Genomic DNA, 72,089 nt, shown 5'->3' on the forward strand with positions numbered 1-72,089 from the left:
GCATGTTCTCCCCGTGTCCGCGTGGGTTTCCTCCGGGTGCTCCGGTTTCCCCCACAGTCCAAAGACATGCAGGTTAGGTTAACTGGTGACTCTAAATTGACCGTAGGTGTGAATGTGAGTGTGAATGGTTGTCTGTGTCTATGTGTCAGCCCTGTGATGACCTGGTGACTTGTCCAGGGTGTACCCCGCCTTTCGCCCGTAGTCAGCTGGGATAGGCTCCAGCTTGCCTGCGACCCTGTAGAAGGATAAAGCGGCTAGAGATAATGAGATGAGATGAGCCTTGTTACTGTACAATGTCTCCACAATTCCACTTCCATCATCCAATAGGGAAATTTCAAGACCACCAGGAAGTTTCCCAAGCTTTTGGAACTCCTCTACATTGGACGCAAACGAAGAATAACCAGCACCAACATCTTTCCTCTTCATGTTTGCTGGACATTGTAGTTCGTCTTTTGAGTCTTTCTGACAAATAATACACAGTCTCCAGTCCATAATTAGAAAACTGTATACTAACAAAACTAGCAAACTATACATTTAACAATTTTCTTTGAAAAAATGATCACAAATTGTAAATAAGTCACTCTTTTCGCACACTGCAAGTCTTCAACATGTAAGCAGCCATATTGAAAACCATGGAGGCCTGGGCTCTAACCTTGGAGAATATATTAGTTTTATTAACATTTCTGCCTAAATTACAAATATTTTAGTAAATATCATGAGAATAATATCTATTAACAATGTCATTTTCATTTCTTTTCTTTCCAGGCACAAATATAAAACTTTTGGTTGAAAAATTAACACATTTGTAATTTTTGACACAGGAAGCCCACAAATTTAAAATAAACGTGCATTTAATGTACTACATTGTAAATTAGAAGTCCCAATCAATAACATAGAAACATTGTTGTGCAGTTTTTTTTTTCCAAAATGCTACAAATCAGGTGGTTTACAAGGTTTTTTTATGGAGAGCCTCGTTTTCATGCTTGGGGATTTTGAGCATGCTCCATATCTAGAATTATTCACCTCGGCAAACTTAGTAATCATGCAAAGTTTCGTGCTTTTATCATCAAAATGAACAATTCAGCATATTTTTGGACGATAACAGCTGGACTATTAGGGAAGGGTGTGATTTGTCAGGTGTACACAAACTTTTGCCCATATACGAGGGTAGTTCAGTGGTTCTCAAACTTGGGTCTGTCTTTTTTTTTTTAAATAAAAAACTTAACAAGTACACCTTATATTATATATAGTACCATTCAAAATATTGTACACCCCTACTCATTCATAGGTTTTTCTGTATCAAAACTATGAAATAACATGGAACATGTAAGGATTTATGTGGTAAGCAAAAAAAAAAAAAAAGTTTCACGTTTTAGATTCTTCAAACTATCCAGCGTTTACCTCGAGGACGCTTTGCACACTATTGACATTATCTTAAATAGCTTCATGAGGCAGTCACCTGGAATGCTTTTCAGTTAACAGGTGTCTCATCAAAAGGTGGACGAGTTTCTTTCCTTTTTAATGTGTTTGAGATCAAATAATAAAAATACAGTAAATAGCCCGATTCCACAACTCTAATAATCCATATTATTCTATCCACATTCACTGGAAATGAGCAATCGTGTGCTCTGATTGGCTACTAGGCTATCGGCTCATGTATGGTGATTGGAGAAAAACAAAATGTTCCTGAACCATCTGAGGATGAAATAAAAACTCTACGTGAAAACAAAACCCCCAGATATACAAAAAAGTAAGAAAATATGGAAGAAAACTATTTGACAGAAGTCATACGTGCCTTGTCGGCTATCAGGTCATATACGACTCGATTTCATGGAATAACTGTTAATTATGTCAAGAACCGCTCAACTAAGTAAAGAGAAACGAGCTCCATCATTACTTTACGACATGAAGCGTCTTTTAATTAGTAAAAATAAAGAAAAACATGGTTGGCACAGTGGTGTAGTGGTTAGCGCTGTCGCCTCACAGCAAGAAGGTCCGGGTTCGAGCCCCGTGGCCGGCGAGGTCCTTTCTGTGTGGAGTTTGCATGTTCTCCCCGTGTCCGCATGGGTTTCCTCCGGGTGCTCCGGTTTCCCCCACAGTCCAAAGACATGCAGGTTAGGTTAACTGGTGACTCTAAATTGACCGTAGGTGTGAATGTGAGTGTGAATGGTTGTCTGTGTCTATGTGTCAGCCCTGTGATGACCTGGCGACTTGTCCAGGGTGTACCCTGCCTTTCGCCCGTAGTCAGCTGGGATAGGCTCCAGCTTGCCTGCGACCCTGTAGAACAGGATAAAGCAGCTAGAGATAATGAGATGAGATGAAAGAAAAACATGGGTGGCACAGTGGTGTAGTGGTTAGCGCTGTCGCCTCACAGCAAGAAGGTTCTGGGTTCGAGCCTAGTGGCTGGTGAGGGCCTTTCTGTGCGGAGTTTGCATGTTCTCCCCGTGTCTGCGTGGGTTTCCTCCGGGTGCTCCGGTTTCCCCCACAGTCCAAAGACATGCAGGTTAGGCTAATTGGTGGCTCTAAATTGAATGTGAATGTGAATGGTTGTTTGTCTCTGTGTCAGCCCTGCGATAACCTGGCGACTTGTCCAGGGTGTACCCCGCCTCTCGCCCATAGTCAGTTGGGATAGGCTCCAGCTTGCCTGCGACCCTGTAGAACAGGGATGGATGGGTGTGTCCAGACTTTTCACTGGTACTGTATATATAATAATTATCCAGAGTATCATGTGTACACATTTCTAGAATGAACCTAAAAATGGATGTTCATCTGAGGAGGTCTGTGGAACTGTTTTATACATCCACCCATTATCTGTAGCCACTTATCCTGTCCTACAGGGTCGCAGGAACCTATCCCAGCTGACTATGGGCAAGAGACAGAGTACATCCTGGACAAGTCACCAGGTTATCGCAGGGCTGACACAGAGACAAACAACCATTCACATTCAATTTAGAGCCACCAATTAGCCTAACCTGCATGTCTTTGTACTGTGGGGGAAACCAGAGCACCCGGAGGAAACCCATGCAGACACGGGGAGAACATGCAAACTCCACACAGAAAGGCCCTTGTCGGTCGCTGGGCTCGAATCCAGGACCTTCTTGCTGTGAGGCGACAGTGCTAACCACTACACCACCGTGCCGCCCCTGGTTTTTTTTTACAGTCTAAATTTAAAACTTATAAAAAATATACTTCATTGATGGGAAGTGAAAGTTTTTCAGTGGATGGAACAGACAATTTCACTGTAACTGAAAAAAGAGTAAAAAAAAAGTTTGAGGTCATAACTTATGATTAGAAAGATTAAGACAGGTTAGTTCTCATCTCATCTCATTATCTGTAGCCGCTTTATCCTTCTACAGGGTCGCAGGCAAGCTGGAGCCTATCCCAGCTGACTATGGGCGAAAGGCGGGGTACACCCTGGACAAGTCGCCAGGTCATCACAGGGCTGACACATAGACACAGACAACCATTCACACTCACATTCACACCTACGGTCAATTTAGAGTCACCAGTTAACCTAACCTGCATGTCTTTGGACTGTGGGGGAAACCGGAGCACCCGGAGGAAACCCACGCGGACACGGGGAGAACATGCAAACTCCGCACAGAAAGGCCCTCGCTGGCCACGGGGCTCGAACCCGGACCTTCTTGCTGTGAGGCGATAGCGCTAACCACTACACCACCGTGCCGCCCAAGACAGGTTAGTTGCTTCTTTAAAAAAAAAAACCCTCTTAAGATTCGAAAATAAAGTACATTTCAAAAATAATGCCAGATCTCTCGTGGATTCCCCCCCCCCCCCCCCCCCCCCCCCCCCCCCCCACCCCCCCCCCCCCCCCCCCCCCCCCCCCCCCCCCTTAAATACACAGATGCACAGTGTGTATAATAAACTCCCTAGCTGGTTTGCAGAGGTGGACAGTAATGAAGTAGATTTACTTGAGTACTGTACTTAAGTACACTTTCTGAGTATCTGTACTTTACTTGAGTATTTTTTTGGAAACTTATGACTTTAACTTCACTACATTTGAAAGACAAATATCGTACTTTTCACTCCACTACATTTCTATCAAGGTCCTCGTTACTATGAAGCAGCTTTGAAAGTGGATTTTTTTCTTTTTTTTTTTTTCTAAAATGTGATTGTTTTTTTACAGGTGACACTAAGACAGCCGATCAGTAATCACTAGGGTCATGTCACATCCATAGACTGAATAAAATCAAGGTCAGTGATTTCTCCGCAGCATTATTTAACTCGATCAGTTGATGGCAGAATGGAAGAAGGCGGTTCTTCTGGGGAATGCACGCACTCATGGCTATACCTAGAACCCCTGTTTCAGTTTTCTAAAAGGATTAAAGATTCATTTCGTTTTAAATGTTTGCTTTGTTTGCCGAAAACAAACCACATCACGTCCTACAAAAACTTGCCGTCCAACCTGCAGAAGCATATTGAAGGATATACTAGTGCATCTCAAAAAATTAGAATACCATGAAAAAGTTCCTTTTTTTTCATAATTTAATTCAAAAAGGTAAACTTTCATATATTCTATATTCATTACATGTAAAGTGAAATATTTAAAGCCTTTTTTGTTTTAATTTTGATGATTATGGCTTATAGCTCATGAAAATCAGAAATCCAGTATCTCAAATTATTAGAATATTCCCTAAGATCAATCAAAAAAAGGATTTACAATACAGAAATGTCCAACTTCTGAAAAGTATATTCATTTATACACTCAATACTTGGTTGAGGCTCCTTTACCATGAATTCCTGTATCAATGCGGTGTGGCATGGAGGTGATCAGTCTGTGGCACTGCTGAGGTGTTATTGAAGCCCAGGTTGCTTTGATAGTGGCCTTCAGCGTATCTGTATTTTTGGGTCGGGTGTTTCTCATCTTCCTCTTGACAATACCCCATAGATTCTCTATGGGGTTCAGGTCAGGCAAGTTGGCTGGCCAATCAAACACAGTAATATCATGGTCAGCAAACCATTTGGTAGTAGTTTTGGCACTGTGGGTAGGTGCTAAGTCCTGCTGGAAAAGGAAATCAGCATTTCCAAAAAGCTCGTCAGCAGATAGAAGCATGAAGTGCTCTAAAATCTCCTGGTAGATGGCTGTGTTGACTTTGGACTTGATAAAATACAGTGGACCAACACCAGCAGATGACATGGCCCCCCAAATCATCACAGACTGTGGAAACTTCACACTGGACTTCAAACACCTTGGATTCTGTGCCTCTCCACTCTTCCTCCAGATTCTAGAACTATGATTTCCAAATTAAATGCAAAATGTATTTTCATCTGAAAAGAGGACTTTGGACCACTGAGCAACAGTCCATTTCTTTCTCTCCTTAGCCCAGATAAGACACTTCTGACATTGTCTCTGGCTCAGGAGTAGCTTGATATGAGGAATGAGAAAGTTGTATCCCCTTTCTTGAAGATGTCTGTTCGTGATGGGTCTTGATACACTGACACCAGCCTCAGTCCACTCCTTGTGAAGCTCTCCCAAGTTCTTGAATCAACTTTTCTTGACAATCCTCTCAAGACTGCGGCCATCCCTGTTGCTTGTGCACTTTTTCCAGCCACTCTTTTCAGCAATGACCTTTTGTGGCTTACCCACCTTGTGGAGGGCATCAGTGATCATCTTCTGGACAACAGTCAAGTCAGCAGTCTTCCCCATGATTGTGGTTGTGTGTACTGAACTAGACCGAGAGATACACTGTGTTCATACTGTTTTACTCAAACTCGAAATGAAATATTCTTATGTTTTGAGATGGTTTTTTTTTTTTTATGTTTTTGTACTGGATGCCATACTGATTAAAATTAAAATAGAAAAATGCTTGAAACATTTTAGTTTATGTGTAATGAGTCTATAATATATAACATTTTCACTTTCTTAAATAACTGATGGAAAATATTGAACTTTTTCATAATATTCTAATTTTCTGAGATGCACTAGTAAATGTTTTATTCCAAAAGAAAGCTTGCAACGAAGTTGTCTGTGCTTTTAGAGCTAGTGACAACATTGCAAACGTAGCTGTGGAGTCTGATTAGTCAAATGGATTTGTCCGCCAAGTTACCACAGCCTTGTCCACGGCTAACATTAACACATAGCTAGTTAACTTGGACACTCTTAGTTAGCGTGTAAAAATGGAGCTATGCCAACATGAATAATCTTAACTTATCTGAAGTGCTTTCAGAAATACGTTTTAGCCTAATCTTGCCAAATAAACAATGTAGAAATCTTTCTTTTCTAGTCATATTAGATACCAAATATGGTTTTGTGTTTGAAAAGAGTTTGCTAGCATGTCAAGTGGAGCATTACTGACTAGCAAGCTTAATGTTAAACCACCATGATGGCACAGCATGCGTTCATTTTGTGAATTTATATTTCTGTCTTTGGTAACGGCATTAGCGTTGTGGGAATAATACAACGATGCTTTGTTAGAAAATGTACTTTTAATACTTAAGTATTTTTAAAAGCAAGTACTTTAACTTAAGTAAAAAGTTGACTGGATAACGTTCACTTCTATCAGAGTAACATCTGACCAGTGGGATCTGTACTTTGACTTAAGTAATGAAGATGGGCACTTTGTCCACCTCTGCTACATACTGATAAAATGGCTCCTGTGTAATACTGGTAATACTACCTGTGAAGAAGAAGAAACCTTTATTAGTCACATGCACACTCAAGCACAATGAAATTCATCCTCTGCTTTTAACCCATCTGAAGCAGTGAACACGTGTGCACACACCCAGAGCAGTGCGCAGCCATACTACAGTGCCCGGGGAGCAGTTAGGGGTTAGGTACCTTTCTCAAGGGCACTTCAGACCAAGGCCACCCCATGTTAACCTAACTGCATGTCTTTGGAGGAAACCGGAGCACCCGGAGGAAACCCACGCAGACACGGGGAGAACATGCAAACTCCACACAGAAAGGCCCCCCGTCGGCCACTGGGCTCGAACCCAGAACCTTCTTGCTGTGATGCGACAGTGCTAACCACTACACCATGCAATACCATCTGCATAATACTATGTACAGAATGCAGGAAGTGGTGCCACATGAGATGTTCTGGACTAAGGAGAGTAAATCAAGCAGGTGAAAACTTTGTCTGCTCTGCCTGTACAAGAAGAGGAGAAAGAACAGAACAAGGTGCTGAGATAAGGCGACGTGACAGAATAAGCATTGACGATGGTACTATTGAAGAAGTTGAAAGCTTCTGTTACCTAGGCGACACTGCAGTCAAGGTGCAGAGAGAACAGTTCGAACCAGAATATCAGCTGCTTGGTCAAAATGGAGACAGATATCTGGTCTTTTGACGAATCAAGGAATTCCCCTAAAAAGCAGAGTACAAACATACTGTGCATGCACTTATATATGAAGCAGAAACATGGCAGATGACTAGGAACCTTGAAAACATGGTGAAGAGATGTGATTTTGCCGTTTGGTGCAACAGGAACCATCTGCAGCTCAACACCTTGAAGACCAAGGAGCTGGTCATTGACTTTGGGAAGTGCAGACCAAGGTCACGACCAGTTCTGATCGAGGGAGTCGAGGTGGAGGCTGTGGATTCCTACTGTACAAGTACCTCGGGCTGTGGCCGGACAGCAAGCTGAACTGGACTTGCAACACCAACCACTTGTACAGGAAGGGACAGAGCAGGCTATACTTCCTGAGGAGGCTGCGGTCCTTTAACATCTGCAGGAAACTCCTGTGGATGTTCTATCAGTCCGTGGTCGCCAGTGTCCTGTTTTACACCGTGGTGTGCTTGGGGGAGGGCAGCACATCCAAGAAAGACACATCCAGGCTGGACAAACTGATCAGGCGGGCCGGCTCTGTGGTCGGCATGAAGCCGGACTCTCTGGTGACGGTGGCAGAGAAGAAGACTATGGACGAAATACTGAACATCATGGATGATGCCAGTCACCCTCTACACACCGTCATCGGCAACCAGAGGAGGCTGTTCAGTGACAGAATGCTCCTTCCCAAGTGCAGGACAAACAGGCTTAAAAACTCCTTTGTCCCTCATGCCATCAGACTGTACAACTCCTCTCTGGGAGGGAGGAGGGGTAACAGGAGGACAGAGGACGGGAAGGAGCAGTAGCCTAGCCTGACAATAAACAATACTGGATAATGTGCAATATAATGTGCAATACCTCTTCTGTTGGACTCCCCCCCCCCTCCTCTTCCCCATATCTTATTCTTTTTTATATTTGTATATGCAAATACGGGCGGCACAGTGGTGTAGTGGTTAGCACTGTCGCCTCACAGCAAGGAGGTCCTGGGTTCGAGCCCCGTGGCCGGCGAGGGCCTTTCTGTGCAGAGTTTGCATGTTCTCCCCGTGTCCGCGTGGGTTTCCTCCGGGTGCTCCGGTTTCCCCCACAGTCCAAAGACATGCAGGTTAGGTTAACTGGTGACTCTAAATTGACCGTAGGTGTGAATGTGAGTGTGAATGGTTGTCTGTGTCTATGTGTCAGCCCTGTGATGACCTGGCGACTTGTCCAGGGTGTACCCCACCTTTCGCCCGTAGTCAGCTGGGATAGGCTCCAGCTTGCCTGCGACCCTGTAGAACAGGATAAAGTGGCTAGAGATAATGAGATGAGATGAGATGAGATGAGATGATGCTACTGGAATTTTAATTTCCCTGAGGGAACCCTCCCAAAGAGATCAATAAAGTTCTATCTAATCTAATCTAATCTCTAATCTAATATACATTAGGAAGACGGAATATCAAGTGATGAAGTGATAGAGAGTTGTGAAGTGGAAAGCATACGGAATTTAATGAGAAGACAACGTTTTGAGATAATTCGGGTATATCAAAAGAAAAGAAGAGAGTAGTGTAGTACTGCTGGCAGGGGCACCGCTAGAAATCTTGGGCCCTATGAAAGATTACAATTTAGGCCCCCCCCCTGGTAAAATTTTCAAGCTCAAGCAACTGAATTTGAAGTCTGTTTTTGGCTGGCACTTCTACTTTACTATGCATGTGATCAGCTACCTAGCAAGTTTAGGTGATACAATTATTTGGTATATGAACATTTTAAATGCAGAACTGTCAGAATTAGACTGAATAGACTGTTGCCTTAAAATGAAAATTCCATGATATATATGGAAGATATATATATTTTCCTTTTATGAGCAACTCTTATTAGGCCACTCAGTAGCCTATGGAGTTCATTCAATCCAAATGTTTGTGTTGAGAGAAACTGCATGCATCACTGTATCAGTATGGATTTATAACATTCTGTATGCACATTGGCGGCACGGTGGTGCAGTGGTTAGCGCTGTCGCCTCACAGCAAGAAGGTCCTGGGTTCGAGCCCCGGGGCCGGCGAGGGCCTTTCTGTGTGGAGTTTGCATGTTCTCCCCGTGTCCGCGTGGGTTTCCTCCGGGTACTCCGGTTTCCCCCACAGTCCAAAGACATGCAGGTTAGGTTAACTGGTGACTCTAAATTGACCGTAGGTGTGAATGTGAGTGTGAATGGTTGTCTGTGTCTATGTGTCTATGTGACTTGTCCAGGGTGTACCCCGCCTTTCGCCCGTAGTCAGCTGGGATAGGCTCCAGCTTGCCTGCGACCCTGTAGAAGGATAAAGCGGCTAGAGATGATGAGATGAGATGTATGCACATTATGGATACTCCAGAGCCCTCCAGCAAACATCAATAATCAGGATTACAAAATGTATTCCTTTGTTTCCTCCATTTATTGACTTATTGTATGTGATCAAATGTATGCCTTGATGAATAACTACACTAGTTTTTTGATACAATTACAGAGTGCACTGCAAGAAATCAGCTAAGTGTTTTTGGTTTCTTTTAGGCATCACATATTTATTAGAAAACACAGCAAATGTTCAAATATTCAAGTTAAATACTTAATAAATCCACACATGAACAATAGCAATGATATCTCTGACCACAGCTAATGTGCCACATATTAAAGTTAAATACTTAACAATATCAACAAATCCACACATGAACAATGGCAAAACACCTAGACTTAATTATACAATAAAGATACCTATGAAAAAAGGTGATTTTTTTTTCACACACAGTGTGATATCCGGACTTCATAATTTATCACACCTGCTCATGCTTCGCAACTTCTAGAATGTTCACCTCTGTTGCGCACGGAGAAAACCTACCATCTGCTGTGAGTTGCGCTAATAGCGGCGCTGCGCACACACGGAGCTACACATTTCACGTGTCCAGCTCCCAGAATCAGGCTGTACCATTAGTAAAAAGGGTGGAGGGGTGAAATGACAATATCATAAATAATTCAAGAAAAATGTTATAGCAAATCATAACCATGTATAATTTGCATATTTTAACAGATGAAATGAAATATTTTATTTCAAAAACTTACACAAGGCAATACTATTAAAATAATATTAATATCCCTCACAGGGCCCCCTGTCAGTGCCAGGCCCTTAGAATCGTCCTAACTTCCCCCCCCCTAGCGGCGCCCCCGCTGCTGGTTTGAGAACGTCTGGTTTAGTGAGCTGATAATATTACCGTAATTCTGACATGTTGTGAACGCGCTACTGGAGGGACTACGGTAAGGGCGTGATGACGTCAGTGCACACCTTCGACCAATGAGGCGGGGCGTCTCGTTGCCTTGGAAGGTCGTCAAGCCGGTCTGCGCACGCACGCTGCAAGGACGATTAATTTCGCCCTTAATGCGGTCATGTGTGTTATGAGTTTAAATAAAACATAAATTAGCTGCTTCCTGAAGCCAGACAACGACGGTGAGTCCCACTGACAAACGCTGGTTCTGTAAGTTGACTGTGTAGGATGTTTAAACTGCCTGTGAAGTGAAAACGCCTCTTGATCACAGCACTGTTGTTGTCGTCGTCATCACAGACCTGCAGAATAAATGCACATAAATCAGTCAACTAGTCGAAAAGAAGCGGCTCTGTATGATTTATTATATTATTTTTTTGTAATGATGATGATGATGATGATGATTATTATTATGTTCTCTAGAAACCCTGGTTCTCAGTGAAAGAGTGCATGTGATCATCAGTCAAAGCTTCTGCTTGTGGAAAAACCTGCAGCATGTGTGATGAATCCAAAAGAACAGAGCCCAGGGCCAACGGGAAACAATGCTGTAAGCACACAACTTCCTGTTTTCTCTCATGCATTTCAATGCACACTGGATGGAGGGTGGGAATACACTCTTGACTGGGATGTCAGGCCATTGCAGAACACACCACACCCATGAAAGAAAGAAAGCACAACTTTATTCATCATATTCTACATTTAACCCATCTGAAGCAGTGAACACACACATGTCCAGACCAGTGGGCGGCCATGCTAACAGCGCCCGGGGAGCAGTTGGGAGTTAGGTACATCGCTGAAGGCCGTCCCATATTAACCTAACCTTTGGGGGAAACTGGAGCACCCCGAGGAAGCCCACGCAGACACGGGGAGAACATGCAAACTCCACACAGAAAGGCCCCTGCCGGCCCCGGGGCTCGAACCCAGAATCTTCTTGCTGTGAGGCCACCATGCTAACCACTTACACCACCGTGCCGCCCACACTCACACCTAGTGCAGGGGCGTAGCTGGGGGGGGGTCCTCCTTTGTCGGACCATAAATTTTTTCAATAGCCACATAAGAATATTAGAAAAGCACCCGGTGTAATTTTTCTAACATATATATAATTTTTTAACTCCGCCTCATTAGGGTTTCTATAACCTTATACGGACTTCCTGTGGTTTGGCTGCGAAAACCCAGTTCTGCTCAAGCGCAACATGATAGCACTACAAAGCATGGTCAAGCTGCCAGTGTAGCTGCAGAGTCTTTTAGTGTTAATAATTCGCCATGTCAAAACAAGCGAAACTTTCGTCTTTCTTTCGACTTGAACAATTTTATTATATATATAATATAATTTTTTTTCCATCAAAGTTGCTTTTTGTGGCTTCGAAGCTAAATTTTAGTGTGCCATTTCTAGAACGCAACATCAAGAAAACGTGGCAGAAACAGCAATAATAGAAGAGCAGGTTTCTTAGCGACCTAAAACTAGCAATGGTAATTATTTTTTTGTTACATAATGTACTCAGGCTGCCAGTCAGTGTGTGACACCCCTCCCCCTTTGAAAAATCCTAGCTACGCCCCTGTAGTGGTGACCTAGCATAGCCTGTCCACCAACCAAAATGTCTTGGTAGGGTGGGATGAAACCAAAGAACCTCAAGGAAACCTATTTGGACACTGGAAGAACATGCAAAAATATACACAGACGATAACCCAAGCTCACGATCGATCTGGAGCTGCAAGGCAGCCAGACTGATATATATATTTTTGTTAAAGCGTAATTGACCAGTTTTTTTTCTCCTAAAGATTTCTTGCCAAAAATACTAGACACTTAGTATAATTGCTGACAAAGATTTAGTTGCAAGAGACTCAGGTGTAGGTAAGCTGCTTCTCCGACTCGGTGTCATCCCATATGTGTACCACTTCAATCTGGCCTACATAACACAATAGTATGACAGTCAGCTTTTTGACTGTCATATCACAACCACAGGTCCAACTGGAAGGAAGATTTCACCCTGAAGCACATTTAAATATACATCGATCAGCCATAACATCAAAAATGTTGACCAGTAAAGTGAATCACATTGATTGTTACAAGGTTACAGTGGTGCCTGTCAAGCGGTGGGATATATTAGTCAGCAAGAGAACAGTCAGTTCTTGAAGTTGACGTGTTGGAAGCAGGAAAAATGGGCAAGCGTAAGGATCTGAGCGACTTTCACAAAGGCCAGATTGTGATGGCGAGATGACTGGGTCTGAACAGAAGAAGAAAGAAAAGAAGAAAGAACAGCTCTGAAATGGCACGTCTTGTGGGGTGTTCCCAGTATGCAGTGGTTAGTACCGAACAAAAGTGGTCCAAGGAAGGACAACCGGTGAACTGGCGACAGGGTCATGGGTGTCGAAGGTTCATTGATTGGTTCACATCGGGCACGAAGGCTCGCCCATATGGTCCAGAACAGAAGAACTACTGTGGCACAAACTGCTGAAAAAGTTAATGCAGACACCTTTATGTTTTAGCCAACATTAACTTTATCAGTAGTTTGTGGTTGTTGTGCGCCGTACAGATGTCATGGGGCACGTTGCGAGCGCCATCACAATGCCATTTCATTGGATCTCAAACATAATACAGTAGTCCAGTTTCAAAACAGCTTCTTTTCTCAGGCACTATTGTCCAGCAATGTTCAACATCCGATAAATGAGAACTCGAGTGTATAAATCGTAGACTGCAAATGCTAGGTTGTGGTGTCCCATGATGGAAATACTTGTCCTTGACCAGTTTTCTTGTAAGCTATTGATTTAAATTCAATGGTCTAAACATATAACCACCCTAGAGTTAAACTAAACTCATGCAGGCCAAGAGGAAAGTCATGAAAGTACTTTGTGTCTGGCTTTCCAAAAAGCAGCGACGTGCTCTCTAGAATCAAATCAATGCTCTGTGCTGAATCATGCCCTCTTATGAACTACTCCCCACCCCCAAAATGAACATTAGCTGGACAGAATGTTCTCAATTTGCTGGTCAGACTTTATGAATTCACTCCAGTATTGATGTACGGTTATAAAAACGGAGCTTATAAATACAATATAAAATCGTGCTGCAATGTGAAAAAAATAATCCTGCGTTTTTAAAGATGCCATGTAAATAAATAAAAGCTGTACAATATTTGCACTATTGCTGTGCACCAAACCTGGATCGTCTGGATTTCGTTTCATTTTTATTTATTTACATTCTGCATTTCTGAACCAGGGCGGCACGGTGGTGTAGTGGTTAGCGCTGTCGCCTCACAGCAAGAAGGTCCTGGGTTCGAGCCCCGGGGCTGGCGAGGGCCTTTCTGTGCGGAGTTTGCATGTTCTCCCCGTGTCCGCGTGGGTTTCCTCCGGGTGCTCCGGTTTCCCCCACAGTCCAAAGACATGCAGGTTAGGTTAACTGGTGACTCTAAATTGACCGTAGGTGTGAATGTGAGTGTGAATGGTTGTCTGTGTCTATGTGTCAGCCCTGTGATGACCTGGCGACTTGTCCAGGGTGTACCCCGCCTTTCGCCTGTAGTCAGCTGGGATAGGCTCCAGCTTGCCTGCAACCCTGTAGAAGGATAAAGCGGCTAGAGATAATGAGATGAGATGAGATTTCTGAACCAGAAATAGGCTCCGCCCCCAGCCAGAATACACTTCAGCTTGATCGGTTTTCCTTAAAAACTCACAAATGGGGGCGTCATGGCTCAGGTGGATAAGGCGCCATACCATAAATCCGGGGACCCGGGTTCGATTCTGACCCGAGGTCATTTCCCAATCCCTCCCCGTCTCTCTCTCTCTCTCTCCCCCGCTCATTTCCTGTCTCTACACTGTCCTATCCAATAAAGGTGAAAAAAGCCCCAAAAAATCTTTAAAAAAAAAACCCCTCACAAATGGTGCATCCCAAACCTTGATTTTCCTCGATCCGTCTTCCTTCAGCTCATGACCGAGAAATCAAAGTAAACCATCTTGAAGTATTATTTCTTGATACTTGCACTGAGGATTCAAGGAACAAGGAAAAAGGTTCACAGATTTACAGGTACTTTCAGTGAGGAAGTCCCGCCCTTCCGTCATGTAAACGTACAGAATAAATGCTCCAAATTGGAAACAAGCACATAGAATCTTGTAAAGTATTGTATCTGCTTTTCAGCATGTGATGTACACGTGCAATAATATTTTGATGGTTTATTCAGCAAGTAATTGCTGTTCTGTTCTGTATAGGCCGATCTGTTATCCGGTTAATAGAGTGATCCGAACAGTTGGTTCTTGTTTAGTTTCCTTGCATTCTTCCTTTTTTTTTTTTTTTTTTAACTCCCTCAGATGGAGGAGATAAGAAAGGGGGGGGGAAAGAAAAGGAAATGGGAGCGCAATTCAGGAAATGTGAAGCGCCTGTCGTTTCAAATGCAGAATTGTGATTTGCCTCACAAGTAGCAAAGAATATTAAAAATGACAAACTGCACTTGTACATATGAATAAACTGTGTTTTAAACATGTGTGTTTTAACACTAGCATGGGCATCTTACATGACCAACTCGCCAACTCTGATTGTCATGATTGGCCTCCCTGCGCGAGGCAAGACCTACATGTCAAAGAAGCTCACACGTTATCTCAACTGGATTGGCGTTCCAACTAAAGGTGTGTGCTTTTATAAGTGAACGTTTTTCCAATATATCCATCAGCTCTTTTTTTTTTTTAAGAAGCTCAGTGTTAAATTCTTGATTCTGAGTGGTTAGAAGGTGTAGATTAATTTCGTACAAAAGTAAATCTGAGAGGCTAGTATACTGTAATTAATCATTTCTGATATGGCAGACACTCACAAAAATGGATAGATGGGACAAAAAAAAGTGTTTTGTTGATATGGTGAAGCTTGTTTATTAGGAGGCATTTATTTAACATCTTAAAGAAGGAGTCTCCAGTGTTGGCGTGTTCCAATATTCAGACATGTAAGTTTTAAGTCTAAGGATAGAGGAGTTGGCAACATGATCCAGCTTGTATTGTGGACGTTCCACAGCATTAAATGAAAAATAATACAGTAATTGTTTGCTGTGATGATATAAGACGTCAGGACATCATGTTATTTGAAAATAACGAACTTTGGAATGGTAACAACATCATTCCATGACATCGTTACACCTGACTGAAGGCGTTTTTCTTTGCAGTCTTTAACCTGGGGATGTACAGAAGAGAGGCAGTGAAAGCGTACAAGTCCTACGACTTTTTTAGACATGACAATGAGGAGGCCATGAAAATAAGGAAGTAAGTAGAGTGAAGATGAATAATAAATCAGAATTGTGTGCATCGTACAGTTCAGTGTTGTCGCCATGTTGGTTCCTGTTTTGCTCATGGTTTACATTTCTTACACTGACTCATATGTTTGTGGATGATGATGATGATGATGATACCAGTTGCAATATGGGATAATGTTGACATAAACACCATCTGCAGACACTGCCGGAGCATCTGCTCACGCTGTGCAAGGATGCGTTCATACTGCGTTAATGTTGCATTAATAAGCATTTATTATTTATGAAGGTTTCACTTAATTAAAGGCAAGTTCATAAATTAGATGTGGATTCCCAAATTAACAGCCACCGTTTTAAGCCAGTTTGATCATATGCTGCATTACATTGCATATTTGTTTCTGTCTGTCTAGGGTTGTGCAATGTTGATATTTTCCCTGCTTGCAAATTTACAATTAAAAACAAAAAGCTCAATTATGATAAATGGTTTAATCATCTCGAACTGAATGCCTATAAGACAGAAAAAGGTACATTTACACCATTTCAGGTTTAAGGAAAGAATAGGGGGGTGTAATATTATTACCAGCTGTGTAGTCGGGAGCTGCTGGGTGGCAGTGGCAATCGCAAAAACTCTATTATTTTTTTTTTTAAACTCTGCATTACTGCAATGTACAACCCCAATTCCAAAAAAGTTGGGACAAAGTACAAATTGTAAATAAAAACGGAATGCAATAATTTACAAATCTCAAAAACTGATATTGTATTCACAGTAGAACATAGACAACATATCAAATGTTGAAAGTGAGACATTTTGAAATTTCATGCCAAATATTGGCTCATCTACAGTGCATAATATCATCAAAAGATTCAGAGCATCTGGAAGAATCTCTGTGCGTAAGGGTCAAGGCCAGAAAACCATACTGGGTGCCCGTGATCTTTGGGCCCTTAGATGGCACTGCATCACATACAGGCATGCTTCTGTATTGGAAATCACAAAATGGGCTCAGGAATATTTCCAGAGAACATTATCTGTGAACACAATTCACCGTGCCATCCGCCGTTGCCAGCTAAAACTCTATAGTTCAAAGAAGAAGCCGTATCTAAACATGATCCAGAAGCGCAGACGTCTTCTCTGGGCCAAGGCTCATTTAAAATGGACTGTGGCAAAGTGGAAAACTGTTCTGTGGTCAGACGAATCAAAATTTGAAGTTCTTTATGGAAATCAGGGACGCCGTGTCATTCGGACTAAAGAGGAGAAGGACGATCCAAGTTGTTATCAGCGCTCAGTTCAGAAGCCTGCATCTCTGATGGTATGGGGTTGCATTAGTGCGTGTGGCATGGGCAGCTTACACATCTGGAAAGACACCATCGATGCTGAAAGGTATCCAGGTTCTAGGGCAGGGTTTCCCAAAGTGTGGTGAGCTGCCACTAGGGGGTGCGCAAGATAAAAAATGTAATGGCGATTTTTAACTCCTCTTCTACGCCGTAACGGTTCTGCAGTAGTTTTGATGCCCTTCGCAACAACTTATCTGTGCGAAGCTGGGTTCTCTGCTTTGGCAGCAATTAAAACTAAACATCGGCAAAGACTGGGAGATGTTGAGAAAGATTTGAGGCTGAGACTGTCTTCAATTACCCCAAACATCGGAGAGCTCTGTGCCAAGATGCAGGCCCATCCGTCGCATTAATATTGGTATGTATTTGGCCAAATGGCATTGATCTTGCTAAAAATGTATACTGCTACTGAAAATAGGACCTATATAGCCTACTGACCCACCCACCGTCTGTCTGTCTGTCTGTCTCTCTCTCTCTCTCTCTCTCTCTCTCTCTCTCTCTCTCTCTCACTGCAGACTGAGCTGCCAGTGCTGCACTTCACAATCAGATGGATCCTCTTCTCTGTCTGTTCCTGATATGCTCCTTAATTGTTGTATCTCTTTAAAATGCATATGTTCATAATTATCATTGCTGTTTTTACTGTTATTATATGTTAACTTTTTTGCAAATTAAATTCATTCTCAATTCATTTTCATAACCTTGTAATGACAGGGTTGTGTTGCTAGTGTTTTAAACACGGATGAAAATCATATATTTTCCCCATATCTGGCTGGTAGACTACATGCCTCGATGTGATCTGTAAGAAAGCTTTGGTGTTTTTTCACTTTTGTGGTTTCCTGCAGGTGTGGCAAACGATGTTTATCATCATTTTAGCACGATTAAAGATGCTGCCTTTATAAGAAGGCGTGTGTTTTTTGGAACTGGGGGTGCGTCAACCTGGTTGGAGTATAGAAGGGGGTGTGCGGCCAAAAAAGTTTGGGAACCGCTGTTCTAGAGCAACACATGCTCCCATCCAGATGACGTCTTTTTCAGGGAAGACCTTGCATTTTCCAACATGACAATGCTAAACCACATACTGCATCAATTACAGCATCATGGCTGCGTAGAAGAAGGGTCCGGGTACTGAACTGGCCAGCCTGCAGTCCAGATCTTTCACCCATAGAAAACATTTGGCGCATCGTAAAACGGAAGATACGACAAAAAAGACCTAAGACAGTTGAACAACTAGAATCCTACATTAGACAAGAATGGGTTAACATTCCTATCCCTAAACTTGAGCAACTTGTCTCCTCAGTCCCCAGACGTTTACAGACTGTTGTAAAGAGAAAAGGGGATGTCTCACAGTGGTAAACATGGCCTTGTCCCAACTTTTTTGAGATGTATTGTTGTCATGAAATTTAAAATCACCTAATTTTTCTCTTTAAATGATACATTTTCTCAGTTTAAACATTTGATATGTCATCTATGTTCTATTCTGAATAAAATTATGAAATTTTGAAACTTCCACATCATTGCATTCCATTTTTATTTACAATTTGTACTTTGTCCCAACTTTTTTTGGAATCGGGGTTGTAGAATGTTCACATGGCTGACATTTTCACTCTGAATCTGCTGTTCAGAGTATTTGAAGTGCCGAGTGCTGACTTGCCCAGGAATGTATTTAATCACTGTGTCATCATCACCACCATTAATGTTATTTGTAAAGTGCTGAATCTTTTTAGGTCAAGATGTTCATCCTGAAACCCGAAAGAGGCGTGATTTGATTTTTTTAATTTTATTTTATTTTTTACTGTTTTCAGTTTAAATATTTCTGTGGCGTCTCTAATAAATATTGTAAAGTGATGTTAAATGTGGTGTTAAGTATGTGTCTATTGTTGGCTACATTGAGCATGTGTTGATAGATTTTTATTTCACATGAATGAACTCAACATTTTCGATTTACTTTGACAAAACGCGAAAGGACAGCGAGTTCAGTCGAGGACATGTGAGATTGCAGAAGAGGGTGGGGCTTCCATGCGGTGTCATGAGTGATATTCTCATGCCAGCGATAAAGTAGAATAGAGTATAATTAAACGATGAGATCACACACGCCTCGTCAGGTTGGTCAGAAAAATGCATTCTTCTTCCATAAAGAAGTACAAATGTGTATAAATGTCTGCTGTCCTCTACAGGAAATGTGCACTGGTGGCACTGCAAGATGTGAAGGCTTATCTGAACAAAGAAGGAGGACAAATTGCTGTAAGCTTGTCCCATAACCTCTCCAATTAAGCAATGTTCTTATACGTAATCCAGCTTTCTTTCACGTTGCATTGTAATTCCCTGTTTATTGATTTACTTATTTTGCTGTTGAGGTATTTGATGCGACTAATACAACCCGTGAGAGGCGCGATCTCATCCTGAACTTTGTGAAGGAGAATGCGTATAAGGTTCTGAACACATCCAGAGTTTGTTTAAAAAAAAAACGAAAGTGGTATATGAGCACTTCATGGTGTAAACAAGGCGTTTATGTGCGCAGGTGTTTTTTGTGGAGTCCGTCTGTGACGACCCGGATGTTATCGCTGCTAACATTTTGGTAAGGTGACCCATTTCAGCTTCGTTTATAGCCTGTGTAGGATTAGAACAGTAATTCTGCTGTATGAAGCTTATCATCTCTGTGTACAGGAAGTGAAGGTGTCGAGTCCAGATTACCCAGAAGGTTGCAGAGAACGAGTTATGGACGACTTCCTGAAACGTATCGAGTGCTACAAAGTCACTTATCAACCACTGGATCCTGATGATTATGACAAGTAGGACCTTTTGGTGAAGATAATGCTTTTGACAGGAAGATGGATTCTGTAGTTGTGATGATGTGCTTCTCAGAGCTAAACGGTTGATTGATTAACTTATAATTTAATGATATTAATTCACCATAACTATGATTTTGTAGTAGTTTGCTATCTTGTGACAATTGCATAGTATTTTTTTTTTTTTACTGACTGTTGTACTCCTATTTGGTTGATTATTGATAGTGCGATGATTTTTATATGAATCTTGAGCAAACTTGCAGTATTATAAAAAATCATTTTAGCTAGTATTTTGAAGGTTACTATTTCTCGTCTTAATTTGCCATCAGTTCATGCTGGTGTTAAGGGTCAAATTGCACAAAAGAGAAGAGCATCTATACCACAAAACTGTCTGTCCAAAATTTATGGACGCCTGATAATCCTCCCTATATGTGCTTCCATATTTAGTTCCCCTCTGCTGGGAAGGCTTTGCACTCGATTTTTGGAGTATGGCTGTGGAGATTTATCATCATTCAGCCACAAGGTCATTAGTAAGCTCAGGCAGTGATGTTGGATGAGGAGGCCTGGCGCACATTCAGTATTCAAGTTTATCCCAAAGGCGTTCAGTGGGGTTGAGGTCCAAGGTTTGTTCAGGCTACTCGAGTTCTTTCTCGCCAGCCTTGGCAAACCACGTCTTCATGGAGCTCGCTTTGTGCACAGGGGCGTTGTCGTGCTGGGAGGCTTAAATGCTGTGAAGGGGAATCGTAATGCTTTAGCATACATCCTAGGTAATCGTGTACTTTCAAGTTTGTGGGAAGTTTGGGGAAGGTACAGATATGGATGTGATGGTCAGGTGTCCAAATACTTTTGGTGATGGCATGTGTATGTGGACTCTCCGTTTTCTCTTTCAGAGACCTGTCCTTCATTAAAGTGATGAACGTAGGCCGTCGTTTCCTGGTGAACCGCATACAGGACTACATCCAGAGCAAGATCGTCTATTACCTCAAGAACATCCGTGTGCACTCCCACTGTATCTACTTGTGCCGGCATGGCGAGAGCAACCATAACGTACAGGGTCGCATCGGGGGCGACTCGGAGCTTTCACCCCGCGGCATGCAGGTCTTGGAATGAGGAGAACAGGGTTGTGTCTGTGAAAGTGTCTAAAATAAGCAGATAGATCTCTTCCTAGATGTCAAGGGAGTAGCAGGGTTGTTGCATTTAATTTAGGGAGGTTTAATAAAAGCTGCAGGGCTATGGATATAGGAAAATGCTTCAAGTTTTGTCATATAACATTTAATCCAGCTCCCGATGATTTCTTGTCTAGTTTGCGACAGCTCTGCACGGGTTTATCGAGGAGCATGGCTTGCTAGATCTGAAGGTCTGGACCAGCCAGCTGAGGAGATCCATTCAGACAGCTGAGGCTCTGCAAGTGCCGTATGAACACTGGAAGATCCTGAATGAAATTGATGCTGTTAGTATGCCAGATGACCCTTATTAAGCTTTAAATGAAGTATCTGTAGTGGAAGAAGTTCTCACACACACACACACACACACACACACGCACACACGCACACACACACACCATCAAATGATACTGGTTTTTATTCTTTAGCTTTGTGCTAGAGCTCCAAGACTAATGCCGCTCATTTTAACACATTATTTTATGTAAATATCTGACTCAAACTGCAGGTAGTTTAGTGAACTCTGACTTGCTCAGCTTTAAACATGAATGGAAAAAAAACTTCACTGTCCAGCAGAACACTGTAACTTTACGGGGCAGCCATTTTGAAAAACGGTAGTCACTTTTTGCTAGCGCGGTTTGCTTTTATTCTGCCTGCTAGGCCTAGCCTTACAAAGTTTACTGATAGAATTGTGTCCAAAAAAAGGAATTTATGAGGATGCAAATACAGTTCAGCTTTAAATATCCTTTAGTGTCTTGCAGAAGTATTCATCCCCCTTGATGTTTGTCCTGTTTTGTCGCCTTACAAGCTGGAATTAAAACTGATTTTTGGGTGTTTAGCACCACTTGATTTACACAACATGCCTACATCTTTAAAATTGCAAATTGACACAATAGTTAAGATGGAAAAAACAAATCTGGAGTGTGCATAAGTATTCACACACACGCACACCCCGCCAAAGTCAATACTTTGTAGAGCCACCTTTTGCTGCAATTACAGCTGCAAGTCTCTTGGGGTATGTCTCTATTAGCTTAGCACATCTAGCCACTGGGATTTTTGCCCATTCCTCAAGGCAAAACTGCTCCAACTCTTTCAAGTTAGATGGGTAGCGTTGGTGTACAGCAATCTTCAAGTTATGCCGCAGATTCTCAATTGGATTGAGGTCTGGGCTTTGACTAGGCCATTCCAAGATATTTAAATGTTTCCCTTTAAACCACTCCAGTGTAGCTTTGGCAGTATGTTTGGGCTCATTGTCCTGCTGGAACGTGAACCTTCATCCCAGTCTCAAACCTCTGGCCGACTCAAACAGGTTTTCCTCCAGAATTGCCCTGTATTTAGTGCCATCCATTTTTCCTTCAGTCCTGACCAGCTTTCCTGTCCATGCAGATGAAAAATATCCCCACAGCATGATGCTGCCACCACCATGCTTCACTGTAGGAATGGTGTTCTCAGGGTGATGGGTTTGCGCCACACATGGCATTTCCCATGATGGCCAAAAAGTTCAATTTTAGTCTCCTCTGACCGGAGAATCTTCCATGTGTTTGGGGAGTCTGTCACATGCTGTTGGGCAAAATCCAAACGTGTTTTCTATTTTTTTTTTTTTTCCCTCTGGCCACTCTTCCATAAAGCCCCACTCTGTGGCGTGTCCGGCTTGAAGTGGTCCTATGGACAGATCCTCCCATCTTCGCTGTGGATCTTTGCAGCTCTTTCAGTGTTCTCTTTGGTGTCTTTGTTGCATCTCTGATTAATGCCCTCCTTGCCCGGTCTGTGAGTTTTGGTGGGCGGCCTTCTCTTGTCAGGTTTGTAGTGGTGCCATGTTCTTTCCATTTTGCTATAATGGATTTAATAGTGCACCCTGGGATATTCAAAGTTTGGGATATTTTTTTATGACCCAACCCTGATCTATACTTCTCCACAACTTTGTGTCTGACCTGTTTGGAGGCTCCTTGGTTTTCATGTTGCTTGCTTAGTAGTGTTGCAGAGTCAGGGTCCTTCCAGGACAGGTTGATTTATACACAGATCATGTGACACTTTGATGGCTAATTGTGTGACTTATGAAGTTCTTATTTCAGGGTTTTGTATGAAAGGGGGTGCACCTATGCACACTTCAGATTTCTGTTTTTTCATCTTAATTATTGTTTGTGTCACAATTAAAAAAAAAAAAATTTGCACCTTTAAAGTGGTAGGCATGTTGTGTAAATGAAATGGTGCTAACCCCCCCCAAAAAAAAAATCCATTTTAATTCCAACTTGTAATGTGGCAAAACAGGACAAACACCGGGGGGGATACTTTTGCAAGACACTGTATATCTTGGCTACATTAGCCTCTCCAGTAAAGAAAAGAACTAAAGCGAGCTCCAGAAATACCAGTGCATGAAACTATTGTAGTCATATTGAATTATTATCGATTTCAGGGTGTGTGTGAAGAGATGACTTACGAGATGATTCAGAACTTATTCCCGGAAGAGTTCGCACTTCGAGACCAGGACAAGTATCATTACAGATACCCAGGAGGAGAGGTGAAGTCTTTCTGTTCTCATCAATGTATAACGAGTGTATATTATAACATCCTATGCTTATACGTTATTAAGGTTAACATCAACCATTAAAGGAAAACTCCACCCTGAAACGCAACACATATTTAAAATGTTTCATTTGAAACATTTGTGATGTGTTTAGTGATGTTGGGAGGCGAAGTGGCCAAGTGGTTAGAGCGCTTGACCACTAAGCGAACGGTCCCCGGTTCGAGCCTCGGCTCGACGGGGATCTGGGGCTCGCTCCCTGTCCACCCAGCAGTGAATGGGGACCTGGTGGAAACACTGGGGGAAGTAAGGTGGCGAGGAAAGGAACTGGCCACCCTACCTCACTATGCCGATGGCCCAGGACAAGTGCGCTCTCTAACGGGCACTCCCCCAATGTACGAATCGTATATGGGACCCTCTTTTCTTCTTCTTAGTGATGTTGGTGCTAGTTATAAAAGTACTGCTGCTAGATCTCACTCGCACCACTATCAACGGGTCGTCGAATGACATTGTGAGTAATGCCCTAGTCAGACTACAGCTCGCAAAGGGTTTGTGAATACTTGGCGATGGAAAAATTGCTCACATTGCCACCAGTCGTGTGATGCGGGGCAAATGTTCTCCAAGCTTTGTGAGGTTCTTTTTTTTTCTTGCTGTGTCTCCGCCTCATAAGTGGCCAGAAACACCGTGAAAAATTTCCATCCATGCATTGACATTTAGTGGCGACGTTTTTGTCGGCAAACTAAGTGGCGAATATTTGCAGATGGGTTCGGGAATGTTTCCAGAAGCTTGGGGAACCTTTGTCAAGCCTCTTGATATGTATTTGTCCCTGATGCTCACAGGAGCCTCATCAACACAGCATCACCTAACCTTCGCCGACACTTAAAGTGCATTTACATTCGGGGATCCTTCGGAGTGAGTTGCGCATGTGCTTGGGACCCAGTTGTTATGGGAAACACCTGATGCTGATTTGAGCGCAGTCAGTACACGCGTATAAGGACGCTGTTTTCACAGAGACTTTGCCAAGTATTCTGTCAGATATGTAGCGGTAGAGGGATGTAAGTGCAGGAAGAGTGTTTTACAGTATTAGCAGGCGTTATATTTACAAAAACAAAATGTGAGGCAACAAGGTCGGAGTAACAAAACAAACGAAGGCAAAACAGAATCATAAAGCAAGGTATTTAATCAGAGTCATAAGCATGGCTAGAAACAAACATGACAAGAATAATACTTCGCAAAGTCTCTGTGAAAACAGCATCCTTGTATGTGTGTGCTGATTGCGTTCAAATCAGCATCAGGTGTTTCCTATAACGACTGGATCCCAAGAGCGCGCACAATACGCTTTGTGAGCAGGCATGTCCGCTTGAGCACGCAAAGCCATGACGGTCAGGTGTTCGCCTGCTGTGTGACCACAACTTTTAGCTCACCTGTATATCGCCAAGCATCACCACCAAAATGCTTCATTTTCATCGATAACCCATCGCGAGCTGTAGTGTGACCGTAGGAAACCATTAGACCAATAATGATAAAGTTTAAACTAACAAAGTCAAACTTCGGACACTCATAAAGATCACATGTTAAAGGTTATGATGCAAATGTTTAGGTGTGTGTGGGGGGAAATTTCCAAACCTGTTCTGTCCCCTTTTCCTCCCATTAGTCGTATCAGGATCTGGTCCAGCGTCTTGAGCCGGTGATTATGGAGCTTGAGAGACAGGGAAATGTTCTGGTCATCTGCCACCAAGCTGTCATGAGATGCCTTTTGGCTTACTTTCTGGACAAGAATGCAGGTTTTTGACAAAAGCACACATCTGTATACATCTACAGTATGCTCACAGAACACCTTTATTATTAGCACCTGCTCCTTCATTGTCCAAAAAAAAATCAGGTGATGTTTTTTTCACTCTTCATGCATCCAGTTTCAGTGCCCGTTGTTGCCTCGGATTCCTGTTCTTGCCTGAAAGGAGTGGAACCAGATGTGGGCTGCTGCTCTTGTAGCCCATCCATCTCATGGTCGATATGTTTTGAGTTCTGACATTCTTTTCTGTTCACCATGGTTGCACAGATGCCCCTTTTCCACCAAAGCAGTTCCAGGGCTGGTTCGGGGCCAGTGCTTAGTTTGGAACCGGGTTTTCCGTTTCCATTGACAAAGAACTGGCTCTGGGGCCAGAAAAACCGGTTCCAGGCTAGCACCAGCTCTTTGCTGGGCCAGAGGAAAGAACCGCTTACGTCAGCGGGGGGGGGCGGAGTTGTTAAGACCAACAACAATCGCAAGACCGCGAAAGGTCGCCATTTTTAAGCGCCGAGAAGCGGCAGCTGTACAAACGCGAAGTCATCCATTATTGTTGTTGGTGGTGGTGCTGCTGCTTCTTCTTCTCCGTGTTGTTGTTGCTTCGATATTCACGCCAAGGTTTATGCAAACATAGCGACGTAACAGACATATACAGCGACGTAATGACGTGGCTTCCCTTAGCACCACGAGCTATGGAAAAGCAAACTGGTTCTCAGCTGGCTCGCAAGTTGAACGAGTTGTGCACCAGCACTGGCCCCGAACCAGCCCTGGAACTGATTTGGTGGAAAAGGGTAGAGTGGTTATTTGATTTACCATAGCCTTACTGTCAGTTCAGACCAGTCTGGCCATTCTCCTCTGACCTTTCATCAAGAAGAGGATGTTGTGGTGATTTTTTTTTTTTTTTTTTTTGGTTTGTTGTTTTGCATAAACTTTAGAGGAGCTCAACGTTTTCTGAAATACTCAAACTGGCCTGTCTGCACCAGCAAGGATGCCATGGATCATGATTTTAGACATGGTGCTCCTCCCACAAGATTGAACGATTGGATAATCGCATGAATGAGCAAGTGTATAGTTGTACATACACACACACTCTATAGTATTCTTTCTAATGTTTTTTTTTTCTCTCCCCCCCCAATAGACGATCTCCCATACTTAAAGTGTCCCCTCCACACTGTTCTGAAGCTCACCCCTGTTGCTTATGGTAGGACCAGCGATAAAGACGCCCTTGTCAAATATATACAGTACTGTGCAAAAGTCTTAGGCACATGTAAAGAAATGTTGTAGACCAAAAATGGCTTAAAGTGCATATTGTGGGCCAATTTCATTTTTTCTTTTTTTTTTAAATATGAAAGTCTGTCCCTTTACACACTCATCCAGAAGGGTAATTTTGCACAAGGCCATCTGTCTACAGCAGGAAAAAAATAAAATAACAAAACGAGTCTGGAAAAATCCCAAGGGAGTCTGGGGACAGATTCGTGACGTTACCTGCAGAAGCGCCAGCAGGCTGCGAGAGCTTGCACGGTTTCAGTGCACAGCCTGTGTAGACCAAGCGCTCCCATTTCTCTCTCATTGTCCGGTCTTTTGGGAAACGATGAGTACTAATCCCATCATGATTGGTGTTGCTACACCCTCCTACGATACACCTGTTAACCATTTTAATAATTACGTGATAACGTTGAAGAAATTTGCAGAAAACCACCAAGTCGTTTTCTCCTAAACAAACCAGCGCTGACGTAGGATTCAGAGGGAGGCGTCCCGCACGCGACGTCACGAAAATCAATGTTTGCCGGGAAATCCAAATGCCAAGTTTTTTCAGAGGCGGACCAATTCGCCTCAAATGGCTTGATTTTCAACTGAATTTTTCTGGTATTGCACAAGGTAAAAAAATTGCGCAAAATGTGACCGATATTTGACCAAAGTTTAATATAAAATAGGAGAATTACATTTATCTTGCTCCTGAATTTCATCTCATCTCATCATCTCTAGCCGCTTTATCCTTCTACAGGGTCGCAGGCAAGCTGGAGCCTATCCCAGCTGACTACGGGCGAAAGGCGGGGTACACCCTGGACAAGTCGCCAGGTCATCACAGGGCTGACACATAGACACAGACAACCATTCACACTCACATTCACACCTACAGTCAATTTAGAGTCATCAGTTAACCTAACCTGCATGTCTTTGGACTGTGGGGGAAACCGAAGCACCCGGAGGAAACCCACGCGGACACGGGGAGAACATGCAAACTCCACACAGAAAGGCCCTCGCCGGCCCCGGGGCTCGAACCCAGGACCTTCTTGCTGTGAGGCGACAGCGCTAACCACTACACCACCGTGCCGCCCCGCTCCTGAATTTACCCGTGATATGCACTTTTAAAATAATGAAATGAAAGGTTTCAACATTAAATACTATAAATGGTAATCAGTAAGCCATAATAGATGAGACGGTCAGTATTTGGTGTGAGACGACTCTTTGCTTTTAAAAAAAAAAGTCTCCGGTACAATGAGTGCAGTTTTATAAGGAAATGAGCTGTAGGTTTTACTGAACATCTTACAGAACCAGCCACAGTTCTTCTGGACACGTTAATTTCGCACCAAAACCCAGTAGCCTTCATTATGTTTTCTTTTTTTAATCTGAAAAGTGGTCTTTTATAAAATAAAATATGCTGCTCAGATACAGAAAAATAATTGTAACATTTAATTTTGTGCTGGAAAACGAACGTTTGGAACTCTGGTGGTTTTTGTACCGACTCGATAAGGTAGAAGTCATAAACTTTGCTATAGATTTTTATTTTATATGGGAAAAAAAATAAATAAATCGGGTGCCTAAGACTCTTGCACAGTACTGTATATTAACCAACACACATTTGCTTCTCCTGTTTACCTTCTTACTTAATTTCTCTTTCTCTCTCTCTCTCTCTCTCTCCAGGTTGCAAAGTGGAAAGGTTTTCTCTGAACGTGGAGGCAGTGAACACGCACCGAGACAGACCATTAGTAAGTCATCTGAGCTTATCTGTCTTAGCAGCACTCCACAGTTCCCGTATCTCTCAGCTTTGACTATTACACATTGAGATTGTGATTTATTTTTATTTGATTCCATACTGATCTCTCAGAATAATCGCTTGAGGTATGCATGGAGACAGCCTCCCACTAATCCCGCATGTGACTTTGAATGGCATTTTTTTCCCCCACAGCACTGCTGCCTATATATCATCTTCTGCTTCAGCTTTTCTCGACGCTATGAACTACCCTCAGTCCAGTGATCACTTGTCACAAATCACTTTTAATTCACTTTGTTTTGACCCTTGTTGAAATATGTAGTTCCACCTGTTATGGAATTATCATTTCACTCATCCGTGGTTGATCTGTATGTTCTACAGTTAAGTCCCTTGTGGAAGGTTGGAGTTTTCAGTGGTGGCCCACCTGAAATATTTCAAGCCACTTTATTATAACGATAGATCATGCAACGATAAAGGTGCGATTCGAATCGATGACCTACAAAATGAATCGCAGTTATCAAGCTGTGTCATCTTAGTTTTTCTGAGCGGTAATCGTGTTGTTTAGCCAGCAGAGGGTAAGGTCCAATCACTGAATTGAGCGTGACTTCAGTGTAGGCGGAAGTAACTCAGCTCTAAAACAGATCTAAAATGGGAAAGAGCTGTTGTGTGACTGTACAAATAAATTTAACAGGAAATCAGAGCTCTCTTTTTACAGACTGCTGAAAGATAAAGAAAAGGGAAGCAAAATGAATGTAATAGAAATGTTCTTCATTTTATCAAGAAAAGGCCTATTTGTTTAACTCCTTTCTTTTTTTTTTATAAAAGGAATATCTTCGTTAATAGGCTATTATGTTTTACTCCAACCTTTACACGTGTGGGTGAATAATTATTGTTGGCTGTAAAGAAAATGAAACAAATGGTTGGGGTTTTGTTTTGTTTTTCCTTCTCAAAAAATATTGTGGAAAAATCGATTCATGAACCCAGCATCATGAATCGAATCGAATCCTGAAAGAGGTGAATAGTTACATGCCTACTAAATGCATAAATCACCTATGTCAAACGAGAGCTTTCCAGCAAACTGAATGGTAGCAAGAGTATTACTCTAGAAGCAATTTACTTACCAATTTTGACATAATTAGTGAGCTAACTACTGTAGCTAGAGTGCGGACTAGCTGGTTTGCTGACTACCCAGTGTGCAGAGTATGTTGTAGAATAAAGAAATAATGCTACGTCTGCTGAGATGGGTATATAAGGGAGTAGGTAGCTAAATTTCATTTAACATTTAAGCATAATAACTATTAAGAATAACGGTTTACACTCAGATTTATTTGCATTTCTGTGTTAATGAAGGGTGACGAAAGATCAAGATAATCCCTCAAAGGTGTAACCATGACTATACATACAGTATGTAAGTTTAAGCCAAACTGAACCGAGTTAAGTGTCTCAGTATCTGAAAATAATACTCTTAAATTCTGTACAGTTGTGGTCAGAAATTTACACACAGTGACATGAATGTAATCTTGGATATGAACGTCATGGCAATATTTGGGCTTTCAGTAATTTCTTTGAACTATTCTTTTTCTGTGGCAGAATGATTGTACAGCATACATTTTTTAATTTAAAAAAAACAACACCACAAATTTGGTGCACAAGTTTTAATTTTCTTTGGGTTTTTTGAAATCAACACAGGGTCAAAATTATACATACATGGTCAAAAATTTACATACAGGGTTCCCACGGGTCCTTAAAAAGTCTTAAATACAACTTTCGGTTTTCAAGGCCTAAAAACGTCTTAAATTGTTTGGAATGACTGGAATTTTCGAAAGGGAGGTATTAAATTTAATATTGGACTGAACGGGGCGGCACGGTGGTGTAGTGGTTAGCGCTGTCGCCTCACAGCAAGAAGGTCCGGGTTCGAGCCCCGTGGCCGGCGAGGGCCTTTCTGTGCGGAGTTTGCATGTTGTCCGCGTGGGTTTCCTCCGGGTGCTCCGGTTTCCCCCACAGTCCAAAGACATGCAGGTTAGGTTAACTGGTGACTCTAAATTGACCGTAGGTGTGAATGTGAGTGTGAATGGTTGTCTGTGTCTGTGTCAGCCCTGTGATGACCTGGCGACTTGTCCAGGGTGTACCCCGCCTTTCGCCTGTAGTCAGCTGGGATAGGCTCCAGCTTGCCTGCGACCCTGTAGAACAGGATAAAGTGGCTAGAGATGATGAGATGAGATTGGACCGAACAAGTGAAATGTCTCCATCCGGTTTGGGGTATTTTTTTTAACTGTAATTTTAAAAGTGAGCAGCGTACCTTTTGGGGGCAGCATTGGTTCTGTGCGTTTTGTGCATTCCGTAGATCAAGAGCTAACGTTAGGAGGCTACTGGAGGCAGTGTGGTGTGGTGGTTGTGAAGAGTGAGAGATGCGCAGGTAGCTTATGTGGGCGCTAGAAAGCATTGATAATTATGGGAAGATGTCTGTTTAACAAGTGGTTGGGGGATGACAAATACCCCCGAAATAAGAAGAATCGTTTGCGCTAAAAAGCGCTAGATCGCACAAATGTGTTTAAAGACGGTAACGCAGCGCTGGGGACATGGCGGACTGGGAAACTGGCTTTTCACGTACATGAGGCACGCGCGCGCATGTTAGAGGTCAAGCACTCCGGAGTGAACCGCAGGGGGGTTCGCACATGCGCACAAGAGTCAGGTGGAAAATGGGGCTTATAGGAAATACTACTAATAGTAATGATTAGCATCATTTTTTTTTTTTTACATAATTAACATTGTTTATTGTACTAAGTTTAATATAAATATATAAACAACCTTTATTTCAAAACTCAATTACAAAGAACTCCAGAAAATACAATAATTCTAATAAATATAGTACAATATAAATAATTTGTACAAAAAGTTTGTTTTATTACTTATCGTCTACAAGTGTTTTTAATATAATAAGAATAATATTAACAACCACTAATAATAATAATTAGTAGTAATAGTAATTATTATTGATTATTAATCATTACTACTTATGAATTAGTGATTAATAAGTACTAGGGATTATTAAATGTTATAAAATTAAGTTTTTAATAATTTGTAGTAATTTTTAATAAGTAGTAATTGGTAGAATACAAGCAAATACTCATGGATTATAGATAATTTTTTTTTTAATAGTGAACATTGATATAAAATAACTACTACGAATAATAATAAACAATAATACTACTAGTAATACTTGTTGTTAATGTTATTATTATCAGTTCAATTGTTATATCAATGTTCACTATTAAAAACAAATTATCTATAATCCATGAATAATTGTTTGTTCTACTACTACTACTACTACTACTACTACTAATAATAATAATAATAATTGCTACTTTTTTAATAATAATTTTAACTAATCTTATAACTCAATTTTATAGCATTTTAATAATCACTATTTATTAGTATAATTTAGTAGTTGATGATAATTACTACTTATTATTAAATTACATTTTGATAATCACTGCTTATTAAGTAGTAATTAATAATACTGAATTATAATTGCTACTCTAATTATTAATTAATATAGCTAAGTAGTGATTATTAAAATGTTATAAAATTTAGTTATTTTTTAAAATTATTATTAAAAAAGTAGTTATTATTATTATTAGTAGTAGTAGTAGTAATACAAACAATTATTCATGGATTATAGATAATTATTTTTGAATAATGAACATTGATATAATTGCAGTGATAATTAGTTTACAGTTATTACAACACTGATTAATATTGATAATGGTTATGAAAGGTGACAGTTGTTTTTCTGTGTTTAATGTAACACTCTGATGATTGTATGACTGTATAAACGGGTTTATGCTGTTACCTGCTATAATGCAGAAGATACTCGAGAACTTCCTCAGCCAACTGTATACTGTACGACACTCAGACTGATTGATTGATTTTGCTGTCGGACACAAAATCACATCATCAAAGATGATCTTTGGGGATTGAAATAATGCCGGCTAAGGTTGTTCAGTTGGTTCTACTTGCCGTTTATTGTTTTCGTTTTTGAAATGATTCATGGTGTTTTCTCCAGTAAACACCAGTCTTCTCCTTGCTGCTACAGTAGTTCTGCAGGCCCAAAACACACGACTTTGCTTCAGCTGTTTGCGTGTCTAACAGTTGCCATTGATGCACCCTGTTGTTCACCAATTGTGTGCATTCTTCTTAAAGTTAGTAAAAAAAAACTATTGCAGAAAACAGTTTTAAGTTGTCGTATTTATCATTTTCTTTGCCGTGGTACAGTCTTAATTTTTCCATTTAGAGGTCTTGAAAAGGTCTTAAGTCTTTAAATTTGTACTTGAAAAATGTGTAAGTACCCTGTACATACACTCACTTGGATTATTAATTCAGAGGTGCTGAAACTTCCAAAATGTCTCTTATCTTGTCAAGGCCAAGGTCTCTTAACTTCCTGTTCGTGATCATGATTGACTGCAGCTGGTAGCTTCTCTTTGCCTTCATAAAAAGGGTTTGTTTACAGCACTCGTTGGATTGACCAACACCCAGTAAAGTGGGAAAGTCCAAGGAGCTCATTGCAGATCTGAGAAAGAGGATCACAGATGTACACAACTCTGGAATGTCTCTTGGAGCCATTTCTAAACAACTGCAAATTCCAAGATCAGTTCAAACAATTGTATCCAAGTTATTGTGAGGTGTAGCCACTTTGCCAAGCCACTTTGCTTCAAGAAAACCCAAACGGTCACCCTCAGCTGAAAGGAAATTGGTTTGGATGGTCAGGAACAACTTGGGAACCACCATGGCACAGCCCTGCCATGAACTGGAAGCTGCTGGATCACTGTCTACAGTTCAGATCACCATGGACTAAGAGGCTGCTATCCAAGAACTAACCCCCTCCTCCAAAATTGACACCTTCAAACTTAACTAAAGTTTGAAGCTGACCACACGGACAAACAAAAAGCCTTCTGGAGGATAGCTGTATGGTCAAATGAAACAAAGATTGAGTTGTTTGGCCACAATGACCACTATGTACAGAAGGACACTGTACCAGCTGGTGGTGGTGGTAGGATCATCATGCCCTGGGGCTGTTTTGCTGCCAGTGGAACTGGTTCATTGCACAAAGTGGATGGAATAATGAAGAAGGAGGACTACCTCAGAATTCTTCAGCATAAACCATCAGAAACTTGAACACGACTTGGGACTTACAACAGGACAATGAACCCAAACACACATCAGAGCTGGTTGTGGAGGATAAAGCAGGCTAATGTCAAGCTTAAAACAAGTCCTGACTTCAACCCTATTGAAAATATATGGATTGTGCTTATAAATTGAGTCCATGCCAAGGGAAAAAAAACCAAATTTAATTGAATTCTACCATGAAAAGTCGTGAAATATCCGACCAGAATTCTGTCAGAAGCTTGTTCATGGTAAATAAAAATGCTTGGTCAAGGTGAATCTTGCAAAGAGACATTTTACCCAAATATTAGGTGTGCTGTATGCATAATTTTGACCAGGTATCGCTTTCAGAAAACCCAAAGAAAATTAAAACTTGTGCACCAAATTCCAGTTTTCTTTTTTAATTGCATGCTGTACAGTTCAAAGAAATTACTGAAAGCCCAAATATTGCCATGACAGTCATATCCAAGATGACCTTCATGTCACTGTATGTAAACTTCTGACCACAACTGTATATATTCTGCTATCATGATGCTTTGTTAGGTGTTACTTCTTACATAAAAGCTTTTTAAAAATGGCTTCATGTGCTAGAAATTGCATTAGGTCACTAGGATGATTTGACCTGACATCTGAAAAACTCGACCTGGAACGTGCTGGCAAGTCAACGATGGCATGTTGTCGCAGTAATTGGAACACAACCTTAATAATTTGATATTGTGTTGTGTGAAAATCTAAAGAATCTGAAGTTTCTATTATGTGGCATTTACTGGCATTGTTTTTAGTCTCTGATACTAAGATGAGGCCCGGAGTAATCACCTCACTCTTTCTCAGTCTGTCTCCTTCACTCGTTTCTTTCTCTCTCTCTCTCTCTCTCTCTCTCTCTCTCTCTCTCTCTCTCTCCTTTTTATACTTTGTGACATTTCATGGTCTCTCCCATCTTGACCCAGGGGCAAGCTCGGAGGACTCCGGCCCCCCTGCTGCTCCGGTGGAATAGTTACACCCCTCTGTCCAGTCTCGACCAGGTCAAACGGCCTCGTCTGTACAGCGCCGGAAACCGGCCCTGGCTGCCCCTCGTGCCCTCCCCCTCAGCCCTGCACTTCCCTGACACTCCTGAAGGGGTGCTGCTGCACAGCCAAGTTAGTGTCCATGGTCATAGACTAACTCAATTCATCCCAATCGATCCAGTTCAGTTCTCTCCCATTTCCTCATGTCTCATGCCACACTGTATCAGAGAAATCGTTTCTGTTCCACTCGTCCTGTGATCCTGGTTGTGTTTAAGGCATGATGTGCTCTGGTTTATGTTCATGTCTTGTTTCTCAGGCTTGTCCATGTGCATGTCCTCTTGCAAGCTTGTGTGCGTTTTGGCTCTTTACAGTACCCTCAGTGACCCTGGCAGACTGCACACTTGTGTGTGCGCGCGCGCTTTGATTGATTTATTTATTTACTTACTTTTTTCCCCTCTCTTTTTTTCATGGCTTACTATCTGCTTCCTTTAAACCTTGTAGCAGAGAGTCATCAATACTGGCTTTAACAGTTTAGTGTGCTTCTTAATTACCAATTAATATTGTGATGCAGCTCCTGCATTGTGTGGGTCCCCCCCCCCCCCCCCCCCCCGACACTGGTATCTGAGAAATACTGGTTTAACATTTACAGAACTAACACATTAAGAATGTCAAGGTGTGGTCAATCTGCCAGAATGTATTTGCTGTCCAAATTTCACTTCTTTAGTTTTACACCGAAGCTACAAGTCTAATGTTAGACAAAAGCAAACTGTGTTTTGGTTCAGAATGATCATTTGAATGATCGGATACTAAACTGTTTCATAAAATGGCACATGTCTAGTATTTTAAGAAAAAAAAAAGCAAACTGGGATTTTTTTTTTTTCCTTCCCATCCAAATCACTTCTAACTTTTAAATTCTGTCTTCAGGTTTTGTGCCAAAATGTGAGACGGAAAGTAATTCCAGCTTCAAGCTGGTCACTATGATCTGTTTGAGATACTGAGCACGTTATGTGATGATCTCATCTGATTATCTCTAGCCGCTTTATCCTGTTCTACAGGGTCGCAGGCAAGCTGGAGCCTATCCCAGCTGACTACGGGCGAAAGGCGGGGTACACCCTGGACAAGTCACCAGGTCATCACAGGGCTGACACATAGACAGAGACAACCATTCACACTCACATTCACACCTACGGTCAATTTAGAGTCACCAGTTAACCTAACCTGCATGTCTTTCGACTGTGGGTTATGTGATGATTTAGACGTATATTTTCAACACTGCCTAAAAGCAGAGCTCCTGATGAGTGTATGAGCAAAATATTTGCCAGGACGCAAAATGAACCTCAATAGAATAATAATATAGCATATGAACCATCGAATTGTGTCGTGTCGTGCATTTCACATCAGTAAATTGCTGTGTTGTCTTGTAACAGTGATACCAATAATGAGATGCGCATCGCAGTTCTGAATACATATTTATGCCTTTCTTTGACACCGCATGCCATGCACCAGAAACATCTCCACGACGTTTATTATGGTGCAGCTCTGCTGGGTGCCTGGTGGACAGCAGTGAACCAGTGCTTTCACTTTACATCACTATGTAGTTACGATTTAATATTAAACTTGATGTGTCAAGCAGTTGTCTGGTTACGTCGATCACGTCCACGTGCTTTGTGTGCAGGTGTAAACTTGGGACTAATGAACATGCACCTGTTCCTGATTAGAGCACAATCGCAGCAAAGCTGTCAATTGTCCAAGAAGCCAGTGGACGAATAAAACTGACTCGTTTTCTATGAAACTGTCATGAATCTCATCTCATTATCTGTAGCCACTTTATCCTTCTACAGGGTCGCAGGCAAGCTGGAGCCTATCCCAGCTGACTACGGGCGAAAGGCGGGGTACACCCTGGACAAGTCGCCAGGTCATCACAGGGCTGACACATAGACACAGACAACCATTCACACTCACATTCACACCTACGGTCAATTTAGAGTCACCAGTTAACCTAACCTGCATGTCTTTTGACTGTGGGGGAAACCGGAGCACCCGGAGGAAACCCACGCGGACACAAGGAGAACATGCAAACTCCGCACAGAAAGGCCCTCGCCGGCCACGGGGCTCGAACCCGGACCTTCTTGCTGTGAGGCGACAGCGCTAACCACTACACCACCGTGCCGCCACTGTCATGAATATTTTCTGTAAAATGTGTTAGTAAATAATCCCACGCTATTTTTAAAAAGCAAATTAAAAATAGGCGCTGGATGAAAACCCATCTACCTTATGTAAATAAAGATACAAATTTCGTGGTCATGTGTGAATAAAAGGTGCTGCCTTGCACTTACGGTCAGGTTCGCTGTGGTGGTACACGGTTCTTTGTATGGATGTCGTACGGTCAAGCCATCAAAAATCAGGTCGCTGCATTACCATACTCTCTTAAGTATGGGACCCCGATATAAACTTTCATAATTTACTTTCAATACTTCGATAACAACGTACACCTTACGGCTTCAGTGCAAAATAAAGAACCTGCCAGTGGGCTACATCTTTGTGTTTAAAAAGAGAAAAAAAAGTGTATTGGGTTTTTTTTTTTTTTTAATTTATTTATTTGGTCTTTCAATCACTAACTATAATGATGTTTCTGGACCATATTACTTTAATTTAATTATAGTTCACTCAGATTAGTGATCGCTGTGAAGTGGTTTGATGCACACCACTACCAGAAAGAGCTTGGTAGTAACATGTGTAGGGTTGGATCTTGCAGGTCTGCATTTATTTCCAGATTTGGAGCAAATTGGTGATATTTCAGGGTATTCTCTGTTAGGAAAATAATCAAGGAAAGGCGAAGCCGAGCAGAGGCCTCCTTTGTTACCTCCACAAAGTTGATGATTGACCAATAACCGCACATCCTGATGTATTTTATTTCTCTTATACTGTGACTGATTACCTTTTTATCAGAACATAACTTGTTGGACTTTTTATCCCTTTACAGTTGCACATAATGTGAAACATTCTTGAGTCAACTTGGCTCCTGTTCTCACTTGCAGCTATAAATAGTCCTTCCTTTGCAAGCCTCTTCTTTTTTTTAATCTTCTCATTTAAATTGAAATAAGACAAGAAAAATGTGGTTTGTGATGGAGAAATTACAAAACGCAATGTTCTCCATCCTGAAAACATTTTCCTGTGGTGGAAAAACATTTGTGGCAGTGAAATCTTTTTTGGTACAAAGTTCTGACTTTTGGAGACTCCTCAATAAATGTTGTAAACTTGTTTTTACAGGAAGCATCACTGTCAGTGATTGTGTGAACACACATTATTAACAAGCTTTTAAACAAGAAACTATTTAAGTTATTCCACGAAATCGAGTCGTACGCAAGCTGATAGCTGATGAGGCACATAGCACCGAGTTGTCTATAAGCCATGTATGACGAGATTGAGTGGAATAACTGTTTTTATTCTATCCACATTCACTGGACTTTGAGAAACGGCGCTTTTTTTATTTTTTGCGAATTTGATACATTTTTATACAAAATGTCCGACAAAAATAATTTCCACTTAGAGTGTAAAAAATCCGGCAAAATGACAGGAGCAATTTGTGAAAAATGCAATGATAATTCTTGAAAAATAAAAAAAAGATGCTTTTCGTTCCGTATTTTTTGGGGTTTTGTTTTCAAGTAGCGTTTTTATCTCGTCCTCGGTTGGTTCAGCAACACGTGCCGTCGTTTTTATTTTTCTCTACTCACGGTGTATGAGCTGATAGCCTAGTAGTAGAGTAGCCAATCAGAGCGCATGATTGCTCATATCCAGTGACTGTGGATAGAATAACACTTATTAGAATCAACGTATTTATCGAAACCTTAGAGCCGCACTTCAGCTTCAGCTACGCTGTGGTGTAAATGTGGTTAGTGTGTATTAATGTGCGTGTTCACCTCTTGATGATGTTTGCACCGTCATATACTGTATGTTGTGTTTGTGTTAACTCAAGCTGATTGGTTTGCTTTGGCCATGTGACCTATAGCACCTCCGTTTCCCTCTCTGTTCCTCTGTCTATGTCTCATCTCCCTGTGCTCTCTCTCCCCCCCCCATCTCTTTCTTTGTGTTCCTCCATAGCGCCGAGTATCAGGCAGTTTTCTGTGAGTACATATTCCACCGATGGATTTCATCACTTCTCTCTTTTGCTCCCAAGTACATCATGACATGTTGATGGGATGGTTTCGTCTTTTAGTATTAGTTTCATGTTACTCCATTTTTGTTTAAGGTTTGATATATATATATATATATATATATATAAAATATACTATTCTTGTGCATGTCTCTCTTACCAGCAGTTCTGTTGGTATTCAGTCACACTTATCTGAACAGTTGGGTGGGTTTTTGTGCTGTGTACTGTATATACTGGTACTTTTTTTTTTTTTTTTTTTTTTAACGAGGTAATGGGTGACTGAATTTCAGTCTGCATGTATTGTTTGGAGACTGTCTGCTTTAATTTAAGAATATTTGCAGCTATAGTACCAGTCAAAAGGTTGGACACACCAACTCCATTCATTCATTCATTCATTCATAGGTTTTTCTGTATTTTCTACATTGTTCTACAATTACTGAAGACATCAGATCTATGAAATAACATCTGGAACATGTACGGTAAACAAAAAAAAAACCCCAAAATGTTTCAGATTTTTTAGATTCTTCAACGTATCCAGCATTTACCTTGATGATGCTTTACACACTATTGGCATTATCTTAACCAGCTTCATGAGGTTGTCACCTGGAATGCTTTTCAATTAGCAGATCATCAAAAGTTAATTAGCGGACGAGTTTCTTGCCGCCTTAATGCATTTGAAATCAAACAGTAAATAATAACAATACAGTAAATAGCCCTATTCAACAACTGTAGTAATCCATATTATGTCAAGAACCGCTCAACTAAGTAAAGAGAAACGACGTCCATCATTACCTTAAGACATGAAGAAGTGTCTTTTAATTAAAAAATAAAGCAAGCACTGAATTAGAAGGTGTCCAAACTTTTGACTGGTACTGTATACTGGTTAAACCATATAAGAATCAAAGCCATCTTATCACTGGCCATCTAAAAGGAAATCAATATTAATATCATGGTAACACAAATTGTCATTAATTTTCTGACTACTTTACGCTGCTGACTGCCTGGAGGTCTCTGTCGTCCTGGACATGAGGTTCTGCCATGAGGCGGTTTTCACACCCTTCTTATTTTGTATAAAACACTCCCAAATGGTTCCCAAGACATTCATATATATTTATAAACTTCATAAAATCATGCACATACTGTACAGGTCCAGAGCTTCGGTTAATGTTGACTGAAACTACACCATCAGAAATGGGGCTACGGCAGGAGTCCATTTCTGTCCCTCAATGTACAATCTACACTAATGTACCCCCTAGGGCTTATTATTGGACCAGAAGGTAACTTTGTGTACCTTTTCAGAGCCAAAAAGCTACATATACGGTCCCAAACAGTATATAAAGCATACAAATAAGTACCTTAGAGGGTTCTGCCCTGGTGACAAGCCATTGTACCTCTAAAGGTACAATAATGTACTTAATTTTCTGAGAGTGCGACAAGTTTAAGAAAGTTGTTTTGCCAATCTTCAGTTGTCCAGTTTCAGTAATCCTGTACCTGGCTGACTGATGTGATCTTCTGCTTTTGTAGCCCATCTGCCTCAAGTTTCAGCATGTTGTTGTGAGGTCTGAGATGCTTTTCTGCTCACCACAAATAGTGGTGATATAGTCATGAAAGTATATGAAAGAACCAAATAGTGGTTATTTGAACAAGTCTGGCCAAGGTGTTTTGGTTTCTGAGATACTCAAACTGGCACCAACGACCATGCCATGGTTACTGAGATCACTTTATTTCCCAATTCCGGTGTTTGATGGGGACAAGAACTGAACCTGTATCTGCATGATTTTGTGCATTGCGCTGCTACCTGATTGGCTGATTTGAAGAATTGCACAAATGAGCAGGGGTACAGGTTTTCCGAAGTTAGTATTTGTGGAAGTCACATGTATATGATTCCTTTATGGTTTACACAATATCGTTCTTAAATTAAAGCTGATGTTCTGCTCTTCAGCCTCCTCTTTGTACCCTACTAGTTGTTTCAGTTTCCACGGGTGGGATTGTGGATCCAGAACAACAAAACTCTCTTTCTCTCATCTCATCTCATCTCATTATCTCTAGCCGCTTTATCCTTCTACAGGGTCGCAGGCAAGCTGGAGCCTATCCCAGCTGACTACGGGCGAAAGGCGGGGTACACCCTGGACAAATCGCCAGGTCATCGCAGGGCTGACACATAGACACAGACAACCATTCACACTCACACCTATGGTCAATTTAGAGTCACCAGTTAACCTAACCTGCATGTCTTTGGACTGTGGGGGAAACCGGAGCACCCGGAGGAAACCCACGCGGACACGGGGAGAACATGCAAACTCCACACAGAAAGGCCCTCGCCGGCCCCGGGGCTCGAACCCAGGACCTTCTTGCTGTGAGGCGACAGCGCTAACCACTACACCACCGTGCCGCCCTCAAAGTTAAATTGTAGACTACAAATGTCTAATTTAACAAGAATACAATCACAGTTGAGTCTAATTAGTCCTTACGCAGGTGTCCAGCAGACAGTTGACTATAAAAGGGTGCTACTTAAAGAAAACCCCTTCCCATTTCATGCTGTCAGCAAAGGCACCACATGGAAGAGAAATGACACAAGACCTGAGAAAGAAAATAATTTCTTTACACCACAAAGGTGAAGGCTACATGAAGATCAGCAAAGCTTTACTTATCAGTCAGAATACTGTAGCAAAAGTGGTACAAAAATTTAAGAAAGGTGGAACTGCAACCATCTCACAGAGATGTCCAGGTCGTCCACGGAAGTTAACACCCCGACAGGAGCGTCTTCTGATGAGAAGGGTTGAAGAAAATCGGCATGCAAGTTCACTGCAGTTATCTATCTAAAGATGTAGAAAGCCAAACTGGGGTGACTATTTCCCGTGACACAATATGGCATACGCTGCAGAAGAACGGCATGCATGAATGCCGTCCACGAAAGAAGCCTCTCCTAAAGCCCGGGCACAAAAAAGCCCACCTAGAGTTTGCCAGGGCCCATGCTGACAAAGATGAAGACTACTGGGACTCTATACTCTGGAGTGATGAGACCAAGATAAATGTTTTTGGAACTGATGGCTTCAGAACTGTATAGCATTGCAAAGGTGAGGAATACAAAGAAAAATGCCTGGTGCCTACAGTGAAACATGGTGGTGGCAGTGTCCTTATGTGGGGCTGCATGAGTGCTGCTGGTGTCGGCGAGCTGCATTTCATTGATGGCATCATGAATTCACAGATGTATTGCTCTATACTGAAAGAGAAGATGCTACCATCACTCCGTGCCCTTGGTCGTCGTGCACTTTTCCAACATGACAATGATCCTAAACACACATCTAAGGCCACTGTTGGATTTCTGAAGAAGAACAGGGTGAAAGTGATTCAGTGGCCAAGTACGTCTCCTGATCTTAACCCAATCAAACACCTATGGGGAATTCTGAAGAGACAAGTTGAGCATCACTCTCCATCCAGTCACTAAAAGAGGTCATTGTTGAAGAATGGAAAAAGATTGATGTTGCAAAATGTTGCCAACTTGTTCATTCCATGCCTAGAAGACTTGGTGCTGTCATTAAAAATCATGGAGGCCATGCAAAGTACTAGATGTACGGTAGTAGTTTTTGTTGTGGGGTGTACTCATTTTTGCACCACCCTAATTTGAGTAAAACTGAAAAATGTGTAATCTAAGTTTATATTATTAACTTTACTTTCATGTTATAAGTTAAACAGACGTTATATTAAACTTTTTTGTCTTGTCAACATTTTGGAAATTGTTTGTGTTCACTGAGATATTGTTTAAAATGTTACTTTTCAAAGGGGGTGTACTCATTTACGCTCAGCACTGTAACTGCCTGAGCTGAAAGGATTTTTGATTTTATTTGTATTTTTGAGGATGGAAACTGCTCAGTATTGTTTTCTTTGCTACATCAATAACTTCAAGTTTGATAAAATGCTGAAATTTTTCCGAATTCAGCCATGTTAACATTTTGCTCTGCTTAATCTCATAAAGATGCACTTTTTCCTCTGCATAGACTTTGATTTCTATGTTTTCTCTGTGATTTTTTTTTTTTTTTGTAGGAATCCTTGTGTGATGGAACCGTCTTTGAAAGCGCAGAAGACGGCACTGACGGTTTCTGCTTCTGAGTAGCCCTGCAGGCTCGGAATAACTTCAGCTCTCAACGCACAGCTTCAACCTAGCACTTTGTTTAAAGCACTAATATAAATCCTGCTTTATTGGTAACTTCACTGCACTCACTTTTCTCCCACTTCCATGCGTTTAGGAGCGCCAGATATTTGCACGTGCGCTTTAAAAAGTTGCACATTTAGAAGCAAAGCTTGAAAGCTCCTTAGTTAGCATGCATGTGTGTGAGCTTGCAGTTTGAGATTTCCAACTAGAATGTAATCATTTCATCATGAATAAGAGGTCAAAGGCCATGGGAGATTATTAAGGGTAACGTTTTTGTCTTGAAGTTTGCAGTATTTCTTTCTTTCTTGTGGTGGTTCCTTTTCACATTCTTTGCGGTGTGGTTTTTTTTTTTACGTTAAATTTATTTCTGAAATCTACAATTTCATTTCAGATTTTTAACTCAAATTCTCCAGTTATACTTTGAAAAATGTTTAATATCTGGGTGATTGCATGACTGAGGTTTTTTTTAGCCCTTCACGTTTAAAAATGACTTTTCAACATCAAATTGAAGAAAGGCAACAATCTTATGGGGTGTTTTTTTTTTTTTTTTAAACAAGGCTGCATTTTAATCTTAAATGAGGTAACAGATATATTTGAATGTTTCAGATAAAATTAGGAAATGCACAAAGTGAGGTTAACTATCGTCCATGTTCATGATATGAGGACATTTAAGAACATTCGAATGATTTTATTTATAATATTTATTTAACTAATTATCTAATTTGCTTTCAGTTGGTAATTTTGCATAACGTTCGAAGTGACCTCATCGGTCATTAAGACAATAGCAACAAATGTAAAGAAGGAATAATGAGGGAACTTTGCTTTTCTTCTTCTCGTGGTCTTCATAAGATTTAGATGATTAGAGCGACTTCCTGCTGACTGTTAGAATATTTCAAATGTTGCACACGGGTGAATGTGTTCAGGTTGAGTGAATGTTGTGGGATTAATGTACATTTGTATGACCGATAGCGGATGACCTATGGAAAAAGGTGTTTCTTGTTTTTATGATAATTCAAGGTATAGTTGTGAAATAGACTTTACCTGTGTTTAAAAGTTCCTTTATCTTTCGAAAAAACCAAAACCTGTATGAAAATGAAATATCAATGGGATATGAATGGCACGTCAATTATAAAATCGTCCATCCATGTAATCTTGTCACTCGTGAAATGCTAAAACCTCAGGCTGTAAATGCAGACTGTATGATGCACTGTATTTTATATAGTTATAGTCCCAATAAAAGGATACGCACAAATGGTTATCTACAACTGGGTTAATGTTAAAATGTATTTATATTTTTAGGAAAAAAAGGCATTTAATTGCAGAATGAGATCAAAATGGTCAATCAGCCCAGCCTTAGGGTCATGTACTTGTATGCATATAGTAATATAAAGTGTGTGTATGTCTAGAATAGTCTGATTCTTCTAAATCAGCTGCACATATCATTTTCCACATATTGCTAAACGTCTTTGAGCTCTTGCCCAAAAACAAGACAGTATTTGGTGCCAAAACTAAAACATTTGTCACATTGATCATATCTTATTGTCACGCAGAGTCGCAATATGCAGTCTTGTTCATCTGTTGTTTAAAAATGTAATCGTGTATGTTCTGTCCTTTTTGCCTTTCAGTGATTTGCTCTTTATGTGCAATAAAAGGCTCAAGTCAGCAATCAGTCTGATCAGATATCGAATGTTTCATTTTGTCACATATGTTTTCTCCAGGGCGGCACGGTGGTGTAGTGGTTAGCGCTGTCGCCTCACAGCAAGAAGGTCCGGGTTCGAGCCCCGGGGCCGGCGAGGGCCCTTCTGTGTAGAGTTTGCATGTTCTCCCTGTGTCCGTGTGGGTTTCCTCCGGGTGCTCCGGTTTCCCCCACAGTCCAAAGACATGCAGGTTAGGTTAACTGGTGACTCTAAATTGAGCGTAGGTGTGAATGTGAGTGTGAATGGTTGTCTGTGTCTATGTGTCAGCCCTGTGATGACCTGGCGACTTGTCCAGGGTGTACCCCGCCTTTCGCCCGTAGTCAGCTGGGATAGGCTCCAGCTTGCCTGCGACCCTGTAGAAGGATAAAGCGGCTAGAGATAATGAGATGAGATGAGATGTTTTCTCCATTAGAATTGAACCATTCTTCATTAATAGAAGTCAAGTAAATGATGATGCAGCAAGAACTAACTAGTAATAAATAAATAGTCATTCACTGGGTTGCTGATGATCTCTTTAATACGTATCTTTCACTTGGAAATATGGCCATGTACCTTTTTTTTTTAAAGAAAATTCCATTCCTAAATAAAAGGTACAAAAGCAATGTTAATGGTTCTGAGATTGTGCAATGATGACAATTTTTAATGATGCAAACTGGTAAGTTTCAAACTCCTTTAAACAGTAAATAAAAAGTAGTACTAATGTGTTCTTGAATATGAATGTGCTAACCTTTTCTTGTTGCTGGGTTACTTGATTTTGATTTTTTTTTTTTAATTCTCATAGTTCTAACATTTTAGAACAGCAAAAACATAACCACTTCAACACACATTCTAAGAAGATATTAATGATGTGTAATGAAATGAATTACATGGTCATCGTGGTTAATCATTTGTAATCAGTAATTTTTTTTTTTTTAAATTGAGTACTAAACTCCAGACTTGAAACATTTTGCATTTGCTTTGTTACCATATAAACTTGAATTTAACGTGTTTTTTTTTAAAAGATTTTTTGGGGGGCTTTTTTCACCTTTATTGGATAGGACAGTGTAGAGACAGGAAATGAGCAGGAGAGAGAGAGATGGGGAGGGATCAGGAAATGACCTCGGGTCGGAATCGAACCCGGGTCCCCGGATTTATGGTATGGCGCCTTATCCACCTATATACATTTCAACTTTGATATTTGTGTGATGTTTTTCTCTGCTTAACCACTAGGGGGAGACAAAATACAACAAAATAGACACGAGACATTTTGATAATGGAGACCAACTTGTGAATTTTATTATTGCTATAAGGATAGTAGGAGTAGAAGTATACTAAGTATATCAACATTTCAAAAGAACTGATAAATATAACTTAAGAGTGACTGCTTCAGCGTTTTAGAAAAGTATTTCTGAATATATTTCATATACAACCCCAAATCAGAAAAAGTTGAGACAGCATAGAAATTGCAAATAATAATTAAATAAAAAGAAGGCAGTGATTTTTCTAAATTTACTTTGACTTGTATTTATTTGCAGACAGTATGAACCCAAGATATTTCATGTTTTGTCTGGTAAACTTCATTTCATTTGTAAATATACATCCGTTCCTTCGTTTCAAGCCTGCAACACATTCCAAAAAAAGTTGGGATGGGAGCAATTTAGGGCTAGTAATGAGGTAAAACAATTAAATAATGATGTGGTTGTAATCATGATTTAGTACAAAACTCAGTATCCAGGAAAGGCCTAGTGTTTGAGGAGCATGAGCTGAGGATCTCCAGTTTGTTAACAAATGTGTGGGAAAATTCTTGAAGTGTTTTAAAAACAGTGTTCCTCTAAGAAAGATAAGAAGAAATTTGAATATTTCACCCTTTATAGTGCATAATATCATTAAATGAATCAAGGAATCTGGAGGAATTTCGGTACGTAAAGGGCAAGACCGCAAGCCTAAGCTGAACACCCATGATCTTCGATCCCTAAACAGAACCATCATTCATCTATAGCTGATATAACCACTTGGGCTCGGGATTACTTTGGCAAACCTTTGTCAAGCACTACAATACAGAGTTATATCCACAAATGCCAGTTAAAAAATTACTGTGCCTTATGTTAACTGTGTCCAGAAGCTCCGTTGACTTCTCTGGGCACTGAGGCATCTGAGATGGACCCATCACACAGTAGAAATGTGTATTGTGTTGAGACAAATCAGTATTCCAGGTCATTTTTGGAAGAAATGGACGCAGTGTTCTCTGGACCAAAGGAAAAATGGACCATCTAGACTGTTAACAGCAACAAGTAAATGGTATGGGGTTGTGTCAGTGCCCTTGCTAAAGGTAACTTGCACTTCTGTGATGGAGCATTAATGCAGAAAAATACACTGATATTTTGGAGCAACACACGGTATGTAGCCTTCAAGACGACATCTTTTCCAGGGAAATTTCAACAAAACAATGCAAAACTACATTTTGCACACATTACAAAGGCAGGGCTGTGGAAGAAGAGGGTGCTTGTCCTCAATAGAGAATGTGTCTCATCTCATCTCATTATCTCTAGCCGCTTTATCCTTCTACAGGGTTGCAGGCAAGCTGGAGCCTATCCCAGCTGACTACGGGCGAAAGGCGGGGTACACCCTGGACAAGTCGCCAGGTCATCACAGGGCTGACACATAGACACAGACAACCATTCACACTCACATTCACACCTACGGTCAATTTAGAGTCACCAGTTAACCTAACCTGCATGTCTTTGGACTGTGGGGGAAACCGGAGCACCCGGAGGAAACCCACGCAGACACGGGGAGAACATGCAAACTCCGCACAGAAAGGCCCTCGCCGGCCCCGGGGCTCGAACCCAGGACCTTCTTGCTGTGAGGCAACAGCGCTAACCACTACACCACCGTGCCGCCCTAGAGAATGTGTTATTTTTGAAATTAAATGAAAAATATGACAACGACCCGGTAATGTTGCACACCTTAAGACCTGTTTGCAGGAAGAATGGAACAAAATAACACCTGAAACACTTCATCACTTGGTGTCTTCAGTCCCTAAACATCTTTGAAGTGTTGTGAGAAGGAATGGCAAAATTACAAAGTGTTTTATCATCCCAACTTTTTTTTTTTTTTTTTACAAATGTAAGAATCAAAATTGAAATGTGTTTATTTGGACAAAGCAAAAAACAATAGAATTCATGAGGTAAAACAACAAATAAGGTCCTGTTGTATAGTTTTGAATGCAATACAGGTCAATGATTATTTACAAATCATTGTCTTCAGTTTTAATTTCGATTTCAACGTACCATCCCAACTTTTTCTGATTTGAGTTTGTACTTTTTGTTTTTCGTGGGAAGCAACTGCTGATAATTGTGTTAGTATTTCCAGAGAAAAGCTGCTAACTGTACTTCATTCATTCCTGTACATCTGCACTGTACATGTCAGCGTATTCTTGCACAATTCTGTTTTTTCCATGCACTTTATAACACAGGGTGGTGATTGTGAAATAATCTGCACCTGGCAGATGCAGGTAACAGTGAACACGCACACACGCACTGTGTTACGTAACCCTACCAGTGAGAGATGAGAACAAAAGCAGAGTCTTTAACTAGTGAGTCATTGTGTGTAGGAGGAAAATATCCATGCCTGCTCTCTGTCATCATTCCCACTTACAGCTGCAGCAATCATCCATGCTTTTCTCAGTTTATAATGCATTTCAATGCAGTATTTGTGTTTATTCATGAATTTCGACTTTTCCTGATGTGTTCCTCAGTAGTTTAAGACACAGTTTAGGTTCTTTTAAAACATTGTGTGACAAAGAATCTCGACGCAGCCTGAAGGACCATGACATGTTCTACAGACCATCAAACTTAGTCATTAGATTCTTGGCCTTTCTTTGCCATTTCTGTGCTCTGACCTAAACGCACACACACTCCAGAGCTCTCTCCTCCTCCTCCTCCTGGTTGCTTTGGCTCTGATACTGTAACTGTAAATCTGCTCAGCATGGCTGCTTCATCAAAGACGTATAACAAACATCAGCCTCATACTGTTATTGGCTTAAATCATGATCACTACACATTTTCTGCGCATTCAGTGCATTATTGCTGTCAAGAGTGACCGGAAAGTCACCTCTTGAGAGCTACTCGGTTTTATTGTCTGTGGTCTATGGGACTCAGCAGTGGGGAAACGTTTTATTTTATTTGGCTTAGCTTCTCTCTAGATTAAAGCATTAGTAAACATGGAGCCTTTTCATTTCTGCTGGTTCTCTCTGGCGCTCCTTCTGTGTTCTGAGTTCTTCTCGGTTCTGCCTTGCTGCTCTGACCCAAACACTCTCCAAAACAATCTCCTACTCTGGTTGCTTTGGCACTGATGCTGTAACTGTAAATCTTTGAAAGGCTCACACTCTAAATAAAACATCATTTAAAAGCTGATAATATGTGTTCCTAAAATGAGATTCCTGGTAAAACTCAAGCACTGGGCCGGCTAATCCATAGCTACTACATGTCTGTGTATACATAGTTGATATCGTGGCAACAGTATCTCATCTCATTATCTCTAGCCACTTTATCCTTCTACAGGGTCGCAGGCAAGCTGGAGCCTATCCCAGCTGACTACGGGCGAAAGGCGGAGTACACCCTGGACAAGTCGCCAGGTCATCACAGGGCTGACACATAGACACAGACAACCATTCACACCTATGGTCAATTTAGAGTCACCAGTTAACCTAACCTGCATGTCTTTGGACTGTGGGGGAAACCGGAGCAAACCCACGCGGACACGGGGAGAACATGCAAACTCCACACAGAAAGGCCCTCGCCGGCCCCGGGGCCCGAACCCAGGACCTTCTTGCTGTGAGGCGACAGCGCTAACCACTACACCACCGTGCCGCCCGTGGCAACAGTACAAGCTTATTAATACTTTTATTTATTGTTCTTATATTCTAACATCATGTTGTAAGTGTTACATACTTCTCTTAGTAACTACTGTTTCTGGAAGTGGATGTGACATAACATATACTAACGTTTTGTTCATTTTAATATTTGTCATATTAATGTGAAAAATCTGAGGCAATGGTTCTCTGCTGGAAAACGGTGGAGTGCTCCTTCCGAGTTGGGAGTGAGTTGCTGCCCCGAGTGAAGGAGTTCAAGTATCTCGGGATCTTGTTCATGAGTGATGGTAAAATGGAGTGTGAGATGGACAGGCGGATTGGGGTGGCGTCAGCAATAATGTGGACGTTGTACCGGTCCGTCGTGGTGAAGAGGGAGCTGAACCAGAAGGCAAAACTTTTAATTTACCAATCGATCTATGTTCCAACCCTTGCCTATGGTCATGAGCTTTGGGTAGTGATCAGAAGGATGAGATCGTGAATACAGGTGGCTGAAATGAGCTTTCTCCGTAGGGTGGCTGGGCTCGCCCTTAGAGATATGGTGAGGAGTTCAGACATCCAGAGGGATCTTGGAGTAGAGCCACTGCTCCTTCATGTCGACAGCAGTCAGCTGAGGTGGTTCAGGCATCTGATTAGGATGCCTCCTGGATGCTTTCCTTTGGAGGTTTTCCGGGCACATCCAACTGGGAGGAGACCTTGGGGTAGACCCAGAACATGCTGGAGAGATTATATATCTCATCTGGCCTGGGAGTACCTTGGGATCACCCAGGAGGAACTGGAAAGCGTTGCTGGGGAGAGGGACGTCTGGAACACCATGCTTAACCTACGGGCACCGTGACCCAACCTCGGATAAGTGGAAGAAAATGGATGGATGGATGGATAGATAATGTAAAATATGCAATATCTGAGCATCCTGTTCATCCTGCTAATAGAGGCCCTTTGGGGCAAGAATCACGCTGCTCCATGTTCACTCTAAAATCATCTGTGTAGCCACCAAGATCTTGTTTTACAGTAAATATTCAGAATTATACCTAATACATTTTAAAGACAACTTATAATTCAGAAATATTGTATGAGCAAGAGTGTGGTTATACTGAACATTCAGTAAAGGATACATTATTCAGTATAACAGCATGATTAGAAGTGTGAGCTTGCTTTTATACAACAGTTTTATAACTAAAAAAAAATAAATTAATATCAAGTAACTGACAATCGGACACAGTAGGCTACGGCCAGATAATTTGCTTATTTTTGTTCTGAAAATGGTAATAAATCCCGAAGAAGCCATTATCACTAGACAGGTTTCCATTAACCTGCTTAACACTCAAGAAATGAATAAACGTGAATTAAAAAAAAAGAACTCTCATGGATCATGAGAAATTTTATATGCTCACATAAGGTGGTTTTTCAGAAGTTTCGACAAAGCAATATTTTGCAAAATGGAAATCCTTTTTTTCACATTTAAGTCACATGACATGGGGAAGCCATGGCCTAGTGGTTAGAGAAGCAGTTTTGGGACCAAAAGGTTGCTGGTTCAATTCCCTAGGCCAGTAGGAATAGCTGGGCACCTAACTGCCAACTGCTCCCTGGATAAGAGCGTCTGCTAAATGTCAGTAATGTAATGACACGATGTGAACGGTGGTTTTGCTTGCAGCAAAAGTCTCAGCCTGTACTCTATGCAGGTAGCCAGTTTATAAACAGCTATAACTATGAGCTTCTTTGTTGGAACTGGCTCCCTCATGCATGATACAGCAAACACCACAAGGGGTCCTATTGCATTGTATAACACGTCAAATGTTAAGCAGGTCACTGTGAAGTTTTGGCTCCACAGTACCTCTGTAAAATCATTGCAAGCAATGACCTCACAGAAATCCCTGATCATGGTCACTGCCAGGTATAAGAGGTTTGCCTTTCCATCATTGTGTGCATCACATGTCCTTGTCGCCTACGATAAAACACTGCTCTGGCTATTGTGGTGGATGCAATTGAAATCACTGTGCCAACATTTATCAGGTCTTTGAGATCTGTTGCCATGTTTAATTGGAATGATTATCACGAGAGGAGAAAACTCAACTTTAATTCCATAACATCACTCAATGGAAACACAAACCATTCACAATTTTTGGGGGGGACCTTTAAAAAAATATCACTTCTATTTTGCACAAAACTGCAATGGAAACCCGCTTACTGACAGCCCCTTGGCTAACTGGCTTGCTAGCTCACATTGATTTGTGCATTCGGTGAAATCGTTTTCCATTCTTCCTTTTCATCTTCATCTAATGAGCGTTCATATTTTAATTCAAGAGTTATATTACGGGGCGGCACAGTGGTGTAGTGGTTAGCGCTGTCACCTCACAGCAAGAAGGTCCTGGGTTCGAGCCCCGGGGCTGGCGAGGGCCTTTCTGTGTGGAGTTTGCATGTTCTCTCCGTGTCCACGTGGGTTTCCTCCGGGTGCTCCGGTTTCCCCCACAGTCCAAAGACACACAGGTTAGGTTAACTGGTGACTCTAAATTGACCGTAGGTGTGAATGTGAGTGTGAATGGTTGTCTGTGTCTATGTGTCAGCCCTGTGATGACCTGGCGACTTGTCCAGGGTGTACCCCGCCTTTCGCCTGTAGCCAGCTGGGATAGGCTCCAGCTTGCCTGCGACCCTGTAGAAGGATAAAGCGGCTAGAGATAATGAGATGAGATGAGTACCTCTGTAAAATCACTGCAAGCAATGACCTCCCAGAAATCCCTGATCATGGTCACTGCCAGGTATAAGAGGTTTGCCTTTCCATCATTGTGTGCATCACATGTCCTTGTCGCCTACGATAAAACACTGCCCTGGCTATTGTGGTGGATGCAGTTGAAATCACTGTGCCAACATTTATCAGGTCTTGGAGATCTGTTGCCATGTTTAATTGGAATGATTATCACGAGAGGAGAAAACTCAACTTTAATTCCATAACATCACTCAATGGAAACACAAACCATTTACAATTTTTTTTGGGGACCTTTAAAAAAATATCACTTCTATTTTGCACAAAACTGCAATGGAAACCCGCTTACTGACAGCCCCTTGGCTAACTGGCTTGCTAGCTCACATTGATTTGTGCATTCGGTGAAATCGTTTTCCATTCTTCCTTTTCATCTTCATCTAATGAGCGTTCATATTTTAATTCAAGAGTTATATTACGGGGCGGCACGGTGGTGTAGTGGTTAGCGCTGTCACCTCACAGCAAGAAGGTCCTGGGTTCGAGCCCCGGGGCCGGCGAGGGCCTTTCTGTGTGGAGTTTGCATGTTCTCCCCGTGTCCACGTGGGTTTCCTCCGGGTGCTCCGGTTTCCCCCACAGTCCAAAGACATGCAGGTTAGGTTAACTGGTGACTCTAAATTGACCGTAGGTGTGAATGTGAGTGTGAATGGTTGTCTGTGTCTATGTGTCAGCCCTGTGATGACCTGGCGACTTGTCCAGGGTGTACCCCGCCTTTCGCCCGTAGCCAGCTGGGATAGGCTCCAGCTTGCCTGCGACCCTGTAGAAGGATAAAGCGGCTAGAGATAATGAGATGAATGAGATGAGATGAGTTATATTACATTAATAGGAACTTGTTCTTGATTCTAAGATTCCTGTTCTTGGCTGCAGGACTGGAACCCAATGTGGTCTTCTGCTGTTGCATGCTGAGATGCTTTTCTGCTCACTACGGTTGTAAAGAGTTGCTATGAGTTGCTATATCCTTCCTGGCAGCTCGAACCAATCTGTCCATTTTCCTCTGACTTCTCTTATCAGCAAGGTGTTTGTTTCCACCCACAGAACTGTCGCTCATTCAATGGTTTTTCGCACCATTCTGTGTAAACTCTAGAGATTGTTGTGTGTGAAAACCCCAGGAGAGCAGCAGTTTCTGAAATACTCAAACCAGCCCATCTGGCTCAAACCAACACCCATGCCACAGTGAAAGAAAGTCACACTTTGAGATCACAATTCTTCCCATTCTGATGTTTGAAGTGAATATTAACTGAAGCTCTTGATTTGTATCTGCGTGATTTGATGCATTGTGCTGCTGCTGCCAAGGGATTGGCTCATTTGATACCTGCGTAAAACAGCAGATTGTTCCCAGTAATTTGGCTGGTGAGTGTATTTCTCTTTGCCATGTCTGCTGATGATGTTCCTAACTCTAACTCTGAGGTTAGGACTGCTGCTAGAAATTCTGCTTATGACATGAATCAAAAACACAGTATGATTCATTAAAATACATTACAGATTATAGCATTAACACTACCCCCAGCGTGCAACAACACAATCATGTCAGGATTAAATCGCTCTGCTCTTGAACTCCTTCTGTACAGCTTGTTTTCGTTGTTGAGCTTGTTTTGGACATCGGCCTTCACGTTCACGTGACTAATGCAGGACATGTGTTACACTTCAGTTCTCCTTTCACTAGGACGGATAAACACTCCGGTTACAGCACCTGCAATATGAGCTGCAGATTTCTCGGCTCTGTGTAGGTAAGAGGTGCAGAGTAGAACAAAGATGGAGGTCAACACCACTATAACATAATGGGAGAAAGAAAGAAAGAAAGAAAGAAAGAAAGAAAGAAAGAAAGAAAGAGGAATTTTGAAATGAATAAAAGAAAGAAAGAAAGAAAGAAAGAAAGAGGAATTTTGGAAAGAAAGAATGTTTAAATTAAATGAAAGAAAGAAAGAAAAAAGAAAGAAAGAAACATTTTGAAATGAAAAGAAAGAAAGAAAGAAAGAAAGAGAAATTTTGAAATGAATAAAAGAAAGGAAGAAAGGAAGAAAAAGGAATTTTGGAAAGAAAGAATGTTTAAATTAAATGAAAGAAAGAAAGAAAGAAAGAGGTATTTTGAAATGAAAAGGAAGAAAGAAAGAAAGAAAGAAAGAAAGAAAGAAAGAGGAATTTTGAAATGAAATGAAAGAAAGGAATTTTGAAATGAAAGAAAGAAAGAAAGAAAGAAAGAAAGAAAGAGGAATTTTGAAATGAAATGAAAGAAAGAGAGGAATTTTGAAATGAAAGAAAGAAAGAAAAATAAATTTTGAAATGAAAGAAAGAAAATAAATTTTGAAATGAAAGAAAGAAAGAAAGAAAGAAAGAAAGAAAGAAAGAAAGACCACTACTCATATGCTACTAATGCAAGCAAGGGACAAAGAAAAAAAGGAAAAAGAGAGAAAGAATGAAAGTGATAAATAATTTATAAAAATGTTTATAAACAACTTACAAGTGAGACTGAATATAATGTGAACGCATCGATTAAAAGAGGTGGTACAGTGATACAAACTATTTAAGACTGTTTTCAGCAACTAAACAGAAACAAGGGCACCACAGCTGAAGAAAGAACAGAACGGAACTACAGTAAAGAAGAAAAGACGAGTGAATTCATACACAAGCTATTCATAAAGAAAATTATGAATTCCCAAATTACACACAGAAGAAAAGGGCTACTAAGCAGTACATTGGATAGTTACGAGTTCGTAGCATCTTGAAGCATTTCTATTTTTACTGTATTATATTATTTGGACACGAGTGTTTTACTGGGAAATACGCCACTCATATTTTTCATACGTGCTACATCCGGGACATGGACATTCAAAACCGTGACACAAATCTCTATATGACGCTTGTGAGGAAATCAATGAATTGTTTTGATAAATTTGGGTATTTTGTGAATGTGCATATACTGAAAAGAAAATCACACGTTGGCTTGGAGATATGAAGTTTATCTTCTCGTGTTGAAAAACTCGCATTTTTCGTATGAAATACATTGCGGATCTGAGTGACATATTTAAATAAAATTGGCTGGATTTTTTTTTTCATGGTACATCAGATATATTCCATTCAGCTAGCATAATACTGAACCAGTTGAAGATGAGTAGCTGAATGGAATATATCTGACGTACCACAACAAAAATCCAGCCAATATTATTATAATACATACACATTCCTTTCGGGTGTTCAACGCATCGTTCTCTTTCAAAATTCTCTCAAAATATTCGTATTTAACGAAGCAAACCTGGCGGCCATGTTTGTTTATAAATTGTTACAATCACTCGCTAGCGTGGAAATTTTACATCTCCGACGTATGACGTCATGTTGTCTTGACAGCCATGCAATATCGTAAACCATATTCAACGCTCATTCTCCACTGGGTAGAGTGACGTAATACATGTAGAATAAGCAATATATATATATATATATATATATATATATATATATATATATATATATATATATGTTATTTACCAGCTGGGAGGTCCGTATCGTGAAATACCGTGACCAAGGTCTTGAAAGTACTGGCCGAGGCCCTCTGGGGAGAGGTCAGTATTCAAGGCCGAGGTCACGGTATTCACCATACGGACCGACCTTAAAGGAACAGTCCACCGTATTTCCATAATGAAATATGCTCTTATCTGAATTGAGACGAGCTGCTCCATACCTCTCCGAGCTTTGCGCGAAATCCCAGTCAGTCAGACGCAGTCAGACGCGCTGTCACTCCTGTTAGCAATGTAGCTAGGCTCAGTATGGCCAATGGTATTTTTGGGGGCTGTAGTTAGATGCGACCAAACTCTTCTGCGTTTTTCCTGTTTATGTAGGTTTATATGACCAGTGATATGAAACAAGTTCAGTTACACAAATTGAAACGTAGCGATTTTCTATGCTATGGAAAGTCTGCACTATAATGACAGGCGTACTAACACCTTCTGCGCGCTTCGGCAGCGCATTGATATCTGAGCTCCGTATCAATGCGCTGCCGAAGCGTGCAGAAGGTGTTAGTACGCCTGTCATTATAGTGCGGACTTTCCATAGCATAGAAAATCGCTACGTTTCAATTTGTGTAACTGAACTTGTTTCATATCACTGGTCATATAAACCTACGTAAACAGGAAAAACGCGGAAGAGTTTGGTCGCATCTAACTACAGCCCCAAAAAATACCATTGGCCATACTGAGCCTAGCTACATTGCTAACAGGAGTGACAGCGCATCTGACTGCGTCTGACTGACTGGGAGGTCGCGCAAAGCTCGGACAGGTACGGAGCAGCTCGTCTCAATTCAGATAAGAGCATATTTCATTATGGAAATACGGTGGACTGTTCCTTTAAGCTGATAAATAATAAATGTATTTTTTTCTTTACCAAATTCTAACAGAAAAGGAGAGCGCCCGAAAGGGAAAACCAGGCGGAGGTGAGCCGCCATTTTGAATCCTCATTCATGGCTGTAATGCAAATTGCTTCCTCCTCGGTATACAAGTGCACTTCCATGGCAGGGAAAAAAAATACATTTTGCCGCCTATGTAGTCCCCTATTTATATAAAATTGGGTCATTCAGGATTCAGTCATGTTTTTGCTCAGCATAAGCAAGTTACAGGTTTTTAGCTTTCTCCTGAAATGTTTTCTTTCATTTCTTCTTCCTCAGGGTAGTAAAACTCGCTTTCACTGTGAAGACTGTCGTTATCACTATCCATGCTGTAAAATTAATGCTATTCTCCTGAGAAATGCTGGCAAAAATTTATAAGATTTTTGATAAAAATCTTATAAATAAATCTTATAAAAAAGATAAATGTTAACAAAAATTGCTACTATGTTTGTTGTTGTTGTGAACGAGCGAGTCGCCAGAGGTCCGTAACCGGGGTCTGTACCATAGGATACGGACCCGCTCGCCAGCCAATCAGAGCGCAGGATTTGATGGAAACCTCTCATCTCATCTCATCTCATTATCTCTAGCCGCTTTATCCTTCTACAGGGTCGCAGGCAAGCTGGAGCCTATCCCAGCTGACTACGGGCGAAAGGCGGGGTACACCCTGGACAAGTCGCCAGGTCATCACAGGGCTGACACATAGACACAGACAACCATTCACACTCACATTCACACCTACGGTCAATTTAGAGTCACCAGTCAACCTAACCTGCATGTCTTTGGACTGTGGGGGAAACCGGAGCACCCGGAGGAAACCCACGCGGACACGGGGAGAACATGCAAACTCCACACAGAAAGGCCCTCGCTGGCCCCAGGGCTCGAACCCAGGACCTTCTTGCTGTGAGGCGACAGCGCTAACCACTACACCACCGTGCCGCCCTTGATGGAAACCAAACTGCGAAAAAAATAATTCCCAATATTTCACTCCGATGACATCACTCCTAGTGTTTTCCTGCTGACTAGCCGCCTGTTGTCAAAATGGCGAACTGATTCAAAATTAAAATTATTTTGATTAACTTGCGTTTTTTTGTGGATGTGTCCATATAGTATAAAGAACATTACATGGTGGCACAGAGATATGAAGTTTATCTTATCGTATTGAAAATAATTTCACTCATTCGCTTCACTCACTTATGAATATGTTCACCACTTGAAGATAAACTTCATATGTTCGCACAATCGTGTAAATCCTCTATTTTTTTCGCAGTGCGGTTTCCATCAAATCCTGCGCTCTGAATGGCTGGCGAGTGGATCCGTATCCTACAGTACGGACCCCAGTTATGGACCTCTGGCGACTCGCTCGTTCACAACAACAACATAGTAGAATTTTTTGTCAACATTTATCTTTTTTTTTAATAAGATGTATTTATAAGATTATCAAAAATCTTATAAATTATTGCCAGCATTTCTCAGGAGAATACCGTTAATTTTACATCATGGATAGCGATAACGACAGTGTTCACAGCGAAAGCGAGTTTTACTACCCTGAGGAAGAAGAAATAAAATAAAACATTTCAGGAGAAAGCTAAAAACCTCTAGCTTGCTAATGCCGAGCAAAAACATGGCTGAATCCTGAATGACTCCTATTTGTATAAATAGGGGACTACATAGGCGGCAAAATGTAGTTTTTTTCCTGCCATGGAAGTGCACTCGTATACCGAGGAGGAAGCCATTTGCATTACAGCCGTGAATGAGGATTCAAAATAGCATTAATTTTACAGCATGGATAGCGATAACGACAGTGTTCACAGCAAAAGCGAGTTTTACTACCCTGAGGAAGAAGAAATAAAATAAAACATTTCAGGAGAAAGCTAAAAACCTCTAACTTGCTAACATCGAGCAAAAACATGGCTGAATCCTGAATGACTCAGTTTTGTATAAATAGGGGACTACATAGGGGGCAAAATGTAGTTTTTTTCCTGCCATGGAAGTGCACTTGTATACCGAGGAAAAAGCAATTTGCATTACAGCCATGAATGAGGATTCAAAATGGCGGCTCACCTCAGCTCAGTTTTCCCTTTCGGGCGCTCTCGTTTTCTGTTAGAATTTGTTAAAGAAAAAAATAAATATATTATTTGCCAGCTTAAGGTCGGTCCGTATGGTGAAATACCGTGACCTTGGCCTTGAATACTGACCTCAGCCCAGAGGGTTTCAGTCAGTACTTTCAAGACCTCGGTCACAGTATTTCACGATACGGACCTCCCAGCTGCTAAATAACATATATATATATGTTTCTAGAACAAATCTAAGGAACTAACAGAAGAACTAGATTTGGATAGCTGGATTGAGTTTTACAGAAAATCCTCCTTAGGATTTTCTGTAAAACTCAACTAATCGTACGCTTATCAGTTACATCAGAGTCAAAGCCAAAAACCATTTAAAATATTATCAGTATGAGAGTAATTTGAATTTGTGACTTTTTTTTGCATTCTGAGATGCTTTTCTGCTCACCACGGTTATAAAGAGTGGTTATTTGAGTTACTTTATCCTTTCTGTCAGTTCAAAACAATCTGGCCATTTTCCTTTAGTGTGTCTCATCAAGAAGGCATTTCCACCCTCTGTGTAAACTCCAGAGACATCTATCTATCTATCTATCTATCTATCTATCTATCTATCTATCTATCTATCTATCTATCTATCTATCTATCTTAGCTAGCTAGCTAAACTATCTCATTTTGGGATTTAAAATAACACATTAATGTCCTAGAGAGACAGAGCGAGAGAGATTGTGTGTGTGGCCTGTGTTTTTTTTTCTTTCTTTTTTTATGAGCTGTTTAACAGCGAAGGCTGAACAGAGCCATTTAGAACGAGCTGAGTAAAAGGAGCGAGGGCTACTCTGGTCATAAACGCACCGTGTTCGTTATGATGTGGGAAGGACTGGACATGGAAAAAAGGGGGGAGAGACGTGTGTGGGAGTAAATCAGAGGCCTGTTTAGGATGCCTCGTCCTTTTTCCTCTTTCCTTTTCTTCCTTGGTCTCTCACTTTCTTGTCATTTCTTCTTCCATGTCCATCATCACGCTTATTCACATGTTTCTTATATGAGATGTAATTTTCACACTCCTACAGTATTTATATGTGCTTAAGTTACATAGTCAGGGAAGGCAGTGGGAATATTGGTTTACTGTCTTACGATGAATAAAGTGTGTATAATATTGTATATATCAATCATCAGAGCTTATAACAAAGATGAAACTATTCATGAAAACCATGAATGAAACTGCTGGTTCCAGGTGGTGGCGTAATATTTTGTTACAGTAATATTTTCATGATTCATATCGCAGTGTAAAGGTTCTTATTGGTTTAACAGATTTCTAAAGTTCCTTAATTTTTCTCATGCTATATATCTGGATTTCTGGATAGATTATGTACAGTTGAGGTTTATTTTTTCCACAGATGCTCCTTCAGTACCACAAGAAACAAAAATGGTCAAATAATATACACTAAGATATTAACATTAATAGCAGATATCATCACCCTTCCCAGATATTCTCTAATAACTTGCCCAACCTTTGTGCATTTATAACTGTCTCCAAATAATTCCATATCATCTAACCGGCTTTTGGATCCTCTACGCTGTAACATACACAGCCTTCCCTGTTCCTCTTGCCATATCTGTTATAACTCTGCCAGATGTCATACACTGCGCTCTCCAGATCAACTCTGGAATCCAAGAAAGATGGAAAGTTTTTTTTTCCTTTCCTGCTGATTATACCATATGTTTTCTATTGGTTTCCTGTTTCTGGGAAACTTTAAAATGGATGTACATTTTCCTTTTTAGTCTCAGAAATCATAAGGGAACAAATACTTGCATTCAACCATCTGGGAATCTCGATACAGAGGTGTGAAAAGGACCAACATTCTTTAGTCAAATATAAGTGCAATTGTGTTTCGAAATAAATACTCGGGTAAAAGTCAGAGGTGGACAAAGTACCCAACTTCATTATTTAAGTCAAAGTACAGATCCCACTGGTCAAATGTTACTCCAATACAAGTGAAAGTTGTCCAGTCAAATTTTTACTTAAGTTAAAGTACTGAAGTACATGCTTTTAAAAATACTTAAGTATTAAAAGTACATTTTCTCTCAACGCATCATTGCATTATTGCCACAACGCTTACAAAACCTAACGCCGTTACTAAAGACAGAAATGTGAATTCACAAAATGAACGCCTGCTGTGCCATCATGGTGGTTTAACGTTAAGCTAGCTAGTCAGTGAAACTCCACCTGACATGCTAGCAAACTCTTTTCAAACTCGAAATCATATTGGGTAGCTAACGCTACTAAAAAAGAAAGATTTCTACATTCTGTTTATTTGGCAAGATTATGCTAAAACATATTTCTGAAAGGACTTCAGATAAATTAACGTTATTCATGTTAGCATAACTCCCTGTTTACATGCTAATACTGTCCAAGTTAACTAGCTATGTGTTAATGTTAGCCGTGGACAAGGCGATGGCACCTTGGTGAGCAAATTCATAGAAAGTCATTTGACTGCACAGCTATTGTAACGTTATCGCTCAATATGCTTCCGCAGGTTGGACAGTGACTTTTTGTAGGACGTGATGTGGTTCGTTTTCAGCAAACAAAGCAAACGTTTAAAATGAAACGAATCTTTAATCCTTTCAGAAAACTGAAACATGGGTTCATGGGCCAGGCGGCACGGTGGTGTAATGATTAGCACTGTTGCCTCACGGCAAGAAGGTCCTGAGTTCGAGCCCAGCGGCCAGCGAGGGCCTTTCTGTGTGGAGTTTGCATGTTCTCTCCGTGTCTGCGTGGGTTTCCTCCGGGTGCTCCGGTTTCCCCCACAGTCCAAAGACATGCAGGTTAGGTTAACTGGTGGCTCTAAATTGACCGTAGGTGTAAATGTGAGTGCGAATGGTTGTTTGTCTCTGTGTCAGCCCTGCGATAACCTGGCGACTTGTCCAGGGTGTACCCCGCCTCTCGCCCATAGTCAGCTGGGATAGGCTCCAGCTTGCCTGCGACCCTCCCTTTAGAACAGGATAAGCAGCTACAGATAATGAATGGATGGGTTCATGGGCCATGAGTGCGTGCATTCCCCAGAAGAACCGCTTCCTTCCATTCTACCATTAACTAATCGTGTTAAATAATGCTGCGGAGAAATCACTGAACTTGATTTTATACAGTTTATAGACATGACGTGACCCTAGTGATTACTGATAGACTGTCTCAGTGTCACCTGCGGAAAAACCAATCACGTTTTAGAAAAGAAAAGAAAAAAACATCCACTTTCAAAGCTGCTTCATAGTAATGAGTAACGAGGACCTTGATAGAAATGTAGTGGAGTGAAAAGTACGATATTTGTCTTTCAAATGTAGTGAAGTTAAAGTCATAAGTTTCCAAAAAAAAATACTCAAGTAAAGTACAGATACTCAGAAAGTGTACTTAAGTACAGTACTCAAGTAAATGTACTTTGTTACTGTCCACCTCTGGTAAAAGTTGATGTATTCCGTCACAAGTTAAAGTAGAAAATGATAAACTTATGATACAATTTATTTGAAGTATGAAAGTACAAGGACGATTCATTAAAAAAACCACGTCTTTTGCAAATTACATTGAATTTATAGAACTTATATGTCAGAAAAATACTCAAGCAAAAAAACAATAAAAGTTTCTACTTTTCTATGCACAGGTATAAAAATTAAAATATTTTTAATGTTTTTAACCAGTGAAATGAAGTCAGTATCATATTTTCATGCAAAAAGTAGCTTATTATTTGTTTAAACTCTTAGAATTTTTGTCAATTTTATTTTAACTATGCCATTTTGCCTGAAAATATCATTCAATCTCTTTAATTCTGACAAACACTGTGGTGTTTGCTAATGAATTAATCAGAATTAAAGTACAGTATCATGTAAATATCAGCTGTTACTATTAGGTAGAATTTGACTTGCTGCCTAGATGGTTATGTTTGCTACTGGAGATGATGCTAGTCTGACCTGAAATTCGCAATGAATACAGGCTAACATAGTTAAATATAAGCAGCTAACGTGAGCAAACTTGCTCAAATTTATCTCAACATCCATCCATCCATTATCCGTAACTGTTTATCCTGTACAGGGTCGCAGGCAAGCTGGAGCCTATCCCAGCTGACTATGGGCGAGAGGCAGGGTACACCCTGAACAAGTCGCCAGATCATCGCAGGGCTGACACATCGAGACAAACAACCATTCGCACTCACACCTACGGTCAATTTAGAGCCACCAATTAACCTAATCTGCATGTCTTTGGACTGTGAAGGAAACTGGAGCACCCGGAGGAAACCCATGCAGACACAGAGAGAACATGCAAACTCCACACAGAAAGGTTCTCATTGGCTGCTGGGCTCGAACCCAGAGCCTTCTTGCTGTGAGGCAACAGTGCTAACCACTACACCACTGTACTGCCCAACTGTATCTCAACATGCTTTTTCAAATTAGATAGAGTTCATGTCTACAGAGGCAAAGGAGATGCTTCAATTTATACAAGTATTTGTTTACTCCTGAAATATTTTACTCAGGTAGGGCCAGGAATACTCATCCTCCAGTTCTTAAGTGGTACAGTACATAGTCAGACATAGCGCAGTGATAGTTAGTGATAACACGAACCAGTGTTGTATTCGAGTCACTAAACCTCGAGTCCAAGTCCAGTCTCGAGTCCCCAGTGTTCAAGTCCAAGTCATTAAAGAAAATTTCAAATCAAGTCCACTATTGATCCGAGTCGAGTCTGAGAACAAGACTCCAACCGCACCATTTGACGGTGGCTGTTGCTGCTTTTATGTGAAAGCGTCTCTGCTACTGTGTTGGACTAACATTACTGCTCGACTGCCCCATTTTAGTTAACAGGCTACAGATAAAAAGCTTGTTCATCGCTCAGCAACCCCCGCCCACTATCAACAGAGCAAATAACATGAGAAAGGGTTAACACTAGCTAGTTAATCGCTCAGCAAGCAAACCATGCTATCAACAGAGCAATGAACATAGCGTGTCACTTCCTTCTCTGGGTGGAGTCTCGCCAAATGACGAGTGAAGTTCGAGGTTGTCCCCGTCGTCTCCTCGATAGTCCCTCTACATATGGAACACATAGCAGTGCATTTTTCCCACTGCATGAGAAGTCTGTATAAGCAAAGTGGACAATCCTGGGGTGTTCTCTCCAGGCGTTTTAGCGCCATTAACGTTAGTTCGTTCCTGAACATGACGTATGAACAGGTGAATGTGCATTCTCTTGCACAAAATTAGTATAAAAATTAATGTAGATATAAACATCTTATGACAAATTATTATGGCATGTTGCAAAAAATAAAGAAAAATTCAGAGTCCTTGTCTCCAGTTTACGAGACCGAATACAGTTAATGCACGAGTCCAAGTCTGAGTCATCAGTGCTCAAGTCCAAGTCAAGTCACGAGTCCTTAAAATTAGGGCACGAGTCGGACTCGAGTGAGTCGTATTTTTTCTAAACTGATGTAACAAGGTTGCACTTCGCACCTTCTGTCAAGACATTACTGATAAATATTGCATTCAATTAATATTAACAATTCATTTAATTGCACACTGAATGGGGACTGATTATGCAGTTACATCTAGAGTGAGTGGACTTTGGGAAGCCTTTAAAAACCAGTAGAACTTGATCACCATGTTCGATGGTAACCATTAAACCAATTCCTACAGGGAAAAAACAAGCTTCCAAAAATTTCAGGGTAGATATTGGAAAGAAACTAGATGGATGGTTTACCAAATGTTTGTGTAGTCCATCCAAATAAAAAAAAAAGGAATCATATCGTACACTGAAACATGTTTTCCTACAGCAGTAGGAGAAAAATGAATCCCTGTTGCACAAACTGAGCTGTTCTTCAAACGGCACCGCATGGTTTAGAGAAAACAAGAGTGAGAGAAAATCAAGTGCAGGAGAGCTGGAGAGTCTGTAAAATAAACTAGTGTCAAGTTTTAGTGTTCTGTTTCCCTCTCTGTGTGTGTGTGTGTGTGTGGAGAGAGCGAGAGAGAGAGAGAGAGAGAGAGAGAATGTGTGTGTAAATATGCATAAAGGGTCCTCTAACCACACTTTCTATCCTCTGCAATTTGTTGTTAGTTTGTGAACAATTGTTCCCTTTTTAGGATGCAAATCGAAGTTCTTTGTCCTTTATCACAAAAATCTTGGGGTAATTTCGGGCAGTTATACAAACAGTGGAGAGAGAGAGAGAGAGAGAGAGAGAGGGTGGGTCCTGGTCCAGAGAGCCAGAGAGTCTAGACTCCAGATGTGTGTGTATTGCCCCCATGGTCTTCGGTAAATAGTAGTAAATATCAGCAGCTTGTCATCGCTGTGGCCTTGCTTACAGTAGCCCAGAGAGAGAGAGAGAGAGAGAGAGAGCACTTCATCTCCATGCAAAGGTTATTATGTTGTTTCGGTCTCATCAAGCTCAAGCTAAATTGTCAGTGTGCTGCAGCACAATTACAGATTCTCAGCCAAGCCTCTTTCCCACCTTATAATCAAATGTCTGACTTTAGAATACACAGTCTATATTCAAATGCTGTAATATCTGCTGACACGACCAAAAAATAAAGCTGACAGATGTATTTGCCTGAACAGAGACATCTCAGCATGCTCAGCACACAGATACGTTTACATTTATGAACATTTTAAATGAGATTATAAAGACTAGGAAGCCCACATGCACTAGTTAAATCAATCGTGTTAGTCATATCAATAAATTATTATAACGAGGAAAAGAGAATGTTGTAATGTATTGCAACCAGCCACTTTAATCAGAACTTGTTCTTGATTCTAAGATTCCCAGTCTTGGCTGCAGGACTGGAACCCAATGTGGTCTTTTGGTGTTGCATGCTGAGATGCTTTTCTGCTCACCACGGTTGTAAAGAGTTGCTATGAGTTGCTATATCCTTCCTGGCAGCTCGAACCAATCTGGCCATTTTCCTCTGACTTCTCTTATCAACAAAGCGTTCGTTTCCACCCACAGAACTGTCGTTCACTCAGTGTTTTTTGTTTTCCGCACCATTCTGTCTAAAGACTGGTGTGTGTGTGTGTGTGTGTGTGTGTGTGTGTGTGTGTGTGTGTGAGAGTGAAAACCCCGGGAGATCAGCAGTTTCTGAAATACGCAAATAAACCAGTCCATCTGACTCAAACCAACACCCATGCCACAGTGAAAGAAAGTCATACTTTGAGATCACAATTTTTCCCATTCTGATGTTTGAAGTGAATATTAACCGAAGTTCTTGATTCGTAAATGCATGATTTGGTGCATCGTGCTGCCGTCAAGGGATTGGATGATTAGATAACTTCATAAAACAGAAAGCCTAGTAATATATCTTTAAGCCACTTTTCCCCCTTTCTATCAGCAAGTTCTGCTTTCACTGCAAAATAAATGATGTGCCATGTACTATACACTACCGTTCAAAAGTTTGGGGTCACTTTGAAATGTCCTTATTTTTGAAAGAAAAGCACTGTTCTTTTCAATGAAGATCACTTTAAACTAATCAGAAATCCACTCTATACATTGCTAATGTGGTAAATGACTATTCTAGCTGCAAATGTCTGGTTTTTGGTGCAATATCTCCATAGGTGTATAGAGGCCCATTTCCAGCAACTCTCACTCCAGTGTTCTAATGGTACAATGTGTTTGCTCATTGCCTCAGAAGGCTAATGGATGATTAGAAAACCCTTGTACAATCATGTTAGCACAGCTGAAAACAGTTGAGCTCTTTAGAGAAGCTATAAAACTGACCTTCCTTTGAGCAGATTGAGTTTCTGGAGCATCACATTTGTGGGGTCGATTAAATGCTCAAAATGGCCAGAAAAATGTCTTGACTATCTTTTCTATTCATTTTACAACTTATGGTGGTAAATAAAAGCGTGACTTTTCATGGAAAACACAAAATTGTCTGGGTGACCCCAAACTTTTGAACGGTAGTGTATCTTATCGTGTTATGAAATTAAAACCATGCATAAATATAGGCATTGCAGTACGTGAAAATAAACTCATAAGACATAAACTCAGCAGCCACACATCCCAGGAGAGATGGTGAGTGATTTTCATAAGAACCCACCACTGCATCACTGCCTGGAAATCAACAACTATGCAATCAGTACTGTGGAGACATTCAAATTCCTAGATACTAACATTTCCAAGGTTCTCAAACTTGAAATAAACACAACAAGCGCAATCATGAAAGTTCATCAACAACAGTTTTGTTTCCCCCCATGGAAACTCTCAAACTATCTCAGTTTTGCATATGCACTATAGATCTATAGGATCATCAATGATCATTATCAATAACTGTATGGTTCAGCTCAGCATCGTCCTGTTTAAAAGCCAGACTGCACTGAACTGTGTGCATGGCTGAAAAGCTGCCTAGTCAGCAGCAGCTTTCGATTCAGACGCTGCATGGCATCAGCAAACTGAGAAAATCTCCATGGATTAAACACACCCAGGGAGCTATCTGTTTCAGAAACTCCCCTCAGGTAAACATGATGGCTCTGTAAGAACCAGTACCACATGACACCTGAACATTTTTTTTCCCCAACAGTGGTCGCTCTTCTCAAGAAGCCGTCCAAAACAAATATCAGAATAAAATATTGCCTTCACCAGACATTGTGATTGTGGTTTCTGTGTTATATTTCTGTGTTATTGTATTGAATGTGGGTTTTGTTTTGTATGCATAGTTTATTGTACAGTATTTGTGTCTACACTTTTGTTGATCTGTTCATCTGCATATGTTTACACATTTGGCAAAGAAAGTGATTCTGATTCTTATGAAGCAGCCCATTGCATAAAATACAGTACAGTTCAAGAGTTTCAGCTAATGTTCACCTCAAACATCAGAATGAGGAAAAAATATATAATTTCAGTGACTCTCAGGCATGGGTGTTGGTGAAAGACAAGCTGGATTGAGTTTTATAGAAAATCCTCCTTGGATTTTCATGAGTCTCTGGAGTTTACACACAATGGTTATGATAACTCAAATAGCCACTCTTTACAACCACGGTGAGCAGAAAAGCATCTCAACTTTGAGGTGGATGGGCTACAACAGCAGAAGAACATCCATCCATTATCTGTAGCCGCTTATCCTGTTCTACAGGGTCACAGGCAAGCTGGAGCTGACTATGGACGAGAGGCGGGGTACACCCTGGACAAGTCGCCAGGTTATCGCAGGGCTGACACAGAGACAAACAACCATTCACACTCACATTCACACTGACGGTCAATTTAGAGCCACCAATTAACCTAACCTGCATGTCTTTGGACTGTGGGGGAAACCGGAGCACCCGGAGGAAACCCATGCAGACACGGCCAGCCAGCTGGCCGCTGGGCTCGAACCCAGGACCTTCTTGCTGTGAGGCGACAGTGCTAACCACTACACCACCCAGCAGAAGAACATGTTGGGTTTCATTCATGGCAGCCAAGAACAGGAATATGAGGTTACAGTGAGCAAAGGCTCACCAAAACCTGTGGAAATGTGTGGGAAAACACTGGGTTTGGCTGATTGATAAATACGGTTGTTCTGGTGTTCCTGGCTGTAAATGATATTTACAATATATTCAGCATAAATACATTTTATAACCCGTTTGGACACAAGGAAAAATTCTATGGAACTTCATGTGTACAGTTGTACACATTATGTCCGAAGGGGTTAAATAATAAATTTGTTTGCATTAGCTAAACTGATCAACTTGTATCACAAATTAGAAATACTAGTCATATTGGATGGTAATACAGTATGTTAGAATGATTCACGTTATTTTGGTTAAAAGTAAATAAGGTTTGTGTTACTAACACCCCTTGTTTCCATGTATATCTTCTTTGAACGCTGTTTTGGTTTCAGCAATTAGCATGTGACTTTAAGGCCCTGTCCACACGGCAACGGATTCAGGTGACTCCGATACAATTGCTTATCGTTTAGGCCTGGCGTCCACATGGCACCGGCGTTTTGGGTGCCCAAAACGCAATCTTTTTGAGAACGGGTTCCAGAGTGGAAAGATCTGGCAACGTTGCCGTTGCGAAGTCGTCTGGATGAGTAGAACGGGTTTGTTTACGATGACGTCACAACCACATGACTGTCAGTGCTTCACCCCGGGTAGAAGTGTAACAAACTCGATGCGAGTTGTCAACAAATCCTATAACTTGGTTCATGAAACGCGCTTACAAAATATTTTCACTGTGAATATTTATTGTGTAATGGTGCAAAGTGAGAGAGAGAGAGAGAGAGAGAAAATAGCCCTTAGGGCAGAGTCAATCCCGCCAGCAAAAATAGGGAAAAAAAGGAGCGATCTCACCTCTTCAGATGTTGGTTTAAGTCCTACAATACATTCCTCAAAAAGGGCGTAGAACAACAAATTAATCCATCAACGTGTAGCATTCAATTTATTCCGGACCATTAAAGACGCCGCCTTCCGCGTAGAATCATACGTCATCCTCGCCGCCATATTGGATAGGTCAAAGCGGAGAATAAAGATGCCTCATTCATGTGCTGCGTTTAACTGTACCAACAGGTTTACCGTCCAAACGAGATCACATGGGATTACCTTTCACAGGTGAGACTGGAAAAATACTTTTCATTGTATTTGGTCATTATAACGTAATTTTACGAACAGATTTTCCTGACTTTGTGGCTAATATGAAGTCTCGCGCATAATAGTTTATGCGCATGCGTCCTTACTTCTTCTATTGTTCTGGTGTCTCCGAAGGGACCGTCTTACAGCGCCCCTAGAGGTGTGGCATGTGTATTGCATCGTTTTCAGCAAGCGTTGCGTTGCCATATGGACCTGATATTTTACTGATCATTGCCCATTTGGACGCGATATAAATGTGTCTGCTAAGTTTTCAAGGGAGGCAGTTTACAGATTTTAGATTTCATTGATCTGATGTAGTGCTCTTAATCAGAAGGCTAACATTTAGTACACCTAATAATACAGTTGCTAGCTTTTAATCTTGGATAAAGTTAAGAGCTAGCAAGCAAAACAACAGTACTGTATGCTAATGCTGCTATAACAGTATGTCTACAGTATGCTAATACTGCTATCCTTGACTTGCAAGTGACGTCAAAGCAAAATAGAAACCCAGATGTCGGCCATGTTGGTGGATATACAAATGCGGGGTCAAGCGACGTTCCATACAAAACACAGTCATGCGTGCGCAACTCTCTTTGTTTTTCCACTGCTTTAAGCGTTCTTTTAGCTAGGCCATATCTTTGTGCTGTATACAGTTGTGGTCACAATAGTACTCGTGAACGTGGCACGTTCCGATTTTTTAGAATTCCGTCCGTGATTCGAGGAAACGCTGAGGCTTAGTACGGAGAGGAGATGAGCACGGCTGAACAACATTGGCAGGGCTGATCTGACAGAGGCTCAAACCAAAACAGCTCGTGTTTACAGTAATCATTTTATCTCAGGCGAGATTCAAAAACTTTCTCGATAATCTCATGGAAGAATTTTATTTTGTGTTGCTAGAATTTTGCTATAAAATGAGCGTTCTCTTGTTGTAGCTCACTCGGTCGTTGTTATAATTTTAACACGTGTATTAGCATTTCACTTCTAGGAGCGCCAGCAAAATTATATGATAGAAACAATCCAGACTGGGCACCCACTCAGAAAACAGGCTATGTTTCGTCCAAGGTCAGACTTGATTCTTCGGCAACCAAACCAGGTACTGTAGAACGTGATATCTGGTTACTCGATGGTCGGTAGAAGCGTCTTATCTTCAGAAAAGTCTGACTTTTTAAAATAATATGGGTCAAAACCACACATCTATTTATCTTCTCTTTGTATTGAATCTTCGCTCGACCGTTCAGAATTCAGCATTGTTTACAGACACGCTTTCAGCAGCTGCCATCCTAGTTGCTTTGTATATCCACCATCATGGCGGACGCTCATGACGTAACACGTTTTGATCATGTGCTTGCAAGTCATCTATAAGCAACAAGTGCTCTAAGTAGCTGATTATATTTAGAGATATCCAAGTGTTTGGAAATGAAATATATTCTGACATTATTTTGGTTATTTCAAAGGACATTGTACCTTTCCGCTGCCCTACACTTATACACTTATATCTCATCTCATCTCATTATCTCTAGCCACTTTCTTCTGTTCTACAGGGTCGCAGGCAAGCTGGAGCCTATCCCAGCTGACTACGGGCGAAAGGCGGGGTACACCCTGGACAAGTCGCCAGGTCATCACAGGGCTGACACATAGACACAGACAACCATTCACACTCACATTCACACCTACGGTCAATTTAGAGTCACCAGTTAACCTAACCTGCATGTCTTTGGACTGTGGGGGAAACCGGTAGCCTGGCAAGCCAGACTAAATGTGAATATTTAGTCTGGCCTCGATCCGTAGACATTTCCGAAGCGGGTAGGAGGAACAAACCGCTGTCTTTCAAACTGTCTCTGTGCGTATAGGCCAACGCTCTGACCAATCAGCGCAACAGTGACTGTGACGTAGTCAGAGCGACAGAAAGCAGTGGGGGAGGCCTTGAAATTAAATAATTTTTCAAAATGCGTAATAAACAGGTTCTAGATATTAAGAAGTTTGGAGATAATGACCACAAGTTTGGAGTCTGTACCACATACACATTTTTTTCCAAGTGTTTTCCAAGGGTTTGCTTAAACTGTTTTTGAGAGTTTTTATGTAGTGGTGTTTGGTGAAATAATTTCCCTTAAATTTAAAATAACGGGAAAATAAGAAACAATCAAAAAGTAATGTTTCAAAGCTGTTTATTAATTCTTCATACTGCACAAACTAGCCCCATTCTTTTGGCTACGAGCAGAGCCAGCTGGTAGATCAGACTTTTGCCATAGCCGGTCGGCAAAACAGCGAAAACGTCCTTCTTGAAAAGGAATGAGCGGAGAGCCTCTTCCTGCTCATGTTTCAACGAAAACTCCAAGTCTAATTCTTCTAAAACTGATTCCAAAGCGGAGTCAAACGCGCGCTGTTCACTAGCCGTAGCCATCTTTCCTGCTGCGCTTTATCCAGCGTCGCGCAGCTTTGTCGTCACTCCTGCAAAAGCCCGCCCAAAGAATCCAAACAAAAACCTTGCGTTGTGATTGGCGGGCATGATTTGATGCCCGGGGTGTTTTTGTTTATATGGTGCGAGGCTAGACCCATTCGCTCGGCAAAAAATATTTTTGGCCGCTAGGCGGTTGGGTTTAGTTTACTAGGCTAGGAAACTGGAGCACCCGGAGGAAACCTACGCAGACACGGGGAGAACATGCAAACTCCGTATACACTTATATATTTAAGTGCAACTAGTTAAGTAATGTTGAAAGCAGGGCTTTGAACCTGTTCAAGGAACGAAAACGAAAACCGGGAACTTTTTCTATTTCACATGGAACAGAAACGAAACCAGAAACTTTATTATTTTTTATGCTCCAGAACAGAAACGCTTATTAAAAATAATGGTAACCGGTTAATACCAGTTTTTATTTCGTTCCTCAAAGTTTCCGTAGCCTACAAATAAAAAAAGTCATTCTTCTCCTGCGCAAGTTTCTATGACCCGCTGGGGTTCACTTCCTGTGTGACGTTCGCTGACCGAATGGAGA

At 41.1% G+C, this 72,089-nt stretch overlaps 1 protein-coding gene and 1 long non-coding RNA gene across 6 annotated transcripts; both read left to right on the forward strand.

The window, feature by feature from the left end:
* Positions 1-10,581: 10,581 nt before the first annotated feature.
* On the forward strand, positions 10,582-44,483 carry pfkfb2b (6-phosphofructo-2-kinase/fructose-2,6-biphosphatase 2b). Of its 5 annotated transcripts, none has more exons than XM_060910092.1 (17): positions 10,582-10,755; positions 10,966-11,089; positions 15,028-15,153; positions 15,678-15,774; positions 19,262-19,328; positions 19,442-19,516; positions 19,606-19,662; positions 19,752-19,876; positions 20,764-20,971; positions 21,177-21,323; positions 23,447-23,551; positions 25,209-25,338; positions 26,479-26,541; positions 28,266-28,330; positions 34,446-34,634; positions 38,604-38,626; positions 42,700-44,483. In XM_060910092.1, the coding sequence occupies exons 2-17, from the start codon at positions 11,038-11,040 to the stop codon at positions 42,767-42,769; spliced, it is 1,599 nt and encodes a 532-aa protein (XP_060766075.1). In that variant the 5' UTR covers positions 10,582-10,755; positions 10,966-11,037; the 3' UTR covers positions 42,770-44,483. The 5 variants fall into 5 exon arrangements, with proteins under 5 accessions (XP_060766075.1, XP_060766074.1, XP_060766076.1 ...); XM_060910091.1 differs by having other exon boundaries at positions 10,582-10,727; XM_060910093.1 differs by lacking the exon at positions 38,604-38,626 and having other exon boundaries at positions 10,582-10,727.
* On the forward strand, positions 16,933-18,594 carry LOC132874139 (uncharacterized). Its single transcript, XR_009651635.1, has 2 exons — positions 16,933-17,448; positions 17,606-18,594. It is a non-coding gene; the product is annotated as an uncharacterized LOC132874139 (long non-coding RNA).
* Positions 44,484-72,089: the final 27,606 nt, after the last annotated feature.

The sequence above is a fragment of the Neoarius graeffei genome, chromosome 26 (assembly GCF_027579695.1).
Source record: "Neoarius graeffei isolate fNeoGra1 chromosome 26, fNeoGra1.pri, whole genome shotgun sequence".
NCBI classification, from domain to species: domain Eukaryota; kingdom Metazoa; phylum Chordata; class Actinopteri; order Siluriformes; family Ariidae; genus Neoarius; species Neoarius graeffei.

Excerpts from the sequence above, each read along its gene's own strand:
- pfkfb2b (XM_060910092.1), top strand. The coding sequence starts at position 11,038 with ATGTGTGATGAATCCAAAAGAACAGAGCCCAGGGCCAACGGGAAACAA. Across the intron at positions 15,154-15,677 it reads GATTGGCGTTCCAACTAAAG|TCTTTAACCTGGGGATGTAC; the intron begins GTGTGTGCTTTT and ends TTTTCTTTGCAG. Across the intron at positions 21,324-23,446 it reads TCCTGAATGAAATTGATGCT|GGTGTGTGTGAAGAGATGAC; the intron begins GTTAGTATGCCA and ends TATCGATTTCAG.